The sequence below is a fragment of the Olea europaea genome, unplaced genomic scaffold (genome assembly GCF_002742605.1).
Source record: "Olea europaea var. sylvestris unplaced genomic scaffold, O_europaea_v1 scaffold2296, whole genome shotgun sequence".
Taxonomy (NCBI): Eukaryota; Viridiplantae; Streptophyta; class Magnoliopsida; order Lamiales; family Oleaceae; genus Olea; species Olea europaea.
In genome coordinates this window covers 37,148-106,942 of record NW_019241043.1, presented here as the reverse complement: position 1 = coordinate 106,942, position 69,795 = coordinate 37,148, and the positions used below count along the sequence as shown (strand labels likewise).

Genomic DNA, 69,795 nt, shown 5'->3' with positions numbered 1-69,795 from the left:
TTGAGAGGCTTCAAAACCCGGGCTGGACGTCCTGGAAACAATTGGAGTCAAGGATGATTGCAATCAAAGACGGCCCTGCAGGACAGATTTCAGAACTCATTTTGAGGTTCTTGTTAAATGCAACTAAAGAGGACAATACTCGGGTTCCTGCAACATATAGCTATCCTAATACAAAGATCACAAATTATGTCCAGAAAAGGATAATGAGATGGGGTTTAAATTTTATACTTTAGATTATTTAAATTACCCACGATTGCAAATCATCCGTGGCCGGCAGATTAAACCGATTGATAGATGTTCAATGGAGTTCTGGATAAAGTAATGACACGTGAAAATGACGTACTCTAAGAGTGTATCTGTCCCTACTGAAACAGCAAAGGGCAAAGCTCCATATTGTGAGAGTTTGCATTACTATGCTTCTCTGTTTGGACAACTACAAGTACTCCTAGTAACGTAAAATTTTGATGTCTTTTAAGATATTTTATTTTTGTTTTGTACATTAATTCTTAATTTGGAAGTTTTGCTTAGCATTTTCATGATTTTTTTCCTTAGTCTGTGTACTTTTGGGGTACTTATTCTCTAGAAAATTAAAATTTGAAAATGGAACAATTTTTTTTTTATTCTTCTCCCCTATTTTCTCCTTCCTGTTGTAAAATATGGAGGAGAAATGGAGTAGAAACAAGAAAAATATCACAATAATGCAACAACAAGAACAATTAACACCAAAAACTTGATAAGAACAAGATCAAAGGCTCGAACGCATAATCGCTGTCCTCAAACTATATTTGCCTCCTCTTCAGATTGATTGAGATGCTTAAGAATTTTGGCAAACCTTTCGTAGGATTATATCAAGCCTTGTAAAGGATCTAGAAATAAAGCACGAGTGCAACCTTCCAAAACTTTAAGAACATAATGAAGAAAAGAGTATGAATATGAATCAAGAATTTAATCTTTGATATTGGAATGAATATGGATCACAAATGTTTCTCACTTATTTTTGGCTTGAAATGCATCACCTATATATAGGCCACCACCAATGTGCACGAATTGGTGCCAAAATAGGTTAAAAAGCCACCACAATTCGGAGTTGCAATGGTAGGAAACTGAACTCCAACGGTCAATTTTGTATAATTATGCGAGTACATAGTATTAATCTATGCGACTACATAGAACAACCCAAAGAGGCCCCAAAATTCCCTGCAATAGGTCATGCGGCTGCATAGTATAAATTTATGTGACAGCATAGAACAAAGTTTTGCCTCTAATACCGTTTTTGGTTTTTTTTTTCATATTTATTCATCCCATTTCATTTTTTCTTGAATGTTGAACAATATTTCAACAATCCTCCACTTGTTCAAAATTCAAGAAAAAATTCTTCTACTCAAAGCATACGATACTTATGCATAAGGATTAGATATTTTTCGATTTGAATCTAGCCATAGTGTAATCCAATCAAAGCAAAGTCAGAATCAAAGGTAGCCATAGCTTTGAAACAGTTATTCCATATGACAATACCGATTCAAATACACACAAAAGTACCACGTGTTCTCAAGTTCCTCATAACTTGCTTAACGTTGTTATGACCTTGCGTTCATCCTATTTGACAAACTTTTAAAAGAGAAACTCCAACTCTCAATTGAGGCGACACTACCTCGAAATTTGTTTAGATGAAGTTCTTTCAGTACCTTTGTTATTTTTAAAAGTACTTGTGTTTTAGTACTGAACTTCATTAAGAGCTTTAATGCTCAACCCTTATTTTAGTAACAACCAACATTATTTTGCTTAAGATAGGGTTATTATGGATTTTGTATAATGCTGAAATCATCCCACATATCTAATAACTTGTTTTTACCCTTTGAACCCATGGATTACCTTTTGAGTAATGACGGGTAGAGTTATCGTCATTGGTTGACCTTTATTGCGAAAGGAGTTTCAACCCCATCCCGAAGGAAAGGCCACTAAATCTCTATTTAGTGATTTAGTTAAAAGATCCGCAGTTCTTAATTGACTTCACATAATTTAGGAAAATTATTCCATCTTTGATTAATTTCCTTATGTAGTCGTGTCTTAGACTCATATGTCTAGACTTTCCATTGTATACCTTATTGTATGCTTTCACTAACGTGACTTGACTATCACACATGATAGGTATTGAAGATATATTCTTTGATCCCAATGGTATTTCATAGAGGAGATCCTTAAGCCACTCAACATCTTTCCCACTATCCGATAGTGCTACAAATTCAGATTCCATGGTTGAGTGTGTTATACATTATTGTTTATTTGATTTCCAAAAAACAACACATCCTCCAAGAGTAAACATCCAACTTGAGGTGGATTTACTTTCACCCATGCTAGATATCCAACTAGTATCGGTAAATCCCTCTAATACCGCCGGGAATTTATTATATTGTAGGCCCAAGTTCTTGGTTTTCTTTAAGTATCCAAGAACTCTCCCAATAGTCTTCCAACGATATTGCTCGGATTGCTAGTAAACCTGCATAGACTATGTCCGGTCTTGTACATTGAACTACATACATAAGACTCCCTATAGCACTTGCATATTCCAATTGAGCAATTGCCTTCCACTATTCTTTAAAAATGTCAGATTTGGATCGATTGGGGTACTATATTCCTTTAAGTTCAAGTGTTTGAACTTATTTATCACATTCTCGATATAATGTGATTGACTCAAATGGTAACCCCCACAAGTTTTTGTGACTTTGATACCCAAAATAGTATCCATGTCCAAAATCCTTCATTTTGAATGTGGAAGTTAGAAATCTCTTTATTTCTTTTATACCGTCCATGTGATTATTCATAATCAACATGTCGTCAACATATAAGCATATAAATGTCAAATAACTTTCACATATTTTGAAATATAAACATTTATCTACATCATTATGTTTAAACCCGAAAGATATAATTGCTAAGTCAAACTTCTCGTGTCATTTTTTAGGTGTTTGCTTCAAACCATATAAAGATTTCACCAACTTGCATACCTTATGTTCATTCCCCGGTAAGGCAAACCCTCCGGATTTTTCCATAGAGACCTCATCATCGAGATCTCCATTTAGAAATGCCGTCTTGACATCCATTTGATGAAGATGCAAGTCATATATTAAAGCTAAAACGAATAATATCCTAATTGATGTTATTCTAGCAACTGGTGCATAAGTATCAAAATAGTCGATTCTTTCCTTTTGTCGATATCCTCTGGCTATCAATCTAGCCTTGAAAGTAGTTAGGGATCCATTAACATTATATTTTCTCCTAAATATCCATTTGCATCCAATAGGTTTGGATCCTAGTGGTAAGTCAACAAGTTCCTAAGTATTATTTGACATTATCGAATCTATTTCATTCTTAATTGCATCCTTGCAAAAGAAGCCATAGCTTCTTTATAAGTCTTAAGGTCGATTTCCACTTGTAGAACAAAAGGAATTGTTCTTACAACATTCAACTCATTTCCCTCTACTAAGTAAAAGGAGATAAGTTGAGAATCGATTTCATTCGGTCCCAAAGACTTCTTAACCCGAGTTCTCTTGTTTCTTCGTGATTCACTAGATTCATCAACATCTTTAAAAGATATTTCATCACGTGTTCCATTTGAGCTAAGGGCATATTCAAGATTTTCCCTCAATTCATTATTCGAAGATAACGAATCCTCAAAAAACTCCACATCGTTGGATTCGATAATCACATTGGACTCCCAATTCAGTAATCTATAAGGTTTACTATTATTCGCATATCCCACAAAGGCACATTTAATGCCTCTTGAACTCAATTTGGTTCTATTCGGATTCGTGTTCTTGCAATAAGCAAGACACCCCCATACTTTGAAGTATCCAATGTTTGGTTTTCTTCCTTTCCACAATTCATAAGGAGAAATCTTAGTAAATTTTGAAGAAATCCTATTATGTATCATACATGCACTTAATAAAGTTTCACCCCATAAATTAAATAGCAACTTAGCATAAATAAGCATGGCATTAACCATTTCAACTAAGGTTCTATTTTTCCTTTCAACTAAACCATGTTGTTTACAAAACAAGTTAAAATTGTTGGAAAAATATTCACCACCTCTATTACTTTTTAAGGTTTTAATTTTCCTCCTTAGATAATTTTCAACCTCGTTTTTGTATACTTTAATCATATCAAAAGCTTCACTTTTATGCTTTATCAAGTAAACATTTGTATATCTAGAAAAGTCATCAATAAAGGTAATAAAAACCTATTTCCATCCCTAGTTAACATGTCATTCATTTCACATATATCGGTATGAATAAGTTCTAAAATATTAGAAGTCCTTCTCATACTATGATAAAGCTTTTTGATCATTTTAGATTCTACACATATCTTGCATTCACTTTCATTATTTCCATCATATGAGATCAATTCACAAATTTTCATGCGTTTCATGGTACTTATTCCAACATGACCTAATCTAACATGCCATAATGAAAATAAATTCACAATATAAGCAAAATCAATTTTATTCAAATCATTATCAAATGTACATAATTTGACCATTCCTTCACAAGAATAGCATTTTCCAACAAATTTCTCATTAAGGGATAATACAAGTTTTTTGAACTCGAATACACTTTTAATGCACGATTTGCCTAAGAGATTTCCACTAACCAAGTTTTGATTCATATCCGGAACGTCCAATACATTTGTTACAGTAACAATTTTTCCGGGCATGAAGATAATATCAACATTTCCTTTGCCAATTACTTTGGACCGCACTTCGTTATCCATTTGAATCACTTGGCTTCCATCCATCTCATGATATGTTTTGAACAAAGATTTATGATATGATACATGTACCACACAAGTATCATACCACCACCCGGATACTTTTCCATTGATAGCATTTATTTCACTTATGGTGGCCACAATTTTGTCCTCTTGGATGTAATTCACTTTACCCTCGGAGTTGTTTTGTTTTCGGTGTCTACACTCCTTAGTGTAGTGACCAGATTTTTCACAAACAAAACATCATCATTTAGTCTTCTTCTTGGACCTGTTTAAGTTCCTTGAAGGCTTTCTCTTGTTGGATTTGTAGATAGATCGAATTTTTCAACTGCATTTGCCTTAGAAGTTCCTTCCAAAGGATTTTCACTCCTATCACGCATTCTGGATTCCTCCTCAATCCGAAGATGCTTTTGCAATTGTTTCAAAGAATAATCTTTGGAATTATGCATTATTTTCTTTCGGTATCATTTCCAAGTCCCTGGGAGTTTAGCAATTATAGCCCCCACTTGAAAAGTCTCCGGGATTTCAATCTTCACCGTTTTTAATTTGTTGACAATCACTTACAACTCATGCACTTGGGGAAGAAGGGGAATATTTTCTAAGAATTTAAAATCAAAGTATTTAGAAATCAAAAACTTCTTTGTACCTTCCTCTTTCGCTTTGTATTTACTTTCTAATGCGTTTCAGATTTCTTTTGTCGAAGAAGTGTTGGTATATAGATCATACAAGCGATCCGACAAAGCATTCAAAATATGACCATGACAAATCAACTCATCTTCTTAGCCTTTTTGTCTCTCGGCCTTGATTGGTTCGGTTTCTCCATTTGTTGGTTCCAGAAAAGGCGCCAAATTTGGATCAAGAATGTAGAAGATCTTCAATGCCATTAATGGGAATTTTAACTTGTCTTGCCACTGCGTGAAGTTTGTCTCGTTAAACCAGTCCAATCGAACCAGATCTTGATTCATAAGTTTGATGATGGCCATGTTTATCTCGTTCTCCATCGCAGGATAAATATAGTTTGAGATTGTTGAAAAATATGGAGTAGAGATAAGAATAATATCACAATAATGCAACAACAAAAATAATTAACATCAGAAACGTGATAAGAACAAGATCAAAGACTCGAACACGTAATCGTTGTCCTCAAACTATATTTGCCTCATCTCGGGATTGATTAAGATGCTTAAGGATTTCGACAAACAGTTCGTAGGATTATATCAAGCCTTGTAAATGATATAACACTAAAGTACGAGTGCGCCCTCCAAAACTTTAAGAACACCATGAAGAAAAGAGTATCAATGTGAATCAAGAATTTGATCTTTGATATTGGAATGAATATGGATCACAAATGTTTCTAACTTATTTTTGGCTTGAAATACATCATCTATATATAGGCCACCACCAATGTGCACGAATTGATGCCAAAATAAGCTGAAAAGCCACCACAATTCGGAGTTGCAACAGTAGAAAACCGAACTCCAACGGTCAGTTTTGTATAATTATGCGACTGCATAGTATTAATCTATGCGACTGCATAGAACAACCCAAAGAAACTCCAGAATTCCCTGCAATAGGCCATGCGACTGCACAGTATAAATCTATGCGACATCATAGAACAAAGTTTTGCCTCTAATACCTTTTTGGTTTTTCTTCATATCTATTATCCCATTTCATTTTTTCTTGAATATTGAACAATATTTCAACACTTCCACCCCCTCATGCATGCACCCTACTAGGTTGTTTGATGCACTATACTGGACAATATTATAAGAAGACATCTTCGTTTTCCATTTTGTGCAACATAATGCATCTAATTATTTTAGCTAGAGAGAGGCAGCAAGAATTAATGCTTGCATATATAAGGATTTCTACATGTATACAACCCACTTTTAGCTCTATTAAGCCCTTATTTGACAATCATTAAAACAAAACCTTTTTTTTTTTTCAATTCATTATCAACCACATATTCTCACAATAAAGTATTCTACATGTAAATCCGAAATTTTTCTACTGTTTANTTTTTGGAGAATATGTGGTTAAAAAATGAAGAAACTTGATTGGTTTGTGTGTAGAATATTTTATTGTGTGAGTGTGTGGTGGAGAATGATACTATCACAAATAATTTACAATTTTAAAGGGTGACAAACATGCACTTAGGTAGAGTGTTTATCTCTAATAAGATGGAGCCGAGATAGGTGCCCTTGTTTGTATTCTCAAAATTGTATATATCATGGTTATAATCGAGCAAAGGTTTGACAGGTAGTTAACCTTTATGCCTTGAGACCAGTCTTTGTTCAACTCTTCTTGAAGATATCTTAGCCCCTTAACGATCCAGCTCAAACATGGCTTATTTTGTAGCGAATATACAATTCTTTTTTCCCTTTTCTTTTTAACTTTTGGATTTTGAGGTCCTCACGTTTATGTTCGTGTTGTGATTGTGGTTGTTGCGTGGGCCGTGGGGGTTATGTGCCTCTCTAACACTACACCATGCCTAATTGTACATCAAAAAGGGATCATCACATTCAAATTTTTGCGATTCTTGCATGTTACTCATAAGTTAAATACATGTGAATAAATTTAAAAATAAAAGTGTAATCGAACACATTATTTTCTACTCCAGTATAAACCCACAGCATAATATTTAACACAATCTTTTACCTACATCAACTTACTATAACCCTCTTCTCAAATTGGAATCGGCTACGAAAAACACAGACGGAGTTTCCAATCTCTCAATCCATATTTGGTTTACAATTTTTGACACAATTGCAAGGTATAATTGACAAGACATTACAATAGATATGGTCTTTTGCAATATGCAAAGGGCAACATTCGTTATTTGAGTGTTGTTAAAATGGTCTATTGTACCGTTCTAATAAGTAAAAGTTGCTGTTGATTAATATAATTGAGTTTTGACAATATTTTTTAAATGAATGTTGCTAATGTAGTCTTTTTGCAACATTTATTGACTGTTGCAAAAAATTTTAATTTTTGCAATGTTTATTGAACATTGTTCAAATTTGGTTCTATAGCAATTGCTAAAACTCTTACTATACAGCATTGCAACAATGTTTATTGATTGTTATGAAAAGTTCTACTTTTTGTTTCCTAAAATGTTTATTCTTTTCTTTTCTTAATAGTCAAATACTATCTACTCAACAAGCAATCCGCGCATGTCAAAAAAATCTATGGCATTGAACTGGCAAAAATATGTTTAATAATATTGGGAACGAAAGTAACAGACCGACGCCAAAAACCTATCAGAAACATTTAATGCAGATGTGAATCCAAACAACGTCAATTTAGCAAAATTTTGCTTGTAGGCAGAAGATAATAATACACTATGAGACAAGTCAATCCTGAATATCACGAATTTGTATTCTTCCTCCTGAAGGTTAGGACAAAACCCCTTTGCGTGACAGCAACGGCCTTTTATGGGAATAAGGTTAAACCAATGGTTCAATCCTTGTCTATGGAGTTTGGGAGGGAGACAAACTGATGACTCTGCAACTTCATCTTTTCCAAACTATAGGCCCCATAAAATTTAGCATCAGAAAACACCACCACCCCCCCACCCCACAATCAGGTTCCAACATGTATCATTCACCCCAAAATTGTACTTGTATTCTTTCCTTACATATACACAACCAAACCTGTATTTTTATGTCCATCACAGCTTAGTTTTCTCCGTCACATATCGTGGGTTAGCTAAACTATGCAAATTTGTGCTTTCTCTCTTCCACTTTTTTTTTTCTTTTTCGATGCGTTTCTTGGCATGTAGTCATGGTCTTTCTCAATAAATTTGATAATATTTAGCTAGCAAAGTTAAAGCAATAGATTCTGTATATTCCAGCAGCAGTTTCACATTGATAAAACCAGATATCAGCTCTCTTTTTTCTGTTTCGTGCTTTAGTGCATGGTCATGGGGTGGCAGTCGTTTGTGATCCGAGTACAAAAGCTCCGGTGTTGGAAGAAGTTCTCGAGGTACATTCAAGAGCAAAGAACGCGTCTTTACATAATTTGGAGGTGTTCGGTGTTTCTCTTAAGAGAGAAATTGGAATGCGTAAAGTTCGATGATTGAGGTGGAAAGATAGTTTTGACCTCAAAATCTAGATGATCCTGTTGTCAATAAAAATGATCCAAATCAGTTGTCCATATCTTTCCGCAGTGCACAGATACATCAATTTATTATCTATGGTGGACAGCTGATTTGGCTCGTTTTTATTACAAGAGGGTCATCCTGATTTCGAGGCCAACATCTAACACCATAAGAAGTACGAGCAATCTTGCGAAGGCATTTTTAAATTACAAGCCAAATGGCTCGTTAGCTACACAAACTTGACACAGATGATGGAAGACAAGCAGAATTCTCTTTGGCAATCCAATGCCAACGGGTTTGGAATACAAAGTTTCAGGGCAAGTTGGAGATGAGAAAATCAAATAGATTGACAGAAAATATGTAAAATGATGTAAATTTTGAGTTGATAAAAATGTAACATTAGTTATCTACCTGTTCTCTCCTCCAAAGACATGCACAATGCATATTTATGCTTGATCAAACCTTGTGCAGGCTTGCAGAAGTGATGAACTTTCCCTTCTCTGGATTATCGACTCTTCGACTAAATTAAAATTATCTGTCAAATCCTTTTCATTTTATTGATTTTAAGGGTACCCAAAAACCTATCTAGTCAAGAAATCGTGATTAGAACACATAGTTCGAATCTACTGAGAGGCTCACTATCAATTGGTGTTGTGCCAATGTGCCATACAAGAGATGAAGAATTCAATTGATGTTGATAAAGATTCACATTTTATTCTGGCTGGCAAAACTCAATCATCGTAATTAATACCTCAAAATCGAAGGTTTTGATTAGGTCAAATAAATTTATTTATTTATTTTTCCTGTGGTCGGTGCCTATAAAATTTTCAAAAGCCGAGGTTGAAGTGCAGGAACTGTTAGTCATAAATTTAACCTTCAAGATTATGTCAAGAAGAGATGTTCATCGTCTCAAATAACACTTGACGACATAAGGATTCGGATAGAGGAAAATCTAGATCGATTCATAATAAATCGTTCCATAGAGACGGCTAGAAATGTGCCCTTGTAGGGGGGTTTTTTTTGGGTAATCAAACAAATTATTTGCTGTCGAGGAGTTTTACAAGAAATAAAAATTAAAAAGCTAAAACCTTGCTAAAAATTGTGTGAAGGATTGCACATAAGATATGCACCAAAGTCGCCCTATCAAGTATTGTGCACCAGAGATGCACTTTCCTCGACTATTTTGATTATTTCAAAAATATCTCTTGGCCCAAGTTATTCTTTCCATTTTTGCTGCTTTGCCAGTAGCAAATGATTTTTGAAAGGACAAATCAGCAACAAACATAAATGCATAATTCTAGAACCCAATCAATGTAATATTAATAACTTGGCTTTCATTTATTTATATTGCAAAAATTTTGCGTCAACACAGAGAACAATATGAACTCTCAAAGGTATATCATACTATTGCAACAACTTCTAGTCTTTCATTCTCCACCACAATTACAATAATCTCCATCAAGAGCAGGGTGTTCCGCTCAAACAATTGAAGCCCAATTTATCTTTTGTTACCAGGAAGTGGCTCACCAAGGTTCCTTTGCAATCTTGCAGAGGTCGAGTCATCCTCGCCCGACTTCTTGGGAGTCTGCCCTTGCTTATTTTGGCCTCCCTGGGGAAATTCAAGACGATACAGATCAAATTTTAAATGTATTTGAAAAGAAAAGGTTGCACAATCGTAGTCATATTTGCACATAGGTTCAAACTTTCCCATGATTTTAGTGCAGGAGATTTGGATAAGTCAAGCTTTACATAACCATCAGTTACCATGTTAAGGTAATAGTGATAAACGTATTTTAATGAATATTAATATGGGAATCCGAACAAGAAATCTCCTGCATTAGTTCAAAACTTGAGTTTAAATGCTTAACAACTCCATTTGATCACATTCACCAAGTAGATCAGTACATCTACTGAAAAGAATGCATCTTTCACAGTGTATATCATTGACTCCTGTGTATAATATGGAGATGATTCTTATGGGTTCTCAAAGACTATTTATTTAACTTAAACGTGTGTAATCAAACTTGTAAGCATCATTAGGAAGTACTAGACAAGATGAAGCTTCCATCTCTCTCTAGACCCAATAGTTGTCGCCTTGTACGTATGAAGATCCAGATATCTCCAAATATTTGAAAATTATTTTTCTATCATACAAAACAAACTCCTTATGAACAAGCTACAGAGATAATTTACTTACAGCTCCCTTATGGCCAGTTAACCTACGACTTGATGGGGCACGCGCAACTGATGAAGCAGCTGCAGCTGCTGCCACACGTATTCTGTGGCAAGGAAAACATCAGACTGCTTTTCATCAAAATTATTACACAACTGTAAGTAATGCCTCCATACCTTTTGTGTACATCGACGAATTCGTCTGTCTCATCAACAATTTCCTCCTATATTGACAAAGAGAATTGCAATGATACATTGGTTGCCAACATACGCAAAATGCAAAATAGAGATGAACAGTTAATTTACCAGTAGGTTTTACCTGCAAAAGTTCTTCAAATACGTCTTCCAAGGTGATAATGCCAATAACTTCACCATCTTCAGTATCATCGGATGAAGGGGACAATCCCTTAGTAACTGTATCATTATAGGTTAAGTTTTTAGAGGCTGGCCTTGGAAACCTTTCAATGTCAACAATAACACTTGCTGCCTTCTCTTCTTGCTTCAATAGCAATGGAGTAGTTAAGTCTGAATTCCCATTTGTCACTTCATTCTCTTCCGACTTCTCTTCAATCGATGGAGGTATTTTATTTTTCCCTTTAGGCTTCACAACAGCTGCCATATGACTGCTACCTTTCTGAAACTCGTTCAGTATGTCATATAGGGGCATATTTGCAGGAACACTGAGAAGAACCTCCATAAATGAATAATTTTAACCTTTCACTGTTAAAATATCATTTATAAGCATGTAAAAATTCAATGTCATACCGAGGAATTCTCCGTATAGAAACAGCGCTAACTGGGGTCTCTGTTTCTGCTCTCACAGTAAGAAGACTCTTTACCTGATAGTTATTGGGGTTTTGAGATTTGCATGTTTACTTATAGAATAGGAGATAATTTACAATTGCAGAAATATTACCAGTAAAAGTCCAATGATATTCTTCGGGTTCCCAGAGTAGACAGGAACTCGACTGTGGCCCCGAGCTAGAATCTTTCCCATTGCCTCCCTGAGATAAGGGGGAAATTATAGTTTAATCTATTGGCATGTTCGGTAGAGAGGATTAGAATGCAGTGCAAAGTATTGTGGGGAAAAAAGAATCTAAAATCTTGTTTAATATATTGTCCAGTCCAGCATTCCAAATATGTATATAAATCTGTCTTCGACTAAGAATATATGAAATAAAGTAGCACAAAAATCCATATTAGTAGTGACTGGTGCCCAAATCCTTTAACTAGTGTTCTTATTGATGGTATAGGCATCATTTCACAAAAGTAATTTTTTTTCTTTTCAAAATCTCAGAAAAATGAAACGGGGAACAATTAGACCATATTTCACTTGATGTAAGCCCATCATTTAAAATAATGGAGTTGAATGAAATACTTCCCAATAAAATCTAGTCACTTAAACTGAAATCGATAGCATGCATGCAATCTATCATAAAGAAGAAGATTTATCATCATTGAGGCATTCTATAATAAAAGAGTAGTGTAAGTTGCCAAATGTTATAACCTAGAGGTACCCAGCAAACGAATACGAGGTCAGGTGGGTGTTGGCATTGGCCTATATGGGGCTCTCAAATTTACAATTTATCCCAGCATCGAAAATATTTTTAATTACGCAATCAAAGCTGACAAAATAGACCACAAGACAAGAAAATGACACTGTTAAAAGTGCAGCAAAGAAAAATTCAGCAAGCAATTCTTACCAGTCCAACTTCGAATTAACATCCAATGAAAATGTTGATTCAATTGGTGTCATGGCCTCCTCAGCAGTCTGTTAGCATTTGTTGGTAAAGAAATGAGAGAAATAGAGAAAGGGGACAATTTTAAAAATATTACAACAATTTTTATTTATTTTTAAATGATTATGGCCTATCGCAGTCTTGATAGGAGGCATATGGGAGGAGGTAGAGAGCTAGAAAAAGACTTAATAGGTGCAATTTTTTATGAATTGAATCAAGAAGCGAACAGGGGTGGCAGGTCAGATAAGTAAACAGAAACATTTTGGTGGTCAAAAATTTTAATTATTGTTTTCAATATCACTTCCACTTCTACACGAAAGGAACTAAAATGTTGAATAATTTTTTCAGTAATCTTTGAACGTGAATAATTAAATGCCATAGTCTTCAACAATCTAATTCTGAATTGGAGATACCTTCTCAGTCAAATCTAGTGCTCCACTAATAATCGTAGTCTCGTCATGCGTGAGCTCACCTCCTTTACCAGCCTAAAGAAAAGAACAATAGCTAAATGCAGTGCAAGGAAAAGCTCAATGTGATAGATGAAACTTGGCAGTTTTTATCACTCACAAAAAATTGACAGTTAAATATAGTCATCCAATATCATTCAATTTAAAAATAAAAAAATAAAAAAGGAATACGAGAAATTGTTGTTACCTCCTGGCTGTGGATGGTGACAAGTGCCTTCAGCTGAGCTCGTCTAAACAGTGCCTCATTGTGTCCCAGTGCCCAGTCTAGAATCTTTTAAAAAGAAAGGGAAAAAAATAAAAATTAAAACTTAAAACATTTTTAATAAATACATCAAAAGCAAGAAAGATACGACTTTTTTCTCTATGTTTTGGTTCTCATCAAGAAGTCTTCCACCATACTTTCAATTTGTTGATGATGTTTCCAGACTTTCTGAAACTTAACAGTCTATGAAATAACTTCGAAGTTGCAACCCTTTCTTTAATCCACCTAATTTACAGTAAATGTCAACAGATGAACTCCTAAAAAGATTCTCTCTTGTACCTTGTTTGAAGAAACTGTTTCACTCCCAACCTCTTTCATTAAGATCTCTTACCCTCCAATAGATCAAAAATCTCCCACCCACATAAGATATTGCCTTTATAAGACCTCAAATCACCAAATACTTATTAATTGCAAAATTTTAGTCTATTTTTAATAGCTTCAACATTGCCTTAGAAGAGCAGAATTGATTTTGATATAAAAATATTTTATTCGCCAAAAATCAAATGTAGGTCATAACTAATTGATCTCAACAAGGATGAGAAAAAAATCACAAGGTTCTTATCCTTCCTCCTGATTAACTAAAGGAAACTATTTAATTAAGTTCCATTGAAAATCAATGATAGTGAACCCAATAATGGGTTATAAAGAAAGAAAATCAACAAAAAATGTGTGTAGCTCAGATGAGATTATCAAGGTAGACATATAGCAAAACCAGAAGAGAGAATATGAAATGATCGTGTTAATGAATTCTTCAAGGTAGAACTTATTGATGATAAATTGAATGAGAATTGTTCAAGACGCTTTAGGCATATTCAGTGGAAGTTCTTGGTTGAAATGATAGGAAACCAATTTAAAACGTGGAAGAGGAGAATCTGAAATCACGTGGAAATTGGCAATTAGAAATTATTTAAGCATTTTTATTATTAATTTTTGGAGACGATGATTGACAGAAAGTGAAAAGAAAGGATTCTATGCAGGCAACCTAGCTAAGTATGTGATCAGACTCTGTTGAGTTAAATTGATGATCTTATTGATCTTACAAATGCACATACCCTTAGTTTTTTTGCTCCTAGGAGTCCTATCAATCATAGGACCACATCCAATATCCAGTTTATTGTAAAGTAATCATTTTAACTTATGTAACATAGAAATTACCTTGCCAATAGGGTAAGAAATTGGATAACAAATTATCATTAGAATACGGACCAGCCAAACAAAATTTGCACCTACTGCAAGTCCGTACCTAGTACATATTGCTTGAGGAATAACCTGACAACATAAAGTCATATGAGAATCTAATCATTAAATGAAACTAAAGATTAATGGGGAAAAATATATATATATTAACCTAAACAAAGTTTCATGATTTGATGTACCTCTCCGAATGCTAGAACAAAAGTCACAGATAGTATAATGGCAACATATTGATTGAAAAGCTTATCAAGGTATATCGGAAGGGCCTGCAAGACACGAGATGATTTAAAAGTAGAATAGGATATAGATGCCATAGATTCTGAACTAAATAAATAAGTAAAAATTCATATATTTCTCTCTCACTTATTTCACTCTCATTACAAGGCTTGTCTTTTTTGTCCTCGTAGAAGCATGTCTAATCATTATATAAGAGACCTAAAGAATCTAGAACAAGAGAGTGCTGAGAAAAAAACTAAAAAGCTGGGACCTTGGTAAATACAAATGCATGACGGCCACAAAAGATAGGAAACAAATTACATGTTCTTTAGCTTGTATATTGGTAAAACATAAAGTCGTTAGCTCTAGGCTTCCTTCTCAATACTTTGATAGTTAAATATCATTACAAACCACAAGAGAGATTAAATTCTTGTTTTGTTCAAATCTACTGAATCAACCAGATAAATCATCAATCACGAGTGACATGTCCAAAAAATATAGAAGTATGATTAATGCAAAAATATTGTATTTTATCATGCTTGCAGATCCGACATTTATTGTGTCAATCAAAACTTCTGCTTTTATCCTTTTCAGCAACTACTGAAAGTGAGAACTAAGCTTTTCCTCCTCACAATTTACACGGAAGTTATTTCCCTAAAAATCGTAACATTCCTAGATGCTTGACCCTGTCAGAGAACCAGGAATTTGGTTTGAAATGAAAATTACAATAAGATTTTCAATTTGTCACCTCCATTGATGCAGCATTACATAAAAGCAATGTCACGAGAAGCTGGTGCTGCTTCTGAACCACCGGAAGTATTGTGGCTGAGAACAAGAACTTCCCATCAAATAAAGAAATAATAATAATAAACAGATCTATCACAGAAATATAAAAAATATATTTCCCTTGAAAATTTTAATTGTAACAACATATAACAAATAAAAATCAACAGCTTATTTTGTCACATGAGTCTGCCTAAAACATGTTTGGCTAAGTATAAAACGAAGTAAATGCTACATAACATTCTTTCTGAAAAAGTAACTTTCAACTTTAGCCAAAAATGCTCAAACTTCTTTGAAAAGATAAAGTTTAATAATTAATCTCAAGTCAACTAGTAATTAATAATAGCAACATGTTATTCTACTTATTATATCAGATAAAAAAAATATTCTATCTGTATCATGTTAGAACCATAAACTCGAGTCTATCATACATACAACACCCCAAATTTCTCATAAAACCAATCCAACTAAAAAGAAGCTCAAATTTCAATCATATTATATAGAACAGAATAAACAATTTCTCGATCAAATGGAAATGCGTAAATCGGGAAATGAACCAACCAGCCTGTTTTTTCTCCGAGGGCGTGCCGCTGCGCTGGAGGATCTCAAGTTCGACGAGGCCCAGGGACATGAGACCCAACGTCAATCCCGACATAATTCCGGCAAACAGCACTAAAACACATGAGATCCCTGCATAGACAAACCACCAAACCGTTCCAAATTCGATTTCCGCCCCCAGTACGCCGCCGTTTACGCCACCGCCATTCCTAATCGCCACTTGAACCAGCGCCACGGCATTAATAAGATGCATAATCTTGCTTTTACAATTTTGGTATTCTCAGTTTCTCAATCTAGGAAAAGCCCAAGATTTATGAGATTATGGGACTGCGGTGGAGTTGTAGAGAGACAACGAGATGGCTGATTTTCTTCTTTCCTTATAAAATTAATTAGTTGGTTCAGTTGGTTCAATTGAATCTGAGAATTAATTGAATGATTTTGGTTTGTTTCTCTATTCTATAATCATTTCCTTGGTTTAGCTAAAAATAAAAAAGAAAATAAATTGACAAAAGTCTAAGTTACCATTGATTTTAACTACAAATTTTATGAAATTCACGACTTTTATAAAAATTTTCAGTCATAGGTTTCATCAAAATTTATTAAACCTATGATTTTTAGCAAAATCGAATAGGAAATTTAGATTCAAAATTAAATAATAATAATATTAACACATTGTCTAAAAAATCCTTTTTAACAAAATCTAACCAAATGAGAAGAACAAGCTACTTCCGTGATTTCAATAAACTAAAAATCTTATATGGAGTATTCCATATTTTATGTTTGGTTTTATTAGTGGTACATCGGGGTGTACCTAATAGTGTACACCCCACTCACATAAACGAGGGACCCCCTCGAATAAAATATCCTTTCTTTCACATGGGTCTCACACCCATGTGAGTGGGGTGTACACCATTCGGTACACCCCATTATGTACCACTAGACAAATTCTTTTATGTTATTATCTTCAAAAGTCTCGTACTCAATTTATAACATATACCAGTTGCGAAATCATGAAGTTATGTTGAAATTACATGTCGTGTATAACGAATATTTATAGCCGTAAAACTTTGAAAAATTTCTATGGAATGTCTTATAGAGAATATGATACGTTAAAATCTTATCAAGAAAAATTGATCGAGATAAAAGAGATTATTCTTCCTAAATAAGCTATTAAAATTGCCTCATATAAAACTTCACTTGAAAAAATTCAACAAGACAAAATATTGGTCAAGGAAAAAAAAATCTCGTATTTAATCTCCCTCTTAATATTATCAGTTGAGATCTTGTTTATCAAATTCTTAGATATTATAGATGATACTATATTTTGTGAACATGTAAATCGTTACGATAGCCCATGTGAATAAATAAATTTGTCGATGAACTTTGTGTATGTCAGATAATACATTACATCATCATAATCTACTAATTCTGAATTATGAACTATAAGCAAGATAAAATGACACCTATTGTACTAAGATATAGTAATTTAGAATCAATTTTTTGTCATCTCTAAAACAAATGATTTTCTTTTTACTTCAATTGAACAAATAACCATCGAATATCAAATGGATGTCATTTTTATATAAGAAATCACTTTGGGATTTCTCCTATATAAGTTGAATAATAAATAAGAATTCAATAGGTTAAATGCTTGATTTGCAGGCCAAGAAAACTTAACATTTTGAGATATTTCATCATGATTCATGCTATTTAGCCCTTTTTGTGAAAATGAGTTTTGTAGTAGTGATTTTTTGAATAATGTATGATTAAAAAGTAAGGAAAAATTTTAAATTTACGTGTTAAACTATTTTATTGGGAGAATCTGTGATTGAATGATGTCATACATGTTGCATGATGTTCCCCTTGTATTATAGATCTAAATATATGAGTAAATTCCATTCTCATATGGAAAAATATGCACAAGGGTTGACCATTCATTTCCCCATATAATTAGATGATATGGTTCTACTGCTTCATACTTGGAAGAAAAATATTGTTCAAACATGAAGAGGTATAACCAGTGTTCTAAATAGCGCGTCAATGCGAGGCGAGGCTAAGGCGCCAAGCAAAGTACTTTGTGCTTTATTTGGCGGTCAACGGACGCAAGGTGAGGCTAAGGTTCCAATGTTTTTTTTTTTTTTTTTTTTAACAATTCTTTTAAATTAAAACTTATAATTATTAAATAATTTTTTTATTAAAAATTTAAAATAATATTAAAAAAAACGTTTTTTTACGCATTTACCTCGCCTAATCTTGCATTGCCCTTAACCTGGCATCAACACATCGCCATTATCTTACACCTTTTAGAACATTGGGTATAACCAATGTCTATATACATTTTCCCATAATTATATTTATTTGTGTTCTGTTTAGTGTACAGCACCCTTTTGCAACCCCTCACAATGAGGGGGCCCACAAATTTAATATTCATGTGGACACCCTCAACGTGTGAGAGGGTTGTATAGCATGGTGTACAAATAGCTTTTTCCTATTTATTTTGGACATTGAATTGATGGTTTCAAGGATATTCTATTTTGATAAAAAATACAGCATAGTGTACAAATAGCTTTTCCCTATTTATTTTGGACATTGAATTGATGATTTCAAGGATATTCTATTTTGATTAAAACAACATATACGAATCCCTTCCATCCATTTTTCACAACTAAAGGAATATCCTTCACTATTTTACTAAAAATGGAACGAATGAGATATGATCCATTCGTTCGTAGAACTATTTATTCATATTTGTCATTGTGTTTATTTTAATCATAACAAGTTGAAGTTGTCATCCTTGATGGTAGCAACCAGGATAAGCGGGCTAATTATTTTGTTGAGTTATTGCAGAGGAACCATTCAAGGAAAACTCAAGTTGATGATTGCGATTTTGTGGAAAGATTCAGCTCATGCTGCAAAGGATCACAATTCTACTAGGACTTTGCATGCCCAGTCAATCAAGACTAGTCAATATGCTTCTGCTCTGGTACTAATTTGTTCCGCACGTGTAGTCACGTGGAACATTAAGATCCCGTTTGACCTCCTTTCTCTTTCTATTTTTTCTTCTCACTCTTATTTTTAATGACATAATTTTTCATAAAATAATATTATACGTGAATCAAAATTTCTTCCTTCTTTTTCAACCACATATTCTCAACAAAAACACTATTCCAAACATTAAGGCCCCGTTTGGTACCCATTTTTTTCAAAATGCATTTTTCTCTCTTCTTTTCAACCACACATTCTTTATTAAAATAATATTATACGTAAATCAAAAACTTTTCATTATTTTTCAACCACGCATTTTTCATCAATTTACTATTCAAAAATGCATTTTTACATAAAAATGTCTCCAAACACCCTCTAAAATTTGAAAGAAATGGGGTCAAAACGGAAGCTAAGTGATATAGAATTTGTAAATTATAACGAATTTTCCTAATATTTTCACATATTTTTTAATTTATGCACATCACTATAACAAGTAACCAACATATCAATGATGAAAAATATCTAGTTATTTTCAAATAAAGGTAGCATACTCCTGAAATTTTTTATTAATTCACTCTTACTCATAATGTTTTTCTTCCTCAAGTTTGCAATCTGACATTAGATATCACTTCTCCTGTGTTTAAGGAAGGATTGGTAGTTCCATATGTTTTTGATATTGTTGCACTCGAGTAATAGTTCTATGATGGATACAGGTCGACTCATGTGTAAGTCTGCACATATTTTTTTATTAGTACATATAAATTATTTACTTTTTTTGTTTTCATTTCATTTGTAGGTAAAAGCAAGTTCTTAGTCTCAAAAGTTGACATTCAACCACCACTTGAATTCAATCATTTTGCGATGAACACGACGTTGGATTCTTGTATTGTCACAATTCGAGGATGTCAATGTCGTTGCTCGCCCTAAAGATGGTTAATAATATTCTCCAAAATGATTATGTATCAATACCGTGAAATCTAGTCGGACAGATGATCGTAGAAAGAGAAACATAATTTCTACATAAATTAAGAATTAGCAGGGAGAACGGAAATGAGAGAAAATCAGGAGGAAGAATACTTCTTGTCGAAATTTAGCTTGTTGACATGAAATAGAAAGAGAGACATGATTTTCAAATTTTGGCAATATTATGGGATTTACTTGTGTTATTTTTCAAGGATAATTCGGTGCAACTTTTATTAAAATGGCAATTTGCAAGAACCTTGGATAATTATATTCCCGCCACAATTTTTACTTTCTAAACATTTTAATTACACTTAAGGTTCTTAATCGTTGCTCATTATAGGACTTATGCTCCTAATGATTTTTCATATCATTCTTATCATCAGACTTTTCATTAGCTAACACATTTCGTATTTGATAACAGTTTTATATTCGAAAGTCTGTTGAAATGGAGTAAAACAATTTATTTTTCATCATATTCTTAAAAAATAAATAAATAAAAAAGTGCAAAATTTTTTTCCCCTCATTTTAAAATATGAAAACAAAATATTTTAATATAAATCATAATCAAGAACAATATGTACTAACTAATAAAAGGTTAAATATAAGAATTCAACAAAAAATGTTAAGAAAATAATTGCTATAATGAACAAAAATTTAGAAACTTAATTACAATTAAAATATGATGTATTAAACAAAAACTATGGTGACAATATAACCACTCTGATAAAAAGTGATCATTTTACAAAAAACACCTTTCGAATGTGACATTTGGTCAAATTCGTCTTCAAATTTTAGTCTTGTTACTCACGTAGCAAATGGAGCTAGTTGTGTAGTTAGGCAAAATAGCGTGTATTTGCTTGTAAAAGCCATATTTACAAATTACATGTCACTTTGTTGAGAGTAGCATTCCGAAATTGCAATTTTGTATTAAAGTTAACCGAAAGGTCGCATCATTGTCCAGTCAATGCAACAAGCGTTATACAAAGAATAGTTATTAAAATATAATCGGACCAGCCATTTTGGCTCGAGAACTGATGAATCGGACACCAATCCAATCCAGTTGGCACTATTTGATCCATTTACAATGAAACTTGACATGAACCAACCCCTTTAGCTTGAAAGAAAGTAAGGGTATCAGATCGAGCTTTCTTCCAGGTTTTTCAATGGCAAGTGCTGGTCGTCGAGTGGCTGAACCAACCCCTACGGCGGATCCACGTACTGATGAATGCCATCCATCCTTTATCGAGTAGCCTTGACTATTCTAGAACCCTTGCTGATTTGATAGCTTGAGAAAGATCGACCACGATTTTGATTTCTGACTGCCTAGCAGTTGATACCACAAAAGCAACGGGTTCCGGTGCTGGCTTTGTTGCGAATTTAACTGGAATTGGATCCTAAGAAGTGAGGTAAATTTTACAATGAAACTAGACATGAACCATCTAAACCAGTTCATATATGTCCTAAATTGGAAGGGTATAGGTGAACCAAAAACCGGTTCAACGTGCATCGATTTTTATTAAATTGATACATAAACAAAATTTATATCAAAGTTACATGAAGTGAGACTCGAATCCGTATTACCTTGTTGAAAGATCAGCCTTGACCACCATTGTCAATGTAGAATTGCAACAAATAATGTGAGCCAAATATATATATATATATAGTTTTTACTAGAATGACATAAAATAACATTTATAGTATTTTTATTTTAAAAAATATTTTTAATTAAAATTAAGAACTAACATCGACGCACCAGTTCAAACCCCAACCCCCGGTTGAACCATTAACCCAATGACCCGAGGGTTTTTCCAGGTCAATGAACGGGTTGGATCCGATAACTATAATACAAAGAAGTCAAACCAAAACGAAAAAAAGATCTATTAAATAATTGGACATTGAATCCACTAATGAGTTGAGAATTAAGTCCCTGTCTGAGAGCAATTTTTGGAAAGAAAATCAATTTTTGTGTCAACCCATGGCCCCACACATGCTAAAGATAAAGCTGCTTGCCACTTTCCCATGAATAATATTATTTAATCTCCTTGGGATTACAACTCCAATCAGGAAAGCATTAATATGACATTAAATGATACGTAAAGTTAAATAAGTCATTTAATTTCACATTTCATTCACTATATCATCTAGCGTCACCTATACTAGAGTTGTAACTTCGACAAGACTGCATAGCATTATTCTTTTTCAATTTACAGTACATGACTCATAGAATATTCTAAAAGTCCATAATGCCCCTTTATGCAACTGAGGGAGGAAATGAATTCATGGCATTGTCAGCAATAGTTCTAGACAATGACTAGTGGGTACAATACTTTTCCGAAAGGAGTTAAGAGTACATGAATAAACAAATGATATTTTATTGTGTCAAACGGTCATATTTTATCTTTTAATTCTAGTTTAATGGATCCAAACAGGCGCTAAAAAGGTTGAGTGGATATGAAACTTTGCTCAATGTTGGGTGTTACATCTAGCTTTTCAGTAGTGGCTCATAAACATCTGAATTGGCAAGTGCAGTTCATCCCAAGTCCAAAACCAAGAACTTTTCCAAGTTTGAGAACAGCAATGGAGTTTCAGCAATCTGGTAAGGCAAACCGACTACATGGAATGGACCGCCCAATTTTTTACAACAATACTGTCCAATACTATTTGATCCACCTTACAAAACATTTCGTACATGAGAGAGAACATATTTCCTAGAATTTGTAAGGCTTCGCCTTAGCACGAGGTTTGCAAGATCCAGGCTTTGCAAGGGTAACATAAATGAACTTGCCATTGAAAAACTGGACAGTGGCAAAATTCTAGAGTCAACAAAATTTCAACCGTCAAACTTGTTGAGTCTAGAAAGACTTACATACCTTTCCATTCATCTCTTCCACAGCAGTTTGTGCAAACTCTTCTCTTGTAAACCAAACATAAGCAAATCCCACAGGTTGCTTGGTTTTCTTATCCATTATGATTTTTACTAGCAAATAATACAAAAATAAGCACTCTGATTATCTTCAAGGTTTAAAAGATGTAAGACGTATAGCACAGCGCTATAGAAAAATTCACCTCGACTGACTCCTCCAAATCGTGAAAATGCTGTTTTCAACCCCCCTTCAGAGGTTGATTGCGCTAGTCCTACATCAGTAATACATATGCTCAAGCACATTGCATGTTGGAGAATATTAGACAAAATCAATACACTCCACACATGGCATGTTTGATAATATAGACTAGATAACACTAAACAACCCAACTCGTAGTCAGTCGCTCATGGTTCAATATGGTTCGAGCACAACAGGGCTCTCACCCTAACGCCCCTTTCCAGGGAACTTGGGCTCGGTCAGCCGTTGAGGACTAATTCGAAGGCTAAAGCCACCCGATTCTTAATTTAGACTTTTCCAGTTCTTTAGCCATTACTAGGAGAATCTTTGTAAGTTTCTTTTCCTCTTATTATTGTTATGCTTAAACTCAGTGGATAAGGAAAAAAAGAAAACCAAGTTACATAGTATTCATTGGCTCATTTATCTTCTCAATTAAGTTAAAAATTTTCTTGCAATGAATGTAAAACTGTATTATAACCCCTCCAAACTATGCTCATACCCAAGGCCACAATGCGTCTGATTATGAACACAAAAGAAACTATCTTTAAAACCAGAAACCCAAGTTTTCTATATATCTTAATTACATTTCTTTCTTTAAAAATGAATACTACCACTCATAGTTTCATAGTAAAAATGTTGTATCACGTAGCGTAACTGTTTAGCCCCTATTAGGTATTAAAATTCAGATTTTAGTCTAAGTCAAAATCACATTTAATCAATTTTTATCAAGGGTCTAATACATGCAAAATTTTCACAAATGGATAGAAAGAGACTTAATCCTATTTCAAAAACTAGTTCATATAAAAGTTCGAGCTCGTTAGCTATTAGAGATATTTATTAAAATATTTCTTCGACAAATAAATTTAACGTAAAGCACCATACTACAGGTTAAGAATAACTTAGCAAGCAAAAATTGTACCTTTTATAAAGATTATGGTTGTTGGGGGGTCAAGTTTATCAGGTCCATTTGAAAGGTTCGAGCTCGAACAGCAGAGAGGTTTCTGAATGAATGCATTACATAAAATGGTCGGGGCAAAAGTAGAAATTCTTGATTTTTCAAAGGCGGATTTCATGGGAATTAAGGATTTCGCTAAAAAGGGCGTTTGATTAGCAAAGTTTCTTGGAACTCTATTGGATGAAATTGGCGAATTACCGAGAGAGCAATAAAGGGCCATTTGAAACCCTGGAATTGATGGAATACAATATCCGCTAATTTTCCACTTCAATTTTTCCGCAACGGGCAAGGTAACATTGGGCTTCACTTGATATGGGCTCATTCAAATCCATAATGAAATGTGGAAATTACGCAAAACTATATTTTAACTATTCAAAATTCCTAAATCAGATGGGAAGTTTGACATTTCAAAGTTCATACTATTTTTTAATTATTTAAATAAACTAATTACCTAAAAAAAAAAAAAAGAACCCTATACACTACCCAGACGTAGCCCCCATCTGTTCCCTCTCCCTCGCTCTTCTCTCTCAATCCTTCACTCTCCGACAACGATAGCCCTCATCTCCTTACTCTCTCTCTCTCTCTCTCTCTCTCTCTCTCTCTCTCTCTCTCTCTCTCTCTCTCTCTCTCTCTCTCTCTCTCTCTCTCTCTCTCTCTCTCTCTCTCTCTCTCTCTCTCTCTCTCTCTCTCTCTCGTCTCTCTCTCTCTCCCTCACCTCTCAACTTGAGAGCATCACCGTTGAACTGAAGACACTCGAAGCCACAGGACTGAAGGCACTAAAATCCATCGCCGCTATCAGTCACTGTGAGCGACGAACTCGTCGCCTCTAAGCGGCACTTGAGTTTGTCGTCCATAGCGACGATCATGTCAGATATCCGGCCGAGTGCAACGACAAGCCTAGACGGAGATGATGGTTTAAGAGCGCGTCGTGCGTAGCGGTGGAGATAGATTTATGGTTTGTGGTAGATTTATGGTTTGTGGCTTTTTTTGTGATGGGTTTCTAGTGGTTCTTGTGGTATTTTTGTGGTTATTTTTGAGGTGGTTTTGTGGTGGGGGTCGTGGTCACATGTGGTGCATAAGAGATGATGGTTTTTGGAGTTTGGTGTGTGATGGTGGTGCCTCAACGTCGCTATTTATTGGTCACTGATGCGACACTCGTCGCGGTGGTGTTGGTTTTACTGTTGATGTTGTAGTGGTGATGATATCGACGGTGGTGATAGTGGGGCGGCATCACTGGTGGTTGTTGGCAGTGATGCGCTGCTTTGCAGTGGTGGGATGGGGCTTGGATGCTGTTGGTGTTGGTGTTGTAGCGGTGGTGGTGGTGGGCAAGGTCGCTGGTGGTTGGTATGGGTGTAAGTGACGATTTTATTGGTTGACTGAAAGTTGTGACCAATGTGGTGATGGTTTTGACGGTGATGACGATGGTAGTGTGATTGGAGGTAGCGTTGAAGTGGTAGTCGTAAGTGTTGGTGATGGTCACAAATTATTTGGTTGATTGTGACCAATGAATTAGTTAATTTGTGACCAATAAATAATATATGACCAATGAAAAAGATAAATTGTGATCAATAAATAATGTGTGGCCTAAAATATTAATAATTTGTGACTGTCTAATAAGTTGTGACCTATAATATTTGTGATTTGTGACTTATAAATTTTATTATTCGTGATCGAAAAATAATATGTGACCTATAAAATTTTTTATTTATGACAAAATTAAGTTGTGACCAATAATTTGATAAGTTATGACTAAAAATTAATTCGTGACTAATTTATTTTTTTGATTTGTGACCAATGAACAAATTGTGACTTACAAAGTTTTTGAATTGTGATCGTAAAATAATTTGTGATATAAAATTTCTGATTTATGACAAAAAAATAATAAGTGTCTAATTAAATTGTTAATTTGTGATCAAATTGTATAGATATGTGATCTAAATATATTTAATTAATAAAATAATTAATAAATTAATTAAATCATGAAATATTTAATAAAAATCTAATTTTTGAAATTTTGAAACTTGTTTTCTTAATTTTGAAATATGTTATAATTAATCTCTTACTTATGAAATTTTTCGAAATGAAATAAACAAACTCTCTCCCAAAACATTCCCCCCCCCCCCCATTCACTTTTCCTTTTATCAAAATATTGTAAGTTTGTAACCTTAACCAAATGCATTTTATTAGAAAAATTCAAATTAGAAGATCTTACAATTAAACCGCGAAAAAGCATCTTTTTCTTATGCAGAACATTAATTCTTAAAAAAAAACAGGGACATGAGTGCAAAACTTAGTAACACATAAGGAGCTTCATTGTAATTGAAATGTGGTGCAGTAACAAAAATCGTGATGTGAATATAAGTGCCCATTTATTAATAGGCTGTTGATGAGGTCCCAATTGAATTTTATTAGTATATTGTGTTTGATTTTTTTTTTTACTTTATTTTATTTTCTTTCTTCCCAGATTTTCTATTTAAACTCATGTTCCTTTGACGTATTTTGGTGATTTATTGAATAAAATTAAAATCCATTGTGAATTATGTGAAGTTTTCAGTATTTTATAGGGATCAATTACTTTTGATTAATGATTACAAAAGAATAAATCTGCTTGTACAGAAGCAGATCTGCCAGAATTTCTTCAAATGTTGTTGTGACAGCATCTAATTGGTCTGCTTTTCTTTTTCATGTCCAATAGAAATTTGTCAAGTGTTCTTTGGTAAAATTTTGTCAGAATTTTTCTGTACAAGAAGCAAGCTTCTTCACAAGACCAATAAGTTTTTTTTATGTGAGACAAGCTCAACAATATTTATAAGAATCAATGATTTGTCAATAGCAAGGTGGTCAGTTATTATATTTTTCTTGTACTTCCTTTAATTTTTTTTTTCTTTTTCTTATGTAGTTGTATTATTCTCGGATTGACAACTCCACAGCGTGTGTTTCCGATTGGCATACCTTATTTGTTCTATGATTTTTTTATCAATAGCTTCTATCTCGAGAAATGATTTTGATACTGAATGTCTGAGCTTTAAGTGTTATGTCCTAAGTTCAATTAATTTTTGACACAACAATTTTAATATATAATTGATGTAATTTTATTGCAGATCTATTATTTAATTAAAATTTAATTAAATTAAATAATGTAGTTCATAAATTTAAATCATAATAATTTGTTAATCACAAAGAGTTGTAATTGTGAGATACAAATTATATATGATTGAAACTTAAATCATCCATGGTTGTAAATAATAACGAGATACGGATATGATTATTGCGGATAGATCATCACGTTTGACATTTCTTACTTGTGAATTAAATAGCTAATCTCACAAGTTAAAGTGTAGTGATACTTAAATGAACACTTAATGTTTTGTTATAGAACAAAATATTGGAGAGCCATTAGGGAGATTTCACATGGATAACTATTTGCGTGTCAGTGGTTAATCTCTAACTTTCGGTAGTTGATTGATCCTTTGACTTGAGGTTATCATAGTGCCTTATATGAGGATAGTTATACTCTGGTGGTGTTGGATATTGCTTTACCAAAGGTCGGTAATACGGCATCGTTCGGGTATGTCAAGAATCATATGAAAATTGTGAATGATCAATAGAGGATTTGTTAGTCTTAGATAGTAAGAGATTATGATTTAAATTTTATTCAGTTAAATTGATAACGAAATTATTGGCTAAGATGTACTCATAAGTAGAAAATGAGTTTTCAACTTATATTGACTTAATAATAGAATGAAAGATACGATCAATAATTGAGATTGACACATATTCATATCTCGTAATTGATCGGATCGAATTAGAGTTTCACGATAAACGAACAAGTTTAATTTTGTTATATTACGTGACATTTTTCGTTATATGTATTACTTTAACACATTGCTAGATGTCAATTTAGGACGACGAATATAAATTGATGATAAATTGAAAGATGTATTTTAATTTATCAATTTTGATTAGATCAAAATAATAATTCATATTGTTAAGTATCGTGATTGAGAATCTAATAGGTCACACACAAAAGGAAAACTAAAAGAATGAGATTTACAAATTATTTAATTGACAAATGCAGGATAATTAATTAATTTGGTTGCTTGTTAATAAGATCGAATTAATTAATTGGATTAATTAATTTACGGATCAAATTTAGCCCCTGTTTGACCCCCATTAATTTCCATTACATTACATTTCATTTTTATCTTTCCTATTTTCAACAACATAATTTTTCATAAAATAATATTACACATAAATCGAAAACTTTTTTTTTCTTTTTCAACCACTCTTTTTTCAAAAAAAAAAAATACTATTTCACCCATTTTCTTTTCTACAAAATGGGGACCAAACGGGGGGCTAATTAATTGGATTAATTAAATATTGGACCGAATTAAATTAAGAGATAGATCAAGTCTATTTGAACTTATATTAATAAGCTATTAGGGTTTGAAAATTTGTAGAGAATACAATTCATATTCTTGCAAACACAAGAAAAGAAAAATCCCAATTTTCTCAATCTTGTTCCCTGCGTGAATTTCCATTGAAGACTGGACAATTGACCAACTGTGAATTGTAGATCGTGATTGTTCAAGTTCAAGAAAAGCAAAGGTGATTGCATAATTCAACAGAGATATAAATTTCTACCACAGTTTTTTATCTAAACACAAAAAATATTTTTTTATGGAAATTGAAAATTTTGTTTAACTTTCGCTGTACATGTCAACTAAATTCCTAACATGAGTATCATACTTTTAATGGAATCCAATCTTTACACAACAAATCATAAATATACAAGCAAATTTGTGCTACTCATTGTTGATTCTTACTTATATTTCATATAATCAGTGGTGTTGATTTGTTAATGACTTGAACATCTTATCGAAAATAGAAGACTTTGAAGCTTTTTTGAAGAATCATTTTATCTCGCTTAAATTTTCTTGGTTCTAACCAGTTTTCAATATGTTAGAGACGAGTAAAAAAGGCAAATTCTTTTTTAATTTTTTTTTCTTTTTTTCTTTCCTTTTTTTTTTTCCCCCATTCTTTCTTTTAGTATGAAAGGACAACTTTATTCTTTAGCTTTTCAAGACTCACTTGTAATCGACACCAAAAGTTTGTTGCTTCAATAGAAAAATAAACCTAGATTTTTATCTAAGTAAAAGGAAATAAAATGCATGAATTTCCACCAAAAACACAAAATTATAACACATATATAGCATTAAGTGTGTATATATTTACATAACATTCAGCATAATAGGATAAAAAGAACTAACCGATATACAATAAATTGATCGTATATATTTTTGTAGGATTGGATTTTTTTTCACAAACTTTAATTAGAAATTGTAAACAATAAATAAAGTTTTTAACTTCTTTTTTCCTTAGTGACATCAAGTATATATTTTACAATTTATAAAAAAGATGGTAAGGTCACTATATGGATAGTCCATAATTCACAATACAGTAAAAACCTCTATAAACTAATAATATTGGGATCGAGAAAAATATTATTTTAGAGGGATTATTAATTTATTAATAAGTAAATAATTTATTAATCTATTGATATGAATAATTATTAATTTATAGGATATTTTATATTTTATGACTTATATTATATTTTATCATAATACAAGTAGGAAAGTAAAAAAAAAAAAAATTAATAATAATAATAGTGACGAAATTCAAAATTTAATCACTGAGCACAAAAAAGGCACATACACACATTCCAAGAGGAAACATATGTACGTGCATTGATTTCAAAGTTTAATATATTGAAAGATTAATCATTCAAGTTTAGTATCTGCATTGCAAAAAATTAGGGATGAAGTTGAGTTTTGTTTGGGTGCAAAGGAAAAGCAAAAGACTTTAGATACATATTTTGGAAAAAGATGCAAATCGAAAAAAATGTTATCAAATTAAAAGTTTGTTAATTTGTATTAGCATGAACTTTTATGAATTTAAGCAATTATTAATTTATATATTCATTGGATCTTAAAGGATCTCAAAACGTTATCATCTTATGCATCTAATGGGGTTATTAATTTAGTACATTGGTTCAAATCAGGACCGAAGAAATTTATTATTGAAGTGAGATTATTAATTTATCGAACATTAATTTACTGAATTTTTATTGTACGTGTGATGCCCTTTTGCATACATACATAAAAGTCTAATACATTCATGTATAAGCTGTTGAGTTTTCTGACCTAAATTATGTTGGATTTTTTGAGAAAATATTATTTTCCTTTATTCCACGCGTTTTTATTGGAAAAATATTATTTCCTTGATTCTGTGCGTCTTGGAAAAATATTGCTTCCTTTATTTCGTGTGATTTTGATCTTGTTTTCATCTTTGTGCTATTTCTAGGGTTTGACGTGCACCCATATAAATATTAGACCCTTTTCACAAGTTTTGTATTGTTGAAATTTAGAATAATTGTATAAACACAGTTATTGCATTTGTTTTTTTCCCATATTAGTCAATTGAATAAAATATTTCGTTCTTCTACCAAATAATACTTTGCCTTTTATCTTGATATTTGTTTGCTCTCATACGCTTTATATTGTGTCATATATTATCTCGATCCATTTTATTTCCCAAAAAATGGTATCAGAGCAATTGTTTATGATTAGTTCAAGGTTTTTGTTATTGATGATAGCTATGAAGCATGAAATTTCGCTTTTGGATCACAATACAAGATTCTTAATAAGGCAAGTGAAGATATAAGCTGTACTCGCGCGGATGGATTGGATGATACATTGTTGGAAGTTGACAAAATACCCACAGTTTGGACGACGGAGGAGAAACACTGAGGTAATCAGAATGTACTTCCACAAATCCATCTTTATTTCTCTAACAATATTCTTCAGAATATTTTCATGGAGAAAATGACAACTGCATAATGGTTGAAGTTTGACCAATTATGCATGATTAAAAGTATGACAAACAAATTGCATATGAAGCAGGGTTGTATTCTCATCGCATGGTAGAAGACGAATCTTTAGAAAATCATTTGGCTGTGTTCAAAGAGATCGTCGTTGATTTGGAGACTTTAGAGATAAAAAATGATGAAGAAAATTTTGCCTTAATATTTTTGTGTGAGTTGCCTGCGTCATTTACTTTGTTTAGGGACACGATCTTGTGTAGTCGTGATATTCTTACCATTGAGGAAGCTTATGATCTCTTATTCTAGAAAGATAAAATAAAGCATTTGGTCGGATCCAAGGTCAAAAATGGAGAATGCCTTGTTGTTCGTCTTGATCGGAGAAGAGGTAAGTCGAGATCAAATTTTAGTAATTAGGTTTGTTATTATTGTAAAAAGAAATGACACATTAAAAGGGAATGCAACAAATTACAGAACAAATGTAATTTAACTACAAATTATGGGAGACAGTCAAATACTTCAGAGAAAACCAACATAGTCGAGAACTATTGGAATAATGGAGATGTTTTGACGATTTCTGACATGAATCTGAACCCGACGAAGAGTGAACTTTGGATACAGCTTGTGCATTCTATGTATCTCAATCGAGATTTGTTTGAAACATATAAAACGTTGAAACAAGATATCGTCGTTATGGGTAACAACAAACGTTGCCGGATAGCTGGTCTTAGTAGAATCAGATTGAAGATGATGGATAGAACATGTAAAACACTTGATCATGTTCGACATATTTCAGACTTGAAAAGGATATCATTTTGTTGAGTACTCATGATTTAAAATGGTACATGTTCTTTGGAAGAGATGGAGTCTTGAGGGTTTGGAAGGGTGTTCGTATTGTATTGGAGGGACGGACGAGGTTCTAGTTATACATCTTATAAGGTCAGTTGGAATTTGTGAGGAAAAGTCATCACAAATTTAATACCGTGGTGGAGATTGAATTTGGTACTATACCTTTGTGATTGGTTTCAGGGTCCATATTGAAAAATACTACTTAATCGTGTTTGAAGAATTTGGGTAATTTCGATTTGCTACAATTATCTACGGTTCCACCATATTAAACTACTAGGGATAGTCCCATTGGAAATAGGTATTTACCTGCTTATTCGATTGCATACGCTTTTAGCGCTTTGAAGATGTTGAAACTAGCCAAAGCCTACTATGAAAGTATTGGGAGTTGATTCCGCTATATGGTGTGCTTCCACACCGTTTTATAATTTCTATTTCTTTGTGAATTTTGGAAAATCCGGTGTTTTGGGTTCATGTATTCGTGTTAGATACCTGGAAGATAATGAGTATTTTTATGTGGGAGAAATTTTGGTTATTGTTGAAGAGTTCAAATTTTTCGTTGCAGTCGGATTTATTTTTTCTAAGTAGAGAAATTTTGGAAATTCATTCATTGCATCGAAATTTGTGTCAATGTGGAGATTATTAGATTTTTTTTTATCCAAATTGGGTTGGATTTTTTTGGAAAAATATTATTTCCTTTATTTCACGTGCTTTTATTAAAAATATATATATAATATTTTCTTTATTCTACCCATTTTTATTGAAAAAATATATTTTTTATTCCATATGATTTTTTTTATCTTGTTTCCATATTTGCAGTATTTCTAGGGTTTCATGCACCCCTATAAATAATACACTATTTTCATAAGTTTAGTATTACTGAAATATAAAATAAGTTTGCAGGTACAATTATTGTATTTGTTTTCTCCAAATAAATCAATTGAATATATATATATATATATATACACACACACACACACACATACATCTCGATTCATTTTATTTTCCAGCATAAGCAGAATAGAATATCTATATTTCAAATTAGAATGTATTTAAAGATGGCAATATTAACTCTCTTGAATAATAAGCTAGCTAATACTAGTACCATCCGATCTTCATCCCTCATCATCGATCACTCTCATGAAAGGACCGAAGTATTCATTTGTACGGTCTCAAGGTCGAAAGCATACATGAGTAGCCATTGAATCACTATCACAACATATTAAATGATTATTCCATTTTCAAGTGTCTATTATTAAAATAACGAAAGGGAAAAAAAAAAAAAAAGACAAATTCTTATTCAATTATGTACATATTCTACATATAAAATGACAGTTTTTATACCCACTTACTAAGGTTCATGGACCAGCAATAGATAAAAAGACATTCTTTGTTCTTAGAGTAATACTTAACTTTCACTTGATAAGAAATTCAAAAATTAGTGATCAAAGTCATTTTTTAAAGTAAAATTGGCTTAAAGAACATGTTTAGTTGAACTTTATTTTTCCCCTTAATTTAAAATATAAAAACATTACTTACTTATTTTGAACTATAACAAAAATTGCCTTTTGCAACATACAAAATTTTTGTGAAAGACCTTTTGCAATGTTCAAGAGTGTGTTGCATGCTTCGATGTTGTCGTAGAATGGAAGAATACGACAACATTCAAAGACCATTGCAAAAGGCCTTCAGCAAACGTTGTCTTTGGTTTTTTCCAAAATAAATATATTGTTTATTTTCAACTTTAACAAACAAAAAATAATAAGTTATATTAAAAGTTATAAGTAAGCTATTTATGAGTAAGCTTTTTACGCTTAGCCAAAATATATGCTTAATTTTGGCTATGCTTATTCAGCATATAAAAAGAAGACAATGATTTCCAATCCTTGATGGAAATCAAGGATTTACAGAAGTTATTTAATATGATTAGACAATATTATTGAGAAAAACTTACTAGTTCTTTCATTGATAGCATCCTGATTATTCTAGGAATACATGACCAAACAAACCATAAATGTCATGGCAATGCGAGAATAATAGTAAGCAACCATGCATACAAGTGAAACAAAGTGTATTGAATGGAAAAAGATACAAATTCAACATTACTTTCTATAAATATAGAGTCGACAAAATAAATGATTTAAGCGACCAAGTTATTGTTTATGTAAGTATTATGCCCTTGGTCCAATCAACTTTGGACATAAATACTTTTGATATATAATTAATGCAATGTAATGACAGATCTATTATTTAATTAATAGACAATTAAATAAATAATAGAGTCCGTGGTCGTAAGTAATAATGAGATACGGATATCGCTATTACGGATAGACCATCACGTGTGACATTTCTTACTTGTGAAGTAAGTAGCTGATCTCACAAGTTAAAGTGTTGTGACACTTAAATGAACACGTGGATGTTTTGTTATAGAACAAAATATTGGAGACCCGTCGAGAGATTCCGCATGGATGACTATCTGAGTGTCAGTAGTTAATTTCCAGCGTTCAATAGTGGGATTGGTTCTTTTGACTTGAGGTCGTCATAGTACCTTATATGAGGACGGTCATGCTTTGATGGTGTTGGATGTTGTTCTGCCAAGGGCTGTTAATACGGTATCGTTCGGGTATGTCAATAATCATATAAAGGTTGTGAATGACCAATAGAGAATTCGTTACTCTTAGATAGTAAGAGATTATGATCTGCGTTTCATTCAATTAAGTCGATAACGAAATCTTTGGCCAACGTATACTCATAAGTCGAAAAGGAGTTTTTGACTTATATTCACTTAATAGTGGAGTGAAAGATATGATCGATAATCGATATTGACACACTTCTATATCTCGTAATTGATCGGATCATATTGACGAAAGGATTATAGTTTCACGGTAAACGAACGAGTTTGGTTTTGTCATACCACATGACATTTTCCGTCACATGTATTGTCCTAACACATTGCTAGATGTCAATCTGGGACGGCGAGTGTGAATTGACGATAAATTAAAATAGTGTTTTAATTTATCAATTTTAATTTGATCAAAATAATATTTCACGTTGCCAGGCATCGTGATCTGAAACCGAATGGATCGCACACAAAAGAGAATTGGAAGATTGCAATTTCTCAATTAATTAATTTAACAATCGTTGTATAAATTAATTAATTGATTTGGTTATTTGTAGGCCCGAATTAATTAATTAATTAATTCACGGACCAGATTTAATTAAATGGATTATTTAAATATTAGACCGGACCAGACCCATTTGGGTTTATATAAATACATGGCTAGGGTTTTCAATCCATATGATTTTTTCTCATAATTATTCTTGCTAGCACAAGAGGAGAAAGCTCTGGTAGCTGCAATCTTGTTCTTTATGTGGATCACCGTTGGAGGTTGGACAATTGAACAGTTGTGGGTGACGAATCAAGATTGTTGGAACGAAAAGAATAGTAAAGAAGTTTGCAGATCTGAAAAATGTACATTCTTATCACAATTTCTATCTAAATGCAAAAGCGATTCTTGGTGAGAATCAAAAATTATTTTAATTTCCGCTGCACATGTTAAGTAGATTCCCAACAGTGGTATCATAGCCTCCTTTGTGTTTGTTAGAAATTGATTTGTGTGATTGAACAGTCAAACGTTGATTGTTATTATTTTTCTTGTTTCTAGCAATTAAGTGGAAATTTAATTTTATATTTTTGAAATTTGATTCGAAAAAAAAAAACAAACAAAAAAAAATTTCTAGCTCAAGTGGCATGCTTGCCACCGCCGGCGGGTAGGCTGCGCCTGCGAGCGAACCTGCAACGGCTGTGATGCCGCTGCCAGCAGCACGAAGCGTTGCTGATTTGGGGCGGCGGGTCTTGCCCTCCAGTGGGGTAAATAGATGAAAAATATATATATATATATATATATATATATATATATATTAGCGGCTCTAGGGTTTCTGCTGAGTTGGGTGAAAGAGTTGGAGGTGGGGGGTTCTTGCGCAATTTGTGAAATAGCGAGCCCCCTGCTTGCAATTAAATCAGGGGTCAATATGTAAATTTTAAATAAGGGGCCAGTCATGCAAATTTTGTAATTGTGCGCCCTTCTTTAACAATTTTGAACTTGGGTCAAATTTGCAATTTTCAAAATGGTTTTGAATTTGAATTTTAAAATGGTTTTACAATTATATTTTAAATGGGTTTGACCCATAATTTTGATTTTGACCCAAATTAAAATTTTATTTAAATTTGACAACACTTTATATATATATTTTTTAAAATTGGATTTTAACTTAAATATTGAATTTTGACCCCAATTGAATTTTATTTTATTTAGGAGCGTTATCCTAAATTAAAATATTAATTCAATGTAAATTAGAGTTGGACTCTAATTTAATACTTAATTAAAATTTGATTTTAATTAATTATTCACACCGAATATAGAGTTGGATTTTAATTTAATACTTAATTAAAATTTGATTTTCATTAATTATTCACCCCGAATATATTCTAGAAGTTAGAATTGGATTCTAATTTGACATTTAATTAAAATTTGATTTTAATTAAATTGTCTTGCCCTTAAATTTTTATTAATATTAGAGTTGGACTTTAATGTATTGTTTGATTAAAATTTGATTTTAATTAAATAAATTCACCCTGAAATCTTGGAATTAGAGTTAGACTCTAATTTTTTTTTTAATTAAAATTTGATTTTAATTAAATTCAACCGCCTTAAGTTTTGAAATTAGAGTTGGACTCTATTTTAATTAAATTATCCCGCTTTATAATTGTTGAATTAGAGCTGCACTCTAATTCGGTATTTAATTAAAATTTGATTTTAAGTCAAAATGCCTGCTAATTAAATGAATTGATTAATTTATTATTTAATTATTCTGATCCATAAGTTTAAAAGAGTTTAGACGATCTTAATTGCTAGAAACTTGAAACATGTTTGCATATAATGTTAGATATTATATAGGCATACATTTATGTGATGAATGTATTATTAGTGGACGATTTTGGACTGACCATATGGATGTGTCGAATGGTTAATTTTATTATTATCGTTTTATGAGCCTGCGAGCTCTTAATTAATTTTGGGTCTGCGAGCCCGTTATTGTTGTTATTATTATAAGCCTGCGAGCTCTTAATCATTTTAAATCTGCGAGTCCGTTATTGTTATTGTTGCTATGGACCTACAAGTCCAATTTTATTTAGGCCTGCGTGCCAATTAGTATATGATACATGTTGCAGCTAGACTAATTGAAAAAACAAGAAGAGGAGGAGACCATGGAAATAGTGCTTTGACACTGTTCAATGCTATACCCCCTAGAAATTGACCAACTAGTTTTCCTTATGGCTCGGGAAGACTAGATAATAAAAGTTCATAATCGTCCATACTATTATATTATGTTATATATGTTTATTTGCATGGTAGATGTATAATAAAATATATATTATTGTTACGATGAGACCTTTCAACGCAAAATCCCCCCATAAAATATTAAGTCATATTTATAATCGCCTTCCATCATTATAGTGAAAAATTAGAATTTCAAATCGTCTCAACTAGTTGAGTACACTCAAGGCTGGTCCATTAGGGATATGTTTGACACTATGAAATATTTGATATTTCTGAATGACGGGTTTGATTTAACTAAAATTTATCTTTTGTTGAGTACACTTAAGGAGATAAATTTTAGAAGTATGTTAAGCTAACACATAAGATGTGTGAAAACAAAGAGTTGTCAGCTTAATGATCTAAGAGTTGTATGGAGATACAATTGATAATAGTATCTACCCAAATGTTATATTAAGACTTGTTGAATACACTCGAAGTCTTAATATAATAGATGGGATCCCAACCCACTGGGAGTCAAGTATGGACTCCATAAATTTATGTAAGAGGGTCATAAATTTTAGTTAAACAATGGGAGCATAATTAATTTAATAAAAATTCATGTTAAATTAATTGATACATTTTATATATTATTCTTTTTCTTTTCGTCATTCATATTTATTGAATCGTGAGTAACCATGTACATTTGAAAGGCATATTGGATACCAACAACGAAATTAAATCTTTTGATTGTCACTGCAATTTGAGAATTGTTCTCAAGCATGGGAAAGTTGGTTGTCCTTAAGTAGCCATTTTCCAAAGACACTTGGTGATGAATCGATTAAAAAAGAGGTGGCTACTATAATAAACACAGTGATGACAATAGTACTGCAACGTATGTGATACATGCAACTATATCACTTGAGTTACAAGAGCAACTTGAGAGTATAGATGTTAACACATAATTCCTTATTACAAAGAGTTGTATGATAATAATCATGTGTGGAAGGATATGAGACTTTCAAACAACTATACCGATGCAATGTGACAGAAGAATCTTCAGTCAATCCTCATGTACTGAAGATGATTGACATGCGAAGTGTCTCAACTGAGTTCAATCATTAACTATGAACTAAGTATTGATTTAGCTCTGCAATCTCTATCATAGAGTTATTCATACTAATTATGAATTATGATATGAATAAGCTCGAATGCATACTTATTAAGTTGCTTAACATGTTTAGGACTGTTAAGCTCTTTATCAAAGTTGGTAGTGGGCAAACCATTGATTCCTCTAAGGGTATTAAGAGGAAGTCTAAAGGGACTTTAGGAAAGCACTCAATATGGTTAAGACAGTCTAAACGAAGGACAATACCAAAATCTAATGACCCTTGATTTCATTATAGAATGAAAGGTCATTGGAAGGAATATTGAGTGGCTTACATCTACTTCACGAGTTTCTTAGGTATGGGTAACAGACGTAGATCTCATATTTATACAAATATGGAGAAACTAAATAAAAGTAGACCACTGCGAAAGAGAGAAGTTGACCTACACGTTGAAGATAAGAAAAGGTTGCTGTATTGCCTGTAGGAATATATTTCTTGTCATTGCCTTTTGATTTAGTATTGGAATTAGTGAAATGTCGCTTTATACCCACCATAGCTGGAACATTAAAATGAATTTCATGTTCGGACATGAACTATTTTAATGTTAAGGACAATTGTTGTTCTTGTTTATCTTAATAAAGATTCTAATGGCTATGGTAAATTACAAAACGACGTTTATAATCTTTAATACTAAGGATTCTATAATGAGTATAGAAATTATAAGGCATAAATGCGATAATCTAATTATTACCTAAATCTGGCATGGCGGACTTAGTCATATAGATGAAAAGCAATTCCAAAGTTACACAGAGATGTATACTTGGGATTAATTGATTTTGACAAGTACAAATTATGCATGTCTATCATAATGACCAAGTCTTCCTTTACTTGAAAGGAAGAAATGTCAGCATAATTACTGGTCTAATACATAGTGATGCATATGGACTCATGTCAATTGATATAAGGTAGTGTTTATCTTATTTCATCAATGATCATGTATACTTGATGAAAACTCAAACATGAAACTCTTGAAAAATTCAAAGGATTCAAACTAGAAGTAGAGAAACAAATAGGTAAAGATACCCTCACATTAAGATTCGATCGAGTGAGAATATCTTAAAGATAAAATTTAGATTATCTAAGAGAGAATGAGATTCTCTTGCAGTGGACTCCTCCATATACACTGCAGCATAGTGGTGTATCTAAAAAGAGGAATCGTTAATTATTAGATATAATACGATTAATAACAAGCCATACAAATCTCCGAAAATTGTTTTGGGGTCATGCATTGATTGCAGTGTGCAACATACTAAATCATGTCACATCTAAGTTGGTTAACAGAAATCCATACGAGTTATGGAAAGGCAGTAGTCCCAATTTATCTCATATGAAAGTTTGGGAGCCATGAAGCTTATTTGAAGCGCCTCAAATCGAATAAGTTTGATACTAAATCTGTTAAATACGTATTTGTGGGGATATTCAAAACAGACATATGAATATAAATTCTATTATCATGAAGAAATTCTTCATCTCACGACATATCATCTTTTTAGAGAAAATGTTTACTCTAGGGGAGGACAGTGGGAGCAAAATAGAACTTGAAAGAGTTCAAGAGTCCACAGATATAGTTAACCAACTAGATATATCCGAGTTCGATCCCATATCTGATATGGGACATACTCTTGATCAGGAAGTAAAGACTTCTGAGGACATATCAGCTCTATGTGAATCTAGTAGGATCATTCGATCTTCAAGAAGACGCGAACCCATGATTACTAATCAAGTATTACTGATCGAGGATAATGAACCTGCTAGTTACACCAAAATAAAGTCAGGTGTTGACTTAAAAGAGACAGCAAGAGGCCATGAAACTCGAGATGAACTTGACGTATGTGAACAAGGTTTGGACCTTGGTCAAGCCACCCGATGAAATAAAACCCATAAATTTTTGTAAATAGTTTACAAGGAAAATGTTGATATGGCTGGGAATATCCATATATAAAAAGCAAGGCTGGAAGCAAAGGTTAAGTGTTGACCTTGGTGAAACCTTTCTCCTGTAACCTTGTTGAAATCCATTCGGGTTTTACTTGCAACAGTTGCATACCGTGACTATAGGTTAAGAGAAGTCTCTTGGAGCTGAAATCTTCGATTTGATGAAAAAGTCAAAGTGTTTAATTTTATCAAATTTGAAGACGAATTGTGTGTTTACAAGAAGATAGTGGGAGCATTGTCGTATTGCTAATATTATAAAAAACCACATCCCTATGTTTCAATCGTTGAAATAATGGTTGTTGAAGGATTTATTCTTCAACGATATGGGAGAAGTAACTTGATCTATAGAGATAGATCTAAAAGGTTGCTTAACTCGTCCCAATCTATATAAAATATTAAGAAAATTTTATATGGAGAAATTGGTTTACTCTTAAACGGTGTGTTGGAAAGGTTCTAAACGTGAAGCAACCGTTGATTCAATAGTAGAAACCTAATACATGATTACTTCAAAAGTAGCAAAGAGTTGCAATCTGGATCATGATGTTCATAAATGATCTTGGAGTAGTTCCTGATATTGTTGATCGCGTGCCATTGTATTGTGATAACAATAGAGTCATTGCGAAAACGAAGGAACTAAGGTCTCATCAATGATCCAAACATGTATTAAGGCGGTATAATCTCATCAAAGAGATAATACATAGAAATGACATAAAGAGAAGAACAAATTCCCACATTTAACAATATTGCAGATCCACTGACAAAAGGTTGTCGTGGCATAAACATGATCGTCATGTAGACTTATGATATTGGATACATAAGTGATTGGATCTAGTACAAGTGGGAATTTGTAAGTATTATGCCCTAGGTCTAATCAACTTTGGACATAAATACTTTTGATATATAATTAATGCAATTTAATGGCATATCTATTATTTAATTAATAGATAATTAAATAAATAATTCTATTAATTAAATAAAAGAGTCCGTAGATTCAAATCTTCATAATTTGTTAATCACAAGGAGTTGTGATTGTGAGATATAAATTACATCTGATTGAAACTTAAATCGTCCGTGGTCATAAGTAATAACGAGATACGGATATCGTTATTACTGATAGACCATCACGTGTGACATTTCTTACTTGTGAAGTAAGTAACTGATCTCACAAGCTAAAGTGTGGCGATACTTAAATGAACACGAGGATGTTTTGTTATAGAACAAAACATTGGAGACCCGCCGAGAGATTTCACATGGATGACTATCTGAGTGTCAGTGGTTAATCTCTAGCGTTCGATAGTAGGATTTGTCCTTTTGACTTGAGGTCGTCATAGTATCTTATATGAGGACGGTTATGTTTTGATGGTGTTGGATGTTGTTCTACCAAGGGCTGCTAATACGGCATCGTTCGGGTATGTCAATAATCATATGAAGGTTGTGAATGATCAATAGAGAATTCGTCACTCTTAGATAGTAGGAGATTATAATTTGCGTTTCATTCAATTAAGTCGATAACGAAATCATTGGCCAAGGTGTACTCATAAGTCGAAAATGAGTTTTCGACTTATATTGACTTAATAGTGGAGTGAAATATATGATCGATAATCAAGATTGACACACTTTCATATCTCGTAATTGATCGAATCATATTGATGAAGGGATTATAGTTTCACGGTAAACGAACGAATTTGGTTTTGTCATACCACATGATATTTCCCGTCACATATATTGTCCTGACACATTACTAGATGTCAATTTGGGACGGCGAGTGTGAATTGATGATAAATTAAAAGAGTGTTTTAATTTATCAATTTTGATTAGATCAAAATAATATTTCACGTCATTAGATATCGTGATCGGGAACCTGATGGGTCGCACACAAAAAAGAATTGAAAGATTGCAATTTGTCAATTAATTAATTTAACAATCGTTGGATAAATTAATTAATTGGTTTGGTTATTTATAGGCCCGAATTAATTAATTGGATTAATTAATTTACGGAACGGATTTAATTAAATGGATTAATTAAATATTGGATCGGACTAGGCCAGACCCGTTTGTGCTTATATAAATACATGGCTGGGGTTTTCAATCCATATGATTTTTTCTCATAATTATTCTTGTTAGCACAAGAAGAGAAAATCCTGGTAGTTGCAATCTTGTTCTCTGTATGGATCACCGTTGGAAGCTGGACAATTGGATAGCTGTGAGTGGCGAATCAAGATTGTTGGAACGAAAAGAATAGCAAATAAGTTTGCAGATCTGAAAAATGTACAATCTTATCACAATTTCTATTTAAACATAAAGGCGAATCTTAGTAGGAATCGAAAATTATTTTAATTTTCGCTGCGCATGTTAAGTAGATTCCCAACAGTTTACTCGCACAAGTAGTGTTCCAAAGGAAGTTTTATACACCAAAATTCATTTCAAAACCCAACCCTAGACATATTGATAAAATCCATGTCTTCATATGTCATGGTATAATCATGCTACAAGTACATAATTCTTTGACAGAAAATTTTTACAGATAACACATGGCACGCATCATTGGACGATTGGGAAAAGAAAACAATCCAACCGTACGCTACCACATTAGCTTTGATAAATTTCTGCAAAGTTTTCTTGTACTCACGTTTGTATCCATGGTGGTAAATAGGATAAGACGTTTGCGTTTGAGCTCCATTTTTTGAAAAAATAGGATTTTGTAATAATGATTTTTTGGAAAATATGTCGTTAGAAAAATGAATTTATGTGTAAATTTATTTTATTGACAGAATGTGTTGTTGAAAATGAGTTTGAGTAAAATAATTTTTTCTAGAATAGAGCTCATCGTACCAATAGTGTGCACATACATGAAACTTGATTCAATGATATTTCGCTATGTTAGATTTCATCGTATTTTTATCACATTCCTATATCAATTAGCATATCTTGTCCCTCAATAAAATACTTATTTGCTCATTGGATAATTATCGCATCTTTTAAGAGAGAATAAAAAGTGTTATTTGCTCACCATATTTTAAAATAAGCAAGATAGACTACAAATACAAAAAGTTTGAATAAATATTTTTCTCTTGTTGTTAGGAAAAAGATATACTAATTAACTGAAAGTTAAAGATAAGAAGACGAAGAAAAAGGTTATTCGAATAAATATTGTTCTCATGCTAACATAGTATTTGGATAGAAATTGTTGTTAGGAAGAAGATATACTAATTAACTGAAAGTTAAAGATAAGAAGACGAAGAAAAAGGTTAAGGACATAAGATGAAAACAGGGAAATTTTTAAACTTGATCTAAAAATTAACATTATTACAAATCCATGCACATAGTACTACATTCTACTCCTAAACAAGAGCACGAGTGAAACTAAAACTCATTCAGTCTATTACCTTGAAATTGAGAAAAGTTTGAGAACTTTCATTACAATTAAATATTGTGCAATTAACAAAAACTGTGATGTGCATACAATTATCCATAATAAAACAACAAACTAAAGAAATGGCACTCCTTTTTCGACCCCAAAAAGTACCTTCAATTTGCAAACGCAACAAAAATAGGGGCGACAAAGGGTTTATCATTGTGATTTTATGTTTATTCACGTTAGTTTTACATCAAGTGTGTGATTGTTATCAGGATCAAATTCATGGTTGTCAACTTGATTTCCTATGTTTGAGTACTTTTGATTCTTTGATGAGCGAATAATAATGGATGCCGAAAGTGAGATGGTACTAGTTTTAGCATATTGTTAACAATAATGGTGAAGCCGTTCGCATAGCTTTATTCCAAATTTGAGGGGCTTACAATATGTGGAGATGTTTTCAGATATGCTATGGACAGGATATTGATTAGGATAAGATATTATCACAAATGGATACGGAGCTTTTTAAACATATATACTCTGAAGATGACAGTGATTACGGTTATGAGGAGCCAACAAAGTATTTAAATCAACAAATGATAATGCAAAGCAAAATAATGAGATATGAGAGATAATGTAGAATTAATTATCTTTAGCCCTTTGTCTACTTGGTTGATTTGTATTGCCATCGTCTCCAAGTTTCAAATTGTGCTGTTAAGTTTGTATTAGTTTTTATTGTTTGTTTGATATAATACATACACCACACGTGCAGTTATTTGAATTAAATGTTTGTGTTGACACGTTAAAAGTGCAGCCAAAATCGAATAGCCCAAAGAATAAAGTCCAACTGGGCAATTCAGAATAAAAGCCCAAATAGAGTTATTAATGAATGCAGTGGAAGCCCACGAAGGAGGTAACACCACCGCCCAAACTTGCAAGACGCCCAAAATCTGAGCGAATGGAGTACCTTGCAGTCGTCTAGGGTTATGACCTTGTTCTCGCCCAAACATTCAAATCGCCCAAGATCTTAGCAAACATAAGATGTTATGATTATCCAAAAGTGCAGTTATTAAGTAATCTTATCACGTTCCATGATTCAAGGAGTTCAGTTGAAGACGGTTGAGTGACAAAGAGTAGTGGCAGCAGTTAGAGATGGCAGTTCCACGAAAAGTTGGCTACCATGAAAAAAGTGGGTAGTTATAAAGCAATTAAGCAGTTTCTAAGAGGTTGGTCACGAAGAGATTATTAAGAGAATATAAAAGGAAGAAAAGACATAGAGCAAAAAAAACCCCGAATCGAACACTCTCAAATAGAGAATATGTAATTTCAATTTCTTAGTTTAGACTTAAACATTTATTTTCAGTACTCATGCGCTTGCACCCTTTGGAGGCATTCTGTTTAGTTCCAATTGTAAAGTCATCGCCAATAAAGCACCCATTTTTGGGACTTTGTCTCAAGAGGTTTGTTCCTTACACAACCGTCTGATCCCTTTTTAATTGTTAGTGACTACCCGCGCGAAACAATTTGGCACGCCAGTAAGACGTTGGTGTTTGGTGTTGAAGATACAAAAAGTGAAACAATATGCCTCAAAAATCCAATAAGGAAACAGCAAGTCACGAAGGAGTCCAGTCTGTGATCGAGCGATATGAGGAGCAGCATAGATCTCCACGAACAGATGGACAGAATCAGAGCAATCATAATCGTTACAAACCAATAACAGAGTTATGTCCTCGAACCATGCGTGCATTACTCGGAGAACTCACACAAGATGTCTTTGAACAGGTAAACCTACGAAATATTCATAATATGAAAAGATTTATCTAGAATGGGAATGCACATTATGACAACATGACCAAAAAATTGAATACTTTGAACGAAATAATGAATAAGTTAGTAGGTCAAATTTGTCAGCTAGTTGTGCCTCTTGCAAACCACTTTCAAACGAGGACAATTGTGGGACATAATCCCCCAGGCCTAAGTTTAAATCAAGGGATAGAATCACCTTTTGATTCCTCTACTTTAAACCAGAGGGGTAGTGTAATACCAAATCAGAATAGTGGCATTGGTACCTCTAACTTGGGGGATAACCTAAATGTAAGAGATAATGTCCTAAATAATGGACAGAATACCCCACGTGTTAATGATGGAATAAATGTTCAGGCTAATGGTAACAACGACCCAAATCATGGCAACTTTGTTGGCAACCAAGGACCAAACGTCAAGCCTCAAGCAAATCAACCGGTCAACCAACCTGTAGGAATTTCATATGACCCCAATGTCATGTTGAGGAATCAGATTATGAAAATCGTACAGGACCAGATGGCTTTTGGAGTACGTCCTTTCATTAGGCCGACTTACACAAAGCCATATCCTGATTGGGTAGATCAAGCATATCCATGGCCTAGAGGGTATAAAGTACCAGAATTCTCACTGTTTACCGGTTTAGGAGAGGTGTCTACTCTAGAACACATAGGGCGATTCACACTGCAAAGTGATGATGGTTCATTAACAGGAGTAGCCTTCTCCTGGTTCATCAATTTGCCAGTAAACTCTGTTCAAACATGGCAACAATTGGAGCAATTGTTCCACACTCAGTTTTATAAGACTGAGTCTGAAGTTACTTTGGCCGATTTGGTGAATCTGCGTCAAATGTTAAACGAATGGGTAGAAGGTTTCCTTCAAAGGTTCAAGACGACAAGAAGTAAATGTTTTGTACCTTTGCCCGAAAAGGAGTTTGTCAAAATCGCTCAAGGTTGTCTAAGTTTTGATTTGGAAAAAAAAGTTCCAAGACAAGAAATTTCCTGATCTTTTCTAATTGAGAGCAAACGTGATTAGGTATGAACGATTAATAAGAGAAGAAGAACAAACGAAAAGTTCTAGCAAGGGGACTTATTATAGAGACCCAAATTTTGATGTTCATACCATTAATGACGAGTATTACGATCAAATCGAAATGTGCTTGGCCGAATTAGTTGAAGGAGACACATATACTTGTCCTATAATGGCTAAGCCTAGATCGTCGGGTAAGGATGAGCTTATAAAAGATGAAAACATAAAGGCTAGAACGTTCTCGTTCGATGTAACCAAAGCTAATTTTATAATTGATAAATTATATAAGGATAAGCAGATAAAGCTGAGCGATAAGCATAAATTGCCAAGCCCTGAACAAGTTAAGGATAAAAAAATATTGTAAGTGGCATAATGCATGGTCACATTTGACGAACAGTTGTTTGGTTTTTCACCATGTGTTACAGGATGCCATTGAATCAGGGCGAATTACGTTTGAGGATAAGAGGAAGATGGCAGTGGATGAAAATCCTTTTCCACAGCCACTTGGAGTGAACATGGTGACTTCTGGTTTCAAAAACAAGTTGCCAAAATTCAAGTTGGTTATAGATGATGGAGAAAAAGACCCTGGACCACATCCCAGTGTCTTTGAACGTATCAAAGGGAAGGAGTCCAAAAAGGACGAAGACGTCCTATGTGCAAGATGCAAAAAGAAGTGAATGCAAAAGCAGAGAAACCAGGGATATGGTAGCATCACCATCGCCCTAGTTTTTGCCCAAATGCTCAGCCTGGTAGAGGACGGGGTACATCGTTCTATAAGGAACCTCCTTTTGAGAGGCAATTCAGTCCAGTAAATAATGGGATAACATTCAAATCGCAACCTCGCCAACTAAATGTATGGCATTCGTTCAAGTATAAGGCTGGAAGGGTGATACCTTTCAACGAGATGACTAGAACCCAACAAAGGCATTTTCAACGGAACTATGGGCGAATGATGAGGCAACAACAAGGAATGCTACACCCTAAGGCACCTAGACTACTCGAGGTAGCCAATCAAAATGTTATCAAAGACAGTGAAGAGACTGGTACAGGCGAACCTATGGAGGAATTATCAAAGACTTCTTCTGGGAGGTCGAAGTTTGAGCGAGACAGAAGGAATGGAGAAGATCCAGTTCAGCCCCTTACTATTCAGTTTGGTACGTTACCTCCTGTCGTGGCTAATAACTATTTACTAGTCAATGAGTTCAAGAATAAAGAGAAGGGAGAAGAAGAAAAGGAGGATAATGAAGAGGAAACATGCATGCTGGAATATGAAGAAGGCCAAACTTCTAGAGAGGCTTACAATGGTGAAGAAGATGATGGTGTGACAGACATCGAAGAGGAAATCGATCTGGAAGCAGAAAGAAGAAGAAGAGGAGTATCGTACAATACTCTGTTGAAGCAACTACATCGAGAGGGAGTTCATGAAGTAGACTTATTGGGAGAACTATCAGGGCGTTCTTTCGATTATTAAGTGTTGTACGGGACGCCCAAAAGGAAGAAGAGAGTGTCTCACTCTGAAAAGTATGGATCACCTCCAAGAATAATGCCTCCTCCCACAGGTTGGGTAACTGAAGAAGAAGCATTAGAAAACGGTAAAAAAGAAATTCTGGAGACAGAGGCTCAGTACGATAAACTGCATGTTGACTTATCACAAAAAGGTAACTCGACAGAGGACAAGCAGGAAGTGGAAATAGATGCTGTCGAAAAGGTCATTTTTAAGCGACCAGCCATGAAATTGACCAAACACTTGAGGCCATTGTATGTTAAAGCTCTAGTTAACGGCATACCTGTGACAAAAGTGCTTGTCGATAATGGAGCAGCTATAAACACCATTCCATCTAGGATGATGAGGAAATTCGCAAAGACAGAAGTTGATATGATCACAACGGAAGTCATCCTGACAAGTTTCAATGGAGGAGCAACTTTAACTAAAGGGGTTATACCATTAGACATAACTATAGAAACAACTACTATGACCATAGTCTTCTTTGTAATAGATGGTTCCACTAGTTACAATGTGTTATTAGAAAGAGATTGGATACACGGAAGTCACTATATACCCTCATCGCTCCATCAATGTCTAGTTTTGTGGAATGACAAGGGCGAAGTAGAGGTGGTGCAGGTCGATCATAGGTCTTTTGTCACAGAAGCAAACTCAGTGGAAATGTTCATGTACGAAGGAAATTATGGACCGGTCAAAGTAGTCCAAGATGGAGAAGAAACTCAGATTGTCGCGCAAAGTGAAGAGACGTTTTCGATGGATGCAGTCACTGAAATGTTCAGTCAGATGAGGCCAAATATAGTGGCCCTAGAGGAGCCAGTAATTGGCAAAAGAATAATCAAGGAGTTTTGAATGAGTTCTAAGCAACAAAGGCAAATAACCGATATTCGGACCTTCAAAGCTAAATTAATGAATTTCAATAAAGAATTCAAGGACAAGACGAAAGAAGAAGCAGCCTTGAAAGCATTGAGAGACAAATTGGCAGTGTTTGAGTTGGAACAAAGTATTGGCCGAGAAGTCAACAAGGTGGATTTTTTTAGAAGAAGAAGTGCCTACAAGGTAACTGAACGACGAAGTGATAAGGATCGCCAAACTTGGATAGGCTCAAGCACAAGACCCCCTGATTAAAGTGAATATTGGCAATGAAGGAGAAGATCACCCAACGTTCATCAGCCAAATGCTCGATCAAGAGGTTAGTGATAAATTAATCGCTTTATTAAAGGAGTACAAAGATTGTTTTGCTTGGGAATATGAACATATGCCTGGTTTAGATAGAGATTTGATAGAACATAGGTTACCAACCAAACCTAATTTTAAACCTTATAGGTAACCTCCTAGGCGTTTCGCTCCTAATGTACTCCCTGAAATTAAGGAAAAAATAGAGCGATTATTAAAAGCAGGCTTTATTAGAACGGCCAGATATGTTAAATGGTTGTCCAATATCGTGCCGGTATTAAAAAAGAATGGTAAACTAAAGGTGTGCATAGACTTTAGGAATCTACATATAGCTACACCTAAAGATGAATATCCAATACCCACGGTAGATTCTTTAGTAGACTCGACTGCCGGACATGTATTGTATTCCTTCATGGATGGGTATTCAGGATACAATCAAATTTATATAGTTGAGATAGATATACACAAAACTGCCTTTAGATGCCCTGGATCTCTAGGATGTTTTGAATGAGTAGTTATGCGAAAAATGAAGGAGCAACTTATCAAAGGGCAATGAATTTGATTTTTCATGATATGATAGGCAAGTTTGTTGAAGTGTATGTAGATGATATAATGGTCAAATCCATTAAAGAAGAGGACCATTTTGAACAATTAAGATGTTCATTTGAACGAATGAAGCAATATAAACTAAAGTTGAATACCTTGAAATGTGCATTTGGTGTTAATACAGGGAACTTTCTTGGTTTCTTAGTACACAAAAGGGAGATTGAACTTGATAAAAATAAAGCGAAGGCCATTCTAGAGGCCACACCACCTAGCAACAAAAAAGAATTACAAAGGTTTCTAGGCCAAGTAAACTTTTTAAGACGCTTTATTTCTAACTGTGCAGGGCAAACTAAAGCTTTTTCGCCGCTTTTAAAGTTGAAAAATTAGGACGAATTCGTCTGGAAAGAAGAGCATCAAAAGGCTTTTGAAAGTCTAAAGACATATTTATCAAGTCCACCAGTGTTGGTGTCACCAATCCAAGATCGGCCAATGAAAGTGTATGTATCGGCTGAACAAGAGTCAATCGCTGGAATGGTCACACAGGAAGACCAATTTGGTGAAGAAAAGACGATTTACTACTTGAGTAGATGGTTAACAAAATATGAATGTAATTATTCTGCTATTGAAAAATTATGTTTTGCATTATATTTCACATGTACAAAATTAAGGGCTTATTTATGGTCCGTAACCGTTCAAAAAGTAAATTTGGTTAAGTATATGTTCTCTTACCCTATTTTACACCAAATGGTAGGCCTTTGGACATTAGCTTTATTAGAATCCGAAATACAATACATACCCCAAAAGGCAGTAAAAAATCAGGCTTTGGCTAACTTTCTGACCGATCATCCATGTCTTGATATGCCTGAAGAAATTGAGTTAGAGATCAATTTATTCGAATTAAAACCTTGGGTTTTATATTTCGATGGATCGAAAACCTCTAAAGGTGCAGGAGTAGGAATAGCATTGATAAATCTTTTAGGGATTTGTTACAAGTTTGCATTCACTTTGGACAGGATGTGCACCAACAATCAGGTCGAATACGAAGCCTTAATCGTGGGCCTAGAATTAATGATAGATATGGGGGTAAAGAATGTGATCATTAGAGGCGATTCTCAATTGGTAATTCACCAATTGATTGGTGATTTTAAATGCCAAAGTGATTCCATTATAAGTCAATATGAAATCACCTAAGAGTTGTTGGAAGAATTCGACCAAATAGAGCTTCAATGTGTTAATAAGATATATAATGACGTATCAAACGAATTGGCCCAGATGGCCTCAGGGTAGTCAAAGATTTTAAATTGGAAGTCTACTTGTGAGTATGGAACAATATTGCCCGTGATCCAAAAAAGGGCGAGAACGATTGAAATTCATTGCATACAAGATGGAAATGCAATAGATTGGAGGGCAGAGATTAAAAGGTTCCTTAAAGAACCTAATAAAAGAGATAGTAGAAAAATGAAGTTGCGTTTGCTAAACTATACACTGATAGATGAAGAGTTGCTTAAGAAACGCTCTGATGGTATATTGCTAAAATGTATAAGTTTGCAAGAAACCAGGAGGATCATGGCTGAAGTGCATGAAGGAATATATGGAGCTCATCAAGCAGGCCAAAGGATGAGAAGGTTAATTATTAGGAATTGATATTTTTGGCCCAAGATGGGAGAATCATGTATTCAATATGCGAAGAGTTGTCTGGCATGCTAAAAGCATGATCCAATACAAAGGGCGCCAGCAAAAGAAATGGCACCTATTACCAAACCCTGACCGTTCAAAGGTTGGACGATGGATCTGATAGAGAAGATTTATCCCCCATCGTCTAAGCAACATACCTTTGTTATAATTGCAACTTATTTTTTCACTATGTGGGTAGAAGCGATATCTTTAAAAGAGATCACCCAGAAGAATGTCATAGAATTTATCCGTGATCATATCATTTATAGATTTGGAATTCCACAAACCTTGATGGTGGATACGGAACATCTTTAAATGGGGATCAAGTGAATAAATTCTTGAGCGAGTTTGGAGTTAAATTAGTGAACTCCACACCATATTACGCTCAATCCAACGGACAAGCAGACTCTTTTAATAAGATTCTAAAAAATATCATAAAAAAATTATAGATGAAAATGCCAGAAATTGACACGAATGTTTGGACAAGGCCTTATGGGCTTATAGAACGTTGCCTTGGTCAAGTACCAAAATCACTCCTTTCCAACTTACTTATGGACAGGAGGCCGTTTTGCCTATGAAAACTAATGTGCAATTGATCAGAGTGTGTTTGCAACATAAGTTAAGTGATGATGAGTATACCGAATCACTAGTTCAAAACTTATTGGCAGCTCCTGCTACACCATCCTCTAATAACCAATGGATGAGCCACCTTCTTCCCAGGGCGTCAACCCCCTCCAAACGTCGAATTAGAAGGTAATACATTTTTTGATATTTTACTTTTGCTTATGCTATTGGTTTTTAATTTGTTGCTTTTTGAGTTCTGCAGATGCTCCCATGGGTTTACCTGTTATGGCAAAGTCTTCTCGCCCAGACAAGGTATGCTTATGAGTAAACTAATTTAATTACCTTTTTCCTGACGATGAGAGGAGTGTCATCATCATCATCCTCCAAAATGGAAGATGCTAAGGCTGGCCGTTTGCGGCTTGGGGTACTTTTAATTGCAGTGGGCTTGGCAGGAAGAGAAGTAGATGAATGAACAGACTGTTTAGCATGAACAGGGGAGGAAGGACTCTTAATGGATATAGGGGTAACCAAAACAAGAGAAGTGGAAGAAATGTTTCGCTGATCCAGTGAATGGAAAGCATGATTGGCATCAGTTGCAAACAATTTGCGCTTCACTGATGGCCAGAATTGTTCAAAAAGGGGATTGATGACATAGCTAGGATTGAAGGGGGCTAATGAAAAGTTACTCGTCAAAAGAATATTGCGAGCATCTATAGCTTCTGTGATGAGTGATTTACATTCATTATATTATGCCATTAATTTCATGATTTTGCTATTTTGGAGAGTATTTTAGAAGTGCTAACAAGTGATTTTGGTGTTATTTTGTAGATTGATGGAATTGGAGAAAACAAGAGCTAAAAGAGGTTAAAAGAAGGAAATAGGCAAAAGCTAGCGAAATTGGATGAAATAACCAAAACGTAAGAGATCCAAAGTTCGAGGATTAAAATGCAATTAATCAAAAATCGTGTCGAAACTTGAAATGAAGGTCCAAGAGTTCTAGAAGCCAACTAGATGAAGGAAGGTGTCAAAGGGATCAAATTTAGTCAAGATATGATCATTAATCATTTTTCCAACCAAAAAGTTTTGCGCTGGAGTTTTCGTCTCATATTTAGACTCATTTTTGACATAGAAAACGATCGAACTGGAGAATGATTCCTGAAGCAAAATTGTAGTCCTTTGAATTAGCTTTCCAATGCATCTTGAATCACTTCAATCAGATATCGAACAGAAAAGTTATGATAAAAATATTGAAAGCTATCCAGTGCAATCGAAGTAGTCCTCAGTGCCCAGGCGCTATCCCTCACGCCCAGGCGCCATGATGCTGACAGAAAGTCAGCGCCTAGGAGCCCAAATCGCAGCGCCCAGGCGCCGCAGTGGGAGAGTAATTTTTTTAGGTTTTTACCATTCTTTTTCGGCCCAACTCATCTCCAAATCTTTTCCTAAACTCCAAGACATTAGAAACACAGAATGGAAGACCTAAATTAGGGGGGAGCCGCACACTAAAAATCCTTGGGATCAAGCCCCTCGTTCCTGACATATTGGAGAGAAAACAACAAGAAGGGAGACTCAAAGGAGAAATTCAAAAAGATTAACACTAAGAATTGAAGATTGGAAGATTCATTGGAAGAGGAAGGAGATCTTGGTGCAAGAATTCCACTTTTTCTTCTACATCTTTATTACAAATCCGATGATGTATTATAAGACAATTTCCTATTTTTCTTCCATTATTATGAGTAGTTAAATTTGATTTTAGGGCGAACAATGTAATCTTTTGGAATCCTTTATTTCATGCAATTGAGATTCTAGTGCTTTTATATTTTATGTGTTGATTTTAATGTTGTTCTTAATACATTTAATTAACGTGTAGAGATACCTATATTGATTGCTGCAGTCGTGTGTGAATTCTTAGAACCAATGTTTCGTTTAATTAAATTTAATTTGCATAGAGATATGGAATTAAACTAATTAAATAGGCTTAATGAGAACTCGAGAGGGGTAAGTTGAATATAATAGAAGAATTCGACCGAACACTACCTTAGGTTTTATGAATCTTGATTTATGAAGTAAAGGTGACCAATAGGTGAAATTGTTCCGTCCTAACGTCCATTTATTGTTTGAATTTTCAATCACTTTTCGTTACATCCAATCGCATTTTTAAGTCTTTAGAATAAAAATTAGTCATTGTTTTTGTTTATTTTCGTCAAATAGAAGTTAGAAATAATAAATTGGACATTAAAAGTACAGTCCCCGTGTGAATGATAATCTGGACTCAAAAGGTCCACTTTACTACTTGTTACGATCCGTTTACTTGCGGGATAAAATCTACAACAAGTTTTTGGTGCCGTTGCCGGGGACTGTTTCTTTTAGTCTTAATTTATTTTTTTTATTTTGACAGTTATTTTTTGTTTATTTTTCTTTTAATTATAGAAAATTGTGTTCGTTGTATGCTCTGTGCCCAAGGTGATGATCTTGAACCGTTTGATTCGGAGATAGAACGTACCTTCAGACGAAGACGCAAGGAACACAAACAAAAACAGCAACATCAAATGGCTGATAATCAACAAATCCATATCCCTATTCAGCCGATTGGGCAAATGGCCGCAAGAGTGGCGGCACCACCGGAACAGCAGCATGAGCGAGGGGAAATAAATGAAGGTGATTTGCCAGTATCAATGTTCCTAACACCTATAGCAGCACCCATGCGCTCCAGTATTGCGTATCCAGATTTTGGGGTGAATAACTTTCAGATCAGGCCGGATTGGATTAACTTGATGAGCAACACTCTACAATTCTACTGGCTACCTCATGAGAATTCGAACACACATATCTGTAGATTTCTCAGAAATTGTCAGAATTTCCATGCTCCGGGGGTCAATGAAGATGCTATTAAATTACGACTATTTCCATTTACATTGAGAGATGCTGCATTGGAGTGGTTAGATGCGGAGCCTCATGCCAGCATTACTACATGGGAAAAACTGATCAGGAAATTCTGTAACAAATTCTTCCCACCAGCCAGAGTAGCTAAAATCAAATTGGAAATTCAAACTTTTCAACAGAAAGAGGGAGAAAGCTATCACGAGGCATGGAATAGATTTAATGAGCTAATGAGAAATTGTCCAAACCATGGAATCACTCAAGGAAACCAAGTGCAGTACTTCTACACCGGACTTACACCATTGTCAAAATCTCAAGTTGATGCCTCTGCTGGAAGATCAATCATAGGGAAATCAGTGCAACAAACCATGGACCTATTTGAGTTAATTGCCACCACACATTCAATGTTCTCATCAGAAAGAGTGGTACCACCAAAGGCAGCAGGAATGTGTGAATTAGACAGCACAACATCTACCAATGCACGGATAGCAGCTTTAACAAAACAGGTAGAGCTACTTGTCAAATTGCAAACACATGGAGCAAATGCAATGATGGCCAGTTCAGTATGTGAGAATTGTGGGAGAAATCACGCTACAGAGAGCTGCATGATGCTCACTTCTTCAGAGGAACAAGTAAACTTTATTCAAAATAACTCCCGTAATTTCAACTCATATGGTAACAATTTCCAACAAGAAAGAAGACCAAGTTTGGGAGAGATGTTTCAACAATATGTGCAGAAGACGGACAAGGTGTTCCAACAAATTGATACGAACTTTTAAAATCAGCAGGCACCCATCAAAAAACTGGAGACACAAATTGGTCATATAGCACAAAAAATTGCAGAACGTCCACAAGGGACATTGCCAGGCAATACAATGATAAATCCTAAGGAACAGTTGATGGCAATTGAAGTAGTGGAGAATGATCCACTCAGGGCCCCCGTAAAAGTTAAAGCATATGTACCTCCACTTCCGTTTTCCCAAAGACTTCGAAAGAAGTCAATGGAGCAAAATATTCATGTCATAAATACAAAGAGGGAGGTACAATCACCAGAGATTACTACAGAGAGACCCAAAAGAAAAGATGACCAAGAAGTGATTGATGAAGTTACAAGGGTAGAAAAATCTGCACCAAATGCAACTGAAAATAGAGAAGGTACAGAAACATCAGCTGCCAAAGCACCAAGTCTAAACAAAGCTTACATGCCTCCCATTCCCTTTCCTCAAAAGCTCAAGAAGAATAAACAAGACACAAACTATGAAAAATTCCTCGATGTTCTCAAGAAGCTCCAGATCAATGTTCCGTTCATAGATGCAATACTACAAATTTCAAGCTATAAGAAATTTTTGAAAGAGATGTTGACAAAGAAAAGAAAGATTTCGGAGTTTGAAACCGTGGCATTAACTGAGGAAAGTAGTGCAAGAGTCCAGAGAAAATTGCCTCCTAAATTGAAGGATCCAGCGAGTTTTACTTTACTAGTTTCAATTGGAAATTCCTATTCATCTAATACATTGTGTGACACTAGTGCTAGTATCAATCTAATGTCGTATTCTGCTTACAGGAAATTAGGACTAGGTGAAGTCAACTCAACATCAATAATGCTACAACTCCCTGATAGAACAATCACAAGGTCACGTGGCAACGTTGAGGATATACTCGTCAAAGTGGGAAATTTAATATTTTCTGTGGATTTCATTGTATTGGACATACCAGAAAATCGAGACATTCCAATTACATTGGGTCGACCATTCTTAGCAACGGGATGAACTCTTATTGACATGGAGAAGGGAGAACTAATCTTGAGGGTGGAGGACAAGCAGGAGATATTCAATATTTACATCCAATATGAGAAACCTCTCAATAAAAATGATTGCTATAGAATTGATGAAGAAGAGCTACCTTATCAACGAAGCTGTCAGAATAAAAAAAAAATTTTTGGAGAACTTCTTGGTAGAGATAAGAATGGACAAATCAAAATTTGGAGAGCAAAAAAGGACCACATCAATGAAAATTGCACAGAGTGCAATGATGGAATAACTTGGTTTGAGCCACCATGATAAACTAGCGGCACAAGTCAAGCTAATGACTTAAAAGAAGCGCTTCTTGGGAGGCAACCGAAGCTTTTATTTTATTTTATTTTATTTTATTTATTTTGTTTTCAAAGTTCTAAGATAGTTTAATTTATAGTTTATTTAGGAATCATCACCCATACACCTTCTACCCATAGGTCTTGGAGTAATTAAGTTGGTTATTAGATGTTTGAGCTAAGTAATCCTTGTTCCATGAGTTTAATTTTTCAAATTTAATTTTTCAGAAACATGACATCACTGAACACTCAAACCAACATGGACATGGAGAAAATGGGATAAATCTCAAGTTTGGGAGAAAATGTAGAAGAAGAGTCAATCAAATGCAACACCAAGACACCACAACATCATAGGCAATATTGACATTTCAGGGAAGTCCTCCTCTTATTCCTTTAAATTTCACATTGACGACAATGTTTCAGTTAAGTTTGGGGGAGTGATATCATTTGCTTACATTGTTGAGTTTCTCGAATGCTTATGTGTGATTTGCTTATTTTATGTGTTTGTGTTTTTATTAAAAAAAAATTCATTTCGTATTTTTGCATGCTTGTTTGTGTTAGATAACCTTGCCGGTATTGATATGTATAATTGAAAACAAGTGTTGATTTATGAATTGTGGACGAGTTATGTGTTTGAGTTAGATTTTTGCTTATTCTTGTGAAACGAAAATTATTTTTTGCACGTTATTTGATTGTAGCGTTGTGCATGAGTATGTTGATTCACGTTTATAGGTTGAAATAGAGAACTTAGATGCTAAATCCAAACAACCATTAAAAATCACAATACCCTTAAACCAAACTTTAGACGTTTGGGTGATTGCACTGTTGTAGGGAAACTTGGAGATAAATGTGGATTTCATGTGTGTTAATTTTTGTGTGGACTGTCTGAGACTAATGGGATGAAAATTGGGTGAAAATCTTAAGTTAGAGGTCGATTTTCGAGGATAGGTGTTTAATAAAGGGCATTACACTAATCACCATATAAAAAAAAAGAAAAAAAAGATCCCAATGAGGACAACTTTAATAATCTCATTGTGAATCGTCTCTTCGTAGCCTTTATGACTCGAGTGATTAAGCCTGTAAGGGTTTAAAACCTGGTGCCCTAAAGTCATCTGATTTGGGAGTCATCGGCTTGAAACCCGCTACAGGGGTCATTTAGAAAGCTTAAGGGAGAGACATCCGGACAAAGAGTGATTAAAGAATAAAGATATATATGAAAAAAACAAAGAAAACAAAAAAAAGAGAAAAAATAGATATCAGATGCCTTGATTAAACCCTGAACACTTGTTTTAGAGGATTAGACCTTTGATAAGGGGTTAGTAACTTGGCTGATTCCTAGAGATTGAAGCAGTCAAAAATAAGGAGAATTCTCATTTGTTGACGTGGGGAACTACAATCAGTAAAATCTAACCAAACTTGAGTGGTTTAAGAAATTAGTATTGAAAATTTAACCTGAGGTTACACCCTTGGAAAGAGAAAAGAAAATAAGTTTGGGGGTGTGTGAATCCCACGAGCAAAGTAAGGAAAAATTTGACTTCTAAGGTCGGGAATTGGGTTAACTTATTATTGTACAGCGTTGCACTTGACTCTCCACACAAACACCCGTTTTGCATTGAATAAGTGAGAATGTAACTTTTGCAGTCTAGCTTTTAAGTGGTTCATGGAATCGAAGTTATGTTATTAATTCTAAGACATGAAGGCAAGCTATCTAGCGAAATTTATTTTAAGTGATTTTGTTTGTCTTGGTTGTGCTTGTGTGTCCATTTATTATTTTTATGGGTTTTGGTGTTTGCTCGAGGACAAGCAAAAGATTAAGTTTGGGGGTGTTTGATGAGTGATTTACATTTATTATATTATGCCATTAATTTCATGATTTTGCTATCTTGGAGAGTATTTTAGAAGTGCTAACAAGTGATTTTGGTGTTGTTTTGTAGATTGATGGAATTGGAGAAAACAAGAGTTAAAAGAGGTCAAAGGAAGGAAATAGGCAAAAGCTAGCGAAATTGGATGAAATGACCAAAATGTAAAAGATCCAAAGTTCGAGGATTAAAATGCAATTAATCAAAAGTCGTGTCGAAACTTGAAATGAAGGTCCAAGAGTTCTAGAAGCCAATTGAATGAAGGAAGGTGTCAAAGGGATCAAATTTAGTTAAGATATGATCATTAATCATTTTCCAACCAAAAAGTTTTGCGCTCGAGTTTTCGTCTCACATTTAGACTCATTTTTGACATAGAAAAAGATCGAATTGGAGAATGATTTCTGAAAAAAAATTGTAGTCCTTTGAATTATCTTTCCAACGCATCTTGAATCACTTCAATCGAATATCGAATGGAAAAATTATGATAAAAATACTGAAAGCTATCCAGTGCAACCGAAGTAGTTCTCAGCGCCCAGGCGCTATCCCTTAGCGCCCAGGGGCCATGATGCTGAAATTTTGACAGAAGTTAGTGCCTAGGCACCCAAATCCCAGAGCCCAGGCGCCGTCGTGCGAGAGTAATTTTTTTAGGTTTTTAACATTCTTTTTTGGCCCAACTCATCTCCAAATCTTTCCCTAAACTCCAAGACATTAGAAACACAGAATGGAAGACCTAAATTAGGGGGGGAGCCGCACACTAAAAATCCTTGGAATCAAGCCACGCGTTCTTGACATATTGGAGAGAAAACAACAAGAAGGAAGACTCAAAGGAGAAATTCAAGAAGATTAACACTAAGAATTGAAGATTGGAAGCATTCATTGGAAGAGGAAGGAGATCTTGATGCAAGAATTCCACTTTTTCTTCTACATCTTTATTACAAATCCGATGATGTATTCTAAGAGAATTTCCTATTTTTCTTCCATTATTATGAATAGTTAAATTTGATTTTAGGGCGAACAATGTAATCTTTTGGAATCCTTTATTTAATACAATTGAGATTCTAGTGCTTTTATATTTTATGTGTTGATTTTAATGTTGTTCTTAATACATTTAATTACTTGATCACTAATTAAATGATTTGTGAACAATGATTGCATAGAGATGCAGATTATTTGTTTAGATCACATGTTAAAATTCGGTAAATTGGTATAACGTGTAGAGATACCTATATTGATTGTTGCGATCGTGTGTGAATTCTTAGAACCAATGTTTCATTTAATTAAATTTAATTTGCATAGAGATATGGAATTAAACTAATTAAATAGGCTCAATGAGAACTCGAGAGGGGTGAGTTGAATATAATAGAAGAATTCGACCAAACACTACCTTAGGTTTTATGAATCTTGATTTATGAATTAAAGGTGACCAATAGGTGAAATTATTCCGCCCTAACGTCCATTTATTGTTTGAATTCTCAATCACTTTTCGTTACATCCAATCGCATTTTTAAGTTTTTAGAATAAAAATCACATTTAATCATTGTTTTTGTTTATTTTCGTCAAATAGAAGTTAGAAATAATAAATTGGGTATTAAAAGTACAGTCCTTGTAGGAATGATAATCTGAACTCAAAAGGTCCACTTTACTACTTATTACGATCTGTTCACTTGCGGGATAAAATCGACAACATTCTGCATCTGCCTTATTAATGGCGTGGAAGCGATCTATCAAATTTCTTGAATAACAAGGGGGAACAGGCCAAGTTTGGCAAAAACCAAGTTGACGAGAAAAAAATTGGAGAGCATATATTTCAACCCCAGTTTTGGCATTGGTTCCTGTCAAAATATCATGGAACAACTCCCTTCCGGTCAAAAGCTGAACCCAAACGAGTAGAGAGGTGCTCGCACTGTCCAGGGTGGATGGATGTTGTACATAATCTGGAGTTAAAAAGGGAGGAAAAGGAAAGAAAGAAGGAATTGAATTCAAAGTATAAAAGAATGAAAAGATATCCCTTCTGGACATATTTACAGGACTCAGTGGATCAATAGCAGCTAGCAGAATGAAGGGAAAGGATAGAGCACCATGTGATGGAAAATAGGCTCTCAACCACATTTGAGTGAACCAAAGAGGTCCATTGCCAGTGGGAGATGCACCATTCTTTAATTGAAATTGGAGAGAAGTTATGCCTCTATAGAGGACAGCCAAAAAGAAAGAACACAAATTCAGAGGCCTACCACGCGCCAATTCGTGCGCTATGTGTAAATAGCTCATAGAAGGCTTCATGCTTGGCACACACAAAATAGATTTACAAAGTCAAATCTGAAGAAAAGCCACACGTTCAGCATGAGAAGGCTCAGCGCTCTAGTGATTATAACAGTTTTGCAGGCTTGAATAGGACTCGGTGAGTTTTCTGTCAAATTTTGGGGCGACACCACCAAGGAAAATGGTATCGCCCAAAGGTAACAGATTTATTAATGCCCCAACATCCTTTAAAGTAATAGACATGAGACCAAGAGGGAAAACAAAAGTATTAAATTCAAAGGACCAAAAACTTAAAACAATAGGAAAAAACCCTGGATCAAAAATAGGGGGTTGAAGAGAGATTTCTAACAAATCAGAAGTCCTAGCACTATTAAAAATTGTCTTGGTAGGACCATGACACACAAGGCGAGCATGTCATCTATGGAAAACAACATCAGATTTAGGCCAAATGCGAATACCTCTTTCGCGAAGCGGCCTCAGCGGCAAAGAGTTTAGAAACGGAGGGCCTTGAGTACAAGGGAACAGCTGGCCCACCGCTACTTGTTCGACGGCCTCGGTGTTGTTGAATGAAGGACTTAGATAGAACTCATTGAGTTCGGCATTGGCTGGTGCATGGAAGTTCGGAGTTATGTATGGCCGATTGAGAATTTTCTGGAAGTCTTCGAAACTGAAAAAGTCACCAGATTGGGATTGTGAAACAGTCATTGGGAACGAAATAAAATTTTGTTAAAGTTTGCTTGAAAAACATAGCAGAGAAGCAAGAAGATGGACAGTAATATTGCGAGAGAGAAGCGCGAAACAATGAGGCGTGATTTAGTGGTGCGATGAAAATGGCGTGTATTTGGGAGTTATAAAGGTTTGCAACGTCGCGCCTTTTCAGGCTATGGAAGAAAATAATGATTGAAATTCTTGGGAATTTCAAATGTTGTTGGGAAACACAAAGTGAATATGACAAAAATTAATAATTGGTATTAATTCTGTCATATTGGGAGGTAATTGTTGACACGCTAAAAGTGCAGCCCAAATCGAATAGCCCAAATAATGAAGTCCAACTGGGCAATTCAGAATAAAGGCTCAAATAGAGTTATTAATGAATGCAGTGGAAGCCCACGAATACGGTAACACCATCGTCCAAACTTGTAAGACGCCCAAAATCTGAGCGAATGAAGTACCTTATAGTCACCCAGGGTTATGACCCTGTTCTCGCACGAACCTTCGAATCGCCCGAGATCTTAACAAATATAAGATGTTATGGTTACCCAAAAATGCAGTTATCGAAGCAGTTATTAAGTAATCTTATCACGTTCCACGATTCAAGGAGTTCAGTTGAAGACGGTTGAATGACAAAGAGTAGTGGCAGCAATTAGAGATGGCAGTTCCACGAAAAGTTGGCCACCATGAAGAAAGTGGGCAGTTATAAAGCAATTAAACAGTTTCTAAGCGGTTGGTCACGAAGAGATTATTAAGGGAATATAAAAGGAAGAAAAGACATAGAGCAAAAAAACCCCGAATCAAACACTCTCAAATAGAGAATATGTAATTTCAATTTCTTAATTTAGATTTAAACATTTATTTTCAGTACTCGTGTGCTTGCACCCCTTGGAGACATTCTGTTTAATTCCAATTGTAAAGTCATCGTCAATAAACCACCCATTTTTGGGATTTTGTCTCAAAAGGTTTGTTCCTTACACAATCGTCTGATCCCTTTATAATTGTTAGCGACTATCCGAGCGAAACAGTTTGTGTTTTTTGCTGCTAAATATGTCTAATAATTCTGCATTTTGGTTCAATTTCATGCATTATAATTTTCATTACTTCGATAGAATCTCAATTTCATTTTTCTATTCAACAAAGAAACTTTGGCGTCAATAAGTGAATCTTGAAAAGTTAATGAATGAAGTTTTGTTTTGACACCAAAAGAACCAAAAAGAATAATTCTGAAAAGATAACTTTTCACTCATTGGAAACCCAAAAGTCGTAATTAAAATCATGAAAAATTAAGAGAGATAAACATTTAATTCTTCAAAAGTTTCAAAGTATTCCCTTTGGATCAAATTTTCAAAGAGTAATTCTATTTAACATCACTGATACTAGATTATCAATCTCGGTAACAATACTTTATATGTTCAATTAAATGATTTATATAACTTTGCATAAGGATGAACCTATTATTTAAGAGGGTGTATTCATTTGTAACTTTTAAAGACTAAAGACTTTTAAGAATTTAAAAAGTTTAGATGTATTCAATTGAGATTTTTAAAGACTCTAAAAGTTTAAGTGTATTCATTGGGGACTTTTGTAGACTTTTAAAGAGTCTTTAAAAGTCACGTGATATTCAATTGAAACTTTTTAGAAATCTCTATCTTATCATGAGTTATTCAAATAAATAGTGAATTTGGAGAATTTTCTATTTACTAGACTTCTGGAGACTTTTTGGTGAAAATATAAATAGCAAATATCAAAGAGAATCTCTCATATACAACTATGAGATTTGTGAAGATTTCAGAGCAAAAAAAAAAAAAGTAATTTTTCTTTCAATTCTAGGATTTTCTCATATCATTTCAATTCATTTGCTATAATCAGTTTATGATTATTCTATATGTATAATTACTCTTGAATTAAAATTATATGCAACTATTTCAAAATGTAGAATTTCATGTAATCGATCTTTTTTATTTTTTTGTTAAGAACAATTGCGTTCTTAGCAATTATGTTAATATCGTAAAAAAAATTTGGTTATGCTCTTAGAAATTGGTGAAAAAAAATTTTATTACGTTCTTTGTGCCAAAATTGAATGACTGGGCCATGACTACTAACTCTTCCCAAGAAAATTTTGTGGGTATCATGATTTTCAAAAATACTAATTAGATAGTAAGAAAGATTATAACTTTCAAGGTATATAATGAACTTGCAAAATGAAAAGTCTTTAAAAATCTTTAATGAAAGTCTACAGAAATCCATGGAAGACTTCTATTAGGTAGTGTTTGATAGCCATTGAAATTTCATGAAAAATGGAATTTCAATTCCATCTTCCACTTTAACCTTGTTTGATATCCATTTTTTTTTTTACATAGAATTGAATTTCTATCTTTGGTGCCACATAAGCCATTTTTCATGAATTCAAGGAATTGCCATTCCCGGTTACTGTAGCTTTTTTACGATTTTTTTATTTTTTTATTTTTGGTAATGGAAACAAATTCTAAGAATTATTATAAAAAAATATTTTCTTTTAATTGATAATTTTCATGTAAAATAAGGCTAAATGAACACTAAAAGATAGATGATTTTTTTTATTTTGGCAATGGGAACAAATTTCCTCTCCATTACCAGTAAATTATATCCCTTTGATTGACAATTTTTATGTAAAATAAAATCAAACAAACACCAAAAAACGCTTTTATTTCAACATTTTTCACGTGAAAAAGTATAACAATCAAACATAATAATTTACAATTCTCAAGAAAATAATTTCTAGACCATTCAATTATTTGAAATTCGTTTTTTAGGCAATTCAATTCCATCTTTGCAATCAAACAGATTCCTAATTCTTGGCAAATCCGTAGAAGTTACTTAAAAGTCCATAAAATTCATAAAAGTAACTCATTTAAAAAAAAAAAAAAAGGTCTATAGAAGTCTTTAAAAGTCTATAAAACCCACAAAAGTCACTCATTTAATGTCATGTCATATTTAATATCAATGGTGATGAATACTATTACTCATGTTCAATTCATTATCTGATTACAACATTTTCTTGCTATGCTTAAGTAAATATGTACTTTTAATTTTTTTAATTTTTAATTTTAATTTTAATTTTAATTTTTAATTTTTTTGGTTTACTTCTAAGTAACTCTTAAACATCAAATATTTTGTGTACAACAATTGGAATTCACCAATTTTCTTGTATTTTTATGATTTGCTGCATAAAAAGTGTATTCCGTGAAGAATTAGATGCTTAAACTTCAAAAACAGAAAGTTCTTGAAAAAATTCAAAGAACAAAGATGATATGCCAATCCCAAAACACGCACAAACACAATAGACCTGTCAAATCAAAAATATTATAGCCTGTGCAGACATTAAATTTACACAAGGGGCACTCACAAAAATTTTAGAAAAAAAATACATGAAATAAAAAAGGAAAAAATAAAACCAAAAATGCAGCTCACCTTTTTTACATAATTTATTGAAGTTTTATTTTGACCAATTCAACCCCCCCCCCCCCACAAAGTGCCTACAATTTGCAAAGGATTATACTACAGGTACATATAGAATAATCCATTTGCTAAAGCAGTCCACTGCATATACAGTGCCAAAAAGGGGAGATGAAATAAAAAAGGAAAAAAGTAAAACCTAAAATGCAGTTCACCTTTCTTACATAATTTATTGAAGTTTTATTTTGACCAATTCCCCGCACCCCCACAAAGTGCTTACAATTTGCCAAGACTACTACAGGTACATATATAATAATCCATTTGGCCTCCCGGGGCACAGCTCAATTGGTGGATCAATTAACATTGGCTCGCTTCTAGCGACAGGGTAGAGAGTTCGATTCCTGGTGGGAACCTGAAGCCAAAAAATTTGGTATGGAATAATCATTGTGGAGGAGAGTCTCTTGTGCGCAGAAGTGTACAGTCAATGGGGAGAACCTGTGATCCAGTTGAGGCATAACTCGCGATTTACCCCCTCCAAGATTCTAGGGGCATGGATCTTGGAGGTCCAAGATTTAGTCTGGTGTAAACTGGGATACCTAGATTAAAAAAAATAAATAAATATGGGAATAATCCAAAGCAGTCCACTGCATATACAGTGCCAAAAAGGGGGAGACAAAGTATTCCCTACACGGATTTCTAAAACGCTTCGTATTCTACGGCCACCCATATTTTAGGTACTTAACTACCTGACAGCAACCTTTGCAAAGGTAGAAAATAGGATAAGTGGTAGGTCGACTTGACTCTTGCCATGTCCCGTGCATGAATACTTATCCTGAACTGGTGGAATCGAATGGGATGACAAAGACGTACGTGTGTTTGGTAAGTACTATTGAAGACCAGGGATAAAATAACTAATAGTGTCCCCGTTTACTCCTCATTTTTGGAACAATGAAAATGAAAAATATAGTCGTTATAGACCCCACACAAGAGATAGAAATTCAAATTTGGTGGTTTGATGTAATGGATAACGATCAAATTTTTCATTTTAATGAGAAAAGAATGGAAACTTAATAGGTGTTTAGAATGATTTGAGGCATTTACATGATTTGATAGATAGGAGGTGGCAAAGCGATTGCTGACATGAAATTGACGTCATCTTCGCATAGAAAGCGGTCCACGACTCTGGTGGCAGGCCTGGCCACAAGCCTTTCCCAAGCTTCAACCGATTCCAAGCCCCTTTTGAGGAAGGCTTCGGTTGCATTCAAATAGTTAATGTGCCACTCTGATTGATTTCGAAGCCTAAGAATGTTTTGTAGTTGGTGACAAGCCAATTTGCATGTGTTTGCCTTAATTTTATCAGTAGCATCCTCAAGGAGCCTGGCCCTTTTATCATAGTCAAGAAATGACTCATTTCGAAAAAACTCATCTAGTTCTGATAATCCAATAGCACGTTTGATCCCGCGTGAGTAATTACCTTCAGGGTCAAAGAATTCTCTTGCTTCATCGATCAAACTAGCATCCACCATTTTATCGACCCTTTCCAATACAAACGAGTGAAGGACAGGCATCCATACGTCCACCCATAGGAAACAACATTCATACTTTGACTTGAATTCCATGTCATCATTCACCAAAGCCTTGATGTAAGAATTAGACCCTCCAGCAATGATAGGCACCCGACCGCTTCTCGTAATCGAATCAACAGCGGTCGATGCATGATTCACGAAATCGACGGCTGCAAAGTCTGCATCAGGATCAACTATTCCTAACAAATGGTGAGGGACTCCCCTACATTCCTCTTCTGCCACTTTATTGGTTATTATGTTTAAGCCTTTGTAAACTTGCATTTTATCTGAATTCACAATCTCCGCATCAAAACGGGTGGCTAGATCGATCGAGAGTCTTGATTTTCCGGTGCCGGTGGCTCCCATTACTATTACCACCTTGTCCTTCCGGCACCGGCCCAGAATAAATTGATCCATGTTTAGCCCCCCGGGATTATTCACCCGCAGAGGCTGTGCTTGCTTGCAGGCAGAAAATGAGATCCTCATTTATATTCAGTACTCCTGTTTCATTTACACAAAGTGGCAAAATCAGTCAAAAATTATGGAAAAGTTAAGAAAAAAGAAAACTAGCTGTCAGAAGTTTTCTTTCGATCATGCACTAGCGTGAGAAAACAGTATCGTGGACCACTAAGTGCATTTTTGTAAAAACAAGATTTTAACTTCTTTTTCGATTTAATAATATACGGCATTGATTTTCTTTCCAACACGCCCAAGAACAACAATATAGTATCTAGATAGTTCATGTTTGGAGCAGTGTACTGGAGAAGATAGAACAATATAATGAACACTTCTAGATATAGTGCTCTCTGATCATCTCTATCAAACAGGCAATATAAATATGTATATTTATATGTGTATATATACCTTCTGCTTGAGCTGACTGGGCGAACTGCTGCAGAAAAATCAGCACAATAAAAGGATTTTTGAGGAAGAAGGAATAAGTACAAAGTTGGGGCAGAATTATGAAGCAAATATGAGTGTTTTTGTTTATATGTATGTGTGCAGAAAATTTCTCTTATCCATACAGTTGGGAGGATCCAAAAAGAAGAAAATTATATGAAACCAAGTGACATATGAAGCTAACTCACCTGCAAAAAATCAAATGAAGATGGCTGGTATTTATGCAGGTGAAGTGGGAGCCATGCATATTTTTCCATAACAAAGAAGACATATGCGTAACACGTGTCATTGCCTGATAATTTGTTCTGCCTGTCCCATAATTAATACCACTCAATGCAAGAGAGGATTAATTCTTTGTTTAACCTGCTGCTTGTACAATTTTTTCACAGATATTGAGGCCGCATGCACCCTCAGTCTCTGTCAAACTTTCTATCAAAATATTTCTGAAGCTTAATTCTTTTTTTTTTTTTTTTTTGGATTTCCAGTTTTTTTTTTTTTTTTTTTTTTTTTTTGATATCCAGGCATCCTAACTTACACCAAAATAAATCTTGGACCTCCAAAACTCATGCCCCTAGAAACTTGAAGGCGGTAAATTGCGGATTATGCCTCAATTGGATCATAGGTTCCTCCATTGGCTGTACACTTTTGCGCACAAGAGATTCTCCTCCACAGTGATTGCTCCATACCGATTTTTTGATCGCAAGTTCCCACCAGGAATCGAACTCTCCACCCTTCCGCTGGAAGCAAGCCAATGTTGATTGATCCACCAGTTGAACTGTACCCCGGAGGCTTCTCTAGCTTAATTCTTCTTTCATAGGTTGAGTGTCCTATCGTGACTTGTTTATGTGATTAAGTGTACGTTTGAGTTACATTATTTTGGAATACTAGATTAATGAAAAATATGTGGTTAAAAAATGAGAAAAAATTTTGAATTTGCATGTAATATTATTTTATTGAAAAATGTGTTGTTAAAATTATGTCAAATTACTGTTTAAAAATGTATTTTTTTGAAAGAATACAGCTCAAACAGGGCCTAAGCGCATGAGGAAAAAAGTGCTTATAATCAAGTTCTAGGTGTGATTTGATATGCACATCATGTTAGCCCTTCCAACATAATTATAATAAACGAGATTGACCTAACTAACACCATGAGAGGGTGGATAGATGTAATAGTGAAACTTAAATTTAACTCAAGACCCGTGTGGCCCTCATTTTAGGGAAATGAAAATGAATGGAATAATGTTTTTTTGAAAAATGAGTGTTTGAAAAAAAAAAAGGGAAAATTTTCTATTTACGTATAATATTATTTTATGAAAGATTGTATGGTTAAAAATAGGAGAGAGAAAATTGAAATGTAATCGGGGGCTAACAATTACTTGCAACAAGTCGTGAAGTATTAAATCTACATGAATTAAAATTAATTTAAAGCCTAGCAATTATTCAATCATAAATTATTAAGAGCCCGTTTGATTTGAATTAAAATATGGTTTTAATCTAAGTCAAAATCAAATAATTAATATTAACCACATTTTCTATGAGTTCCACAACTTTTCAATCACACATTTCAAAAATTTTATTACAATCTACTAAAAAAACTAATTTTAATCCCTACCAAACACCTTCTAAAATATAAAAGCATAAAAGTAAGTAACAACAAGAATTATTTTTCAAGGGAAAATCTTTAAAGAACTCTACAAGGGAAAATCTCCGGATACACATGTCAGCACATTATCCATTAGAAAAAATTGAACTTACAGAATTGTTTTAGACACAACTAAACTTTTGTAGACTCTAACCCCAACCTATAATCACTGAAAAACTCCTTGTTTGTGTGCTTGTCTTCAGCACCAACTCCAAATCCTCTGGACTTTTTTCCCTTGTGAATCATCAAGAATGAACTCATTCTTCACTAACCAGAACTCGGTCCCCTATCAGGATTTTAAGAACTCTGAAGGATATATGTTAGAGGATTTATTGGTGTTTTGATATTTTGGTGATTAGATCTTGTGGTTGATGCAAGAGAATTATTGTAACCAATGTGTGTTTTTCAAT

General features: G+C 34.0%; 4 protein-coding genes across 6 annotated transcripts; 1 reads left to right on the top strand and 3 right to left on the bottom strand.

Annotated features, from left to right (window-relative positions):
- Positions 1-10,173: 10,173 nt before the first annotated feature.
- LOC111381359 (DUF21 domain-containing protein At4g14240-like) lies at positions 10,174-16,722 on the bottom strand. The gene is made up of 13 exons (XM_023005135.1): positions 16,258-16,722; positions 15,662-15,738; positions 14,880-14,963; positions 14,659-14,772; positions 13,429-13,512; positions 13,188-13,259; positions 12,739-12,806; positions 11,952-12,039; positions 11,801-11,874; positions 11,355-11,715; positions 11,213-11,259; positions 11,061-11,142; positions 10,174-10,472 (listed from the first exon to the last, which is right to left on the bottom strand). The coding sequence occupies exons 1-13, from the start codon at positions 16,505-16,507 to the stop codon at positions 10,362-10,364; spliced, it is 1,512 nt and encodes a 503-aa protein (XP_022860903.1). The 5' UTR covers positions 16,508-16,722; the 3' UTR covers positions 10,174-10,361.
- Positions 16,723-21,107: 4,385 nt separating this feature from the next.
- LOC111381361 (organelle RRM domain-containing protein 6, chloroplastic) lies at positions 21,108-24,523 on the bottom strand. Of its 2 annotated transcripts, none has more exons than XM_023005137.1 (4): positions 24,223-24,523; positions 23,269-23,337; positions 23,073-23,179; positions 21,108-21,583 (listed from the first exon to the last, which is right to left on the bottom strand). In XM_023005137.1, the coding sequence occupies exons 1-4, from the start codon at positions 24,476-24,478 to the stop codon at positions 21,464-21,466; spliced, it is 552 nt and encodes a 183-aa protein (XP_022860905.1). In that variant the 5' UTR covers positions 24,479-24,523; the 3' UTR covers positions 21,108-21,463. The 2 variants fall into 2 exon arrangements, with proteins under 2 accessions (XP_022860905.1, XP_022860906.1); XM_023005138.1 differs by lacking the exon at positions 21,108-21,583 and adding an exon at positions 22,421-22,997.
- Positions 24,524-25,510: 987 nt separating this feature from the next.
- Positions 25,511-56,691, top strand: LOC111381360. The gene is made up of 5 exons (XM_023005136.1): positions 25,511-25,610; positions 52,311-52,360; positions 53,303-53,429; positions 54,476-55,557; positions 55,714-56,691. Exons 1-5 carry the CDS (start codon positions 25,511-25,513, stop codon positions 56,689-56,691), a joined length of 2,337 nt encoding a protein of 778 aa, XP_022860904.1.
- An 8,653-nt stretch (positions 56,692-65,344) lies between these two features.
- LOC111381363 (adenylate isopentenyltransferase 5, chloroplastic-like) lies at positions 65,345-68,054 on the bottom strand. 2 transcript variants are annotated; one of them, XR_002700312.1, is made up of 3 exons: positions 67,708-68,054; positions 65,774-67,344; positions 65,345-65,690 (listed from the first exon to the last, which is right to left on the bottom strand). XR_002700312.1 is itself a non-coding variant. In XM_023005139.1 (2 exons), exon 2 carries the CDS (start codon positions 67,327-67,329, stop codon positions 66,376-66,378), a length of 954 nt encoding a protein of 317 aa, XP_022860907.1. In that variant the 5' UTR covers positions 67,330-67,344; positions 67,708-68,054; the 3' UTR covers positions 65,345-66,375. The 2 variants fall into 2 exon arrangements, 1 of the variants encoding a protein (XP_022860907.1); XM_023005139.1 differs by having other exon boundaries at positions 65,345-67,344.
- Positions 68,055-69,795: the final 1,741 nt, after the last annotated feature.

Bases quoted from the DNA above. Each gene is read 5' to 3' on its own strand.
- LOC111381359 (XM_023005135.1), bottom strand. From the start codon at position 16,507: ATGCATCTTATTAATGCCGTGGCGCTGGTTCAAGTGGCGATTAGGAAT. The intron at 11,260-11,354 runs GTAAAACCTACT...TTGTCAATATAG, and splicing joins TATTTGAAGAACTTTTGCAG to GAGGAAATTGTTGATGAGAC. The intron at 10,473-11,060 runs GTAAGTAAATTA...GAATTTCCCCAG, and splicing joins TAACTGGCCATAAGGGAGCT to GGAGGCCAAAATAAGCAAGG.
- LOC111381361 (XM_023005137.1), bottom strand. From the start codon at position 24,478: ATGGCCCTTTATTGCTCTCTCGGTAATTCGCCAATTTCATCCAATAGA. The intron at 23,180-23,268 runs GTGAATTTTTCT...ATTATTTGCTAG, and splicing joins ATTTGGAGGAGTCAGTCGAG to TAAAAATCATAATGGATAAG. The intron at 21,584-23,072 runs GTATGTAAGTCT...ATCCAATTCCAG, and splicing joins TGGAAGAGATGAATGGAAAG to TTAAATTCGCAACAAAGCCA.
- LOC111381360 (XM_023005136.1), top strand. From the start codon at position 25,511: ATGCGCTGCTTTGCAGTGGTGGGATGGGGCTTGGATGCTGTTGGTGTT. The intron at 25,611-52,310 runs GTAAGTGACGAT...TGAGTTCTGCAG, and splicing joins CGCTGGTGGTTGGTATGGGT to ATGCTCCCATGGGTTTACCT. The intron at 52,361-53,302 runs GTATGCTTATGA...AAATATTGAAAG, and splicing joins AGTCTTCTCGCCCAGACAAG to CTATCCAGTGCAATCGAAGT.
- LOC111381363 (XM_023005139.1), bottom strand. From the start codon at position 67,329: ATGAGGATCTCATTTTCTGCCTGCAAGCAAGCACAGCCTCTGCGGGTG.